Source organism: Eptesicus fuscus, chromosome 21, assembly GCF_027574615.1.
Source record: "Eptesicus fuscus isolate TK198812 chromosome 21, DD_ASM_mEF_20220401, whole genome shotgun sequence".
Taxonomy (NCBI): domain Eukaryota; kingdom Metazoa; phylum Chordata; class Mammalia; order Chiroptera; family Vespertilionidae; genus Eptesicus; species Eptesicus fuscus.
Window position 1 is genome coordinate 32,724,354 of NC_072493.1, and position 72,089 is coordinate 32,796,442.

Genomic DNA, 72,089 nt, shown 5'->3' on the forward strand with positions numbered 1-72,089 from the left:
AGGTTTTCTAGGCATCACATTAGAAAGTAAAAAGAAACAGGAGAAATTAACCTGTTAATTTCATAAACCTATTTAATAAACTATTGTTAATATATTTTGTTTCCGGCCGAAACCGGTTTGGCTCAGTGGATAGAGCGTCGGCCTGCGGACTGAAAGGTCCCAGGTTCGATTCCGGTCAAGGGCATGTACCTTGGTTGCGGGCACATCCCAGGAGGGGGTGTGCAGGAGGCAGCTGATCGATGTTTCTCTCTCATCGATGTTTCTAACTCTCTATCCTTCTCCCTTCCTCTCTGTAAAAAAAATCAATAAAATATATTAAAAAAAAATATATATATATATATATTGTTTCCATTATCTTTTTTTTTTTTTAATATTTTTTATTGAGGTATTATATGTGTACATATCTTACTATTACCCCCCCCACCCCACACCCATACATGCCCTCCCCCCCCCAGATTTTTGCGTCCATTGTTTATGCTTATATGCATGCATACAAGACCTTCATTTGATTTCATAACTCCCCCACCTCTCCCTAACTTTCCCCCTGTAATTTGAAAGTCTGTTTGATGCTTTACTGTCTCTGTATCTATCTTTTTGTTCATCACTTTATACTGATCTTTACTATCCCTAAATGAGTGGGATCATGTGGTATTTTTCTTTCATTGACTGGCTTATTTCACTTAGCATAATGTTCTCCAATTCCATCCAGGTTGCTGCAAATGATGAGAATTCCTTCTTTTTTATGGCAGCATAGTATTCCATTGTGTAGATGTACCACAGTTTTCTGATCCAGTCATCTGCTGACGGGCACCTAGGCTGTTTCCAAATCTTAGCTATGGTGAATTGTGCTGCTATGAACATAGGGGTGCATATATCCTTTCTGATTGGTGTTTCTAGTTTCTTCGGATATATTCCCAGGAGTGGGATTACTGGGTCAAATGGGAGTTCCATTTTCAGTTTTTTGAGGAAGCTCCATACTGTTCTCCACAGTGGCTGCACCAGTCTGCATTCCCACCAGCAGTGCACGAGGGTTCCTTTTTCTCCGCATCCTCGCCAACACTTGTCGTTTGTTGATTTGTTGATGATAGCCATTCTGACAGGTGTGAGATGGTACCGCATTGTTGTTTTGATTTGCATCTCTCGGATAATTAGTGACGTTGAGCATGTTTTCATGTGTCTCTTGGCCTTCCTTCTGTCTTCTTTTGAAAAGCTTCTATTTAGGTCTGTTGCCCATTTCTTTATTGGATCATTTATCTTCCTTTTATTAAGTTGTATAAGCTGCATGTAGATGTTGGAGATCAAACCTTTATCAGTGATGCCATTTGCAAATATGTTCTCCCATGCAGTAGGCCTTCTTGTTGTTTTGTTAATGGTTTCTTTTGCTGTGAAAAAGCTTTTTATTTTGATGTAGTCCCATTTGTTAATTTTCTCTTTAGCTTCCATTGCCCTAGGGGCAGTGTCAGTGAAGAATTTCTTTTGGCATATGTCTGAGATTTTGCTACCTGTGGATTCCTCTAGTATTTTTATGGTTTCCCGTCTTATGTTTAAGTCCTGTATCCATTTTGAGTTTATTTTTGTGTATGGCGTAAGTTGGTGATCAAGCTTCATTTTTTTGCATGTATCTGTCCAATTTTCCCAACACCATTTATTGAAGAGACTGTCTTGACTCCATTGTATGTTCATGCCTCCTTTGTCAAATATTAATTGAGCATAGTGGTTTGGGTCAATATCTGGATTCTCTATTCTGTTCCACTGATCTATATGTCTGTTCTTGTGCCAGTACCAGGCTGTTTTGAGAACAGTGGCTTTGTAATACAGCTTGAAATCTGGTATTGAGATCCCTCCTACTTTATTCTTCTTTCGCAGGATTGCTGTGGCTATTCGGGGTCTTTTTTTATTCCAGATGAATTTTTGGAGAGTTCTTTCAAGGTCGGTGAAATATGCCATTGGTATTTTAATGGGGAGTGCATTGAATCTATAGATTGCTTTGGGTAGTATGGACATTTTAATGATGTTGATTCTACCAATCCATGAACATGGTATGTTCTTCCATCTGTTTACGTCTTCCTCTATCTCTTTTTTCAGTGTCCTGTAGTTTTCCGTGTATAGGTCTTTTACCTCCTTAGTTAAGTTTATTCCTAGGTATCTTAATTTTTTTGGTGCGATGGTAAATGGGATTGCCTTTTTAGTCTCTCTGTCTGTAAGTTCACTATTGGTGTATAGAAAGGCCATAGATTTCTTGGCATTAATTTTGTATCCTGCTACATTGCCAAATTCATTTATTAAGTCTATTAGTTTTTTGACTGAGTCTTTCGGATTTTTTATGTACAATATCATGTCGTCTGCAAATAAAGACAGCTTTACTTGTTCTTTTCCAATTTGGATGCCTTTTATTTCTTCTTCTTGTCTAATTGCAATGGCTAATACTTCCAGTACTATGTCAAACAGGAGTGGTGAGAGTGGGCATCCCTGTCTTGTTCCTGTTCTTAGGGGAAATGTTTTTAGTTTTTGTCCATTGAGTATGATGTTTGCTGTGGGTTTATCATATATAGCTTTTATTATGTTGAGGTATGAGCCTTTTATTCCCACCTTGTTGAGAGTTTTTATCAAGAAAGGGTGTTGGATTTTGTCAAATGCTTTTTCTGCATCAATTGATATGACTATGTGGTTTTTATCTCTCAATTTGTTTATGTGATGTATCACGTTTATTGATTTGCGGATATTATACCATCCTTGCATTCCTGGGATAAATCCTACTTGGTCATGGTGTATGATCTTTCTGATGTACTGCTGGAGCCGATTTGCTAGAATTTTGTTGAGGATTTTGGCATCTATGTTCATGAGGGATATTGGCCTGTAATTCTCTTTCATTGTGTTGTCTTTATCTGGTTTTGGTATTAGGGTGATGCTGGCTTCATAGAAGGAGCTTGGAAGTGTTCCTTCCTCTTGAATTTTTTGAAATAGTCTGAGGAGGATAGGTTTTAGTTCTTCCTTGAATGTTTGGTAAAACTCTCCTGTGAAGCCATCAGGCCCCGGGCTTTTGTTTGCCGGAAGCTTCTTGATGACTGCTTCAATTTCGTCCATAGTTATTGGCCTATTGAGCTCTTTAGATTCTTCTTGATTGATTTTAGGAAGGTTATATTTTTCTAGGAATATGTCCATTTCCTCCAGGTTGTCCAGTTTGTTGGAATAGAGTTGTTCGTAGTATTTTGTAACAATCCTTTGTATCTCAGCGGGGTCTGTTGTTATTTCACCTCTTTCATTTCTGATTTTGTTTATTTGGGTCCTCTCTCTTTGCTTCTTGGTGAGCCTGGCTAGAGGTCCATCAATCTTGTTTATCCTTTCAAAGAACCAGCTCTTGGTTTTGTTGATCTTTCGTATTGTTTCTTTGGTCTCTATGTCATTTATCTCCGCTCTGATCTTTGTTATTTCCTTCCTTCTGGTTACAGTGGGCTTTTCTTGCTGCTCTTTTTCTAGCTCTTTGAGTTGTAGGGTTAAGTAATTTATTACCATTGATTCTTGTTTTTTGCAATAGGCTTGTAGAGCTATGAACTTCCCTCTCAAGACTGCTTTCGCTGTATCCCAAAGATTTTGGATTGTTGTGTTTTCATTGTCGTTTGTTGCCATGATGTTTTTTATTTCTTCCTTGATCTCTCTGGTGACCCAGTCATGGTTTAATAGCATGCTGTTTAGTCTCCAAGTGTTTGATTTCTTTGGATTGTATTTATTGTAGTTGATTTCCAGTTTAATGCCACTGTGATCTGAGAAGACGCTTGATATAATTTCTATCTTCTTGAATTTGAAGAGACTTTGCCTGTGACCCAGCATATGGTCTATCTTTGAAAATGACCCATGTGCACTTGAGAAGAATGTATATTCTGTGGCTTTGGGGTGAAATGTTCTAAAGATGTCAATTAATTCCATCTGGTCTAGTGATTCATTTAGGATTGCTGTTTCTTTGCTGATTTTTTGTTTAGAGGATTTGTCCAGTGGTGATAGTGGGGTATTAAAGTCTCCTACTATGATTGTATTGCTATTAATCTCTCCCTTGAAATCTTCCAGGAGTTTTTTTATGTATTTGGGTGCTCCTATATTGGGAGCATATATGTTTACCAGAATTATTTCTTCTTGTTGGATTTCTCCCTTTAGTATTATGAAGTGGCCTTCTTTATCTCTTGTTATGGCATTTACTTTGAGGTCTATTTTGTCAGATATAAGTATTGCTACCCCAGCTTTTTTTTCATTTCCATTTGCCTGAAAGATATTTTTCCATCCCTTCACTTTCAATCTGTGTGAGTCTCTTGTTCTGAAGTGGGTCTCTTGTAGACAGCATATATATGGGTCGTGTTTTTTAATCCATTCAGCTACTCGATATCTTTTGATTGGAGCATTTAGTCCATTTACATTTAAAGATATTACTGAAAGGTATTTGTTTGTGGTCATATCTATTTTTGTGTCTATATTCCTTCTTACCTGTTTATTTCTTCTTTTTACAGTATTCCCTTTAGCAATTCTTGCATTGCTGGTTTGGTGGTAATAAACTCCTTAAGCCTTTTTTTATCTGCAAAGCTCCTGATTTCCCCTTCAATTTTGATTGATAGTCTTGCTGGATATAGTATTCTTGGATTCAGTCCTTTGCTTTGCAACACTTTGTATACCTCCGTCCATTCACTTCTAGCTTGTTGTGTTTCTGTTGAGTAATCATTTGACAATCTGATGGGTGTTCCTTTGTAGGTAACTCTCTGTCTCTCTCTTGCCGCCTTTAAGATTCTCTCTTTATCATTTATATTTGCCATTGAAATTATGACATGTCTTGGTGTGTGTCTTTTGGGGTTGATCCTGCTTGGGACTCTCTGTACTTGCGTAACTTTTATCTTTCCCATATCCGGGAAGTTTTCTGTCATTATTTCTTCAAATAGATTTTCTAATCCCTGCTGCTCTTCTTGTCCTTCTGGCAGCCCTATTATACGCATGTTACTTCGTTTCATGTTGTCCCGAAGCTCCCTTAGGCTTTCCTCCTGCTTTTTAATTTTTTTCTCCAATTGCTGTTGAGATTGAGCTTGTTTCTGTACCTGATCTTCTAACTCACTAATTCAGTCCTCTGCTTCTTGTAGTCTACTGTTGAAACTTTCCATGGTGTTTTTGATTGTAGCTATATCACTTTTCATTTCTTCCTGATTCTTGCATAAGTTGTTGATTTTCTCATCCATCCGATGTATAAATTCCACGACCATTACTCTAAACTCCTTTTCGGTCATGTTGCAAGCTTCAGTTTCACTGATTTCCTTTCTTGGCGACTCCACATTTTCTTTCCTCTGTGAGTTATTTCGTTTCCCCATTCTGGCTATCACCAGAAAGCTCAAGCTTCCGTTTGCGTGGACCTGGGCCGTGTGCTGTGGGGACTTCACTCCACCCGAGTTTCACTGAAGTGCTCTGACACTAGGACGTGTGGCTGCCTTTGGTTGGTGGGAACCAGACTTGCCCAGGGTCAGTGTCCCCAGTGTTCCGTGTGGTCTCGTGTGCACACTTAGATTCAGGGACCCTGTCTGCACCACACTGTTGGTATGTGCCGAAAATGAGATCCTTAGCAAGTGCCAGGAGTCAGAGTTTCCTTTTGTCTGCACCAGGACTAGAGTGTCAGAGTCTCTGTTGCCTTGTGCGGTTTCTCGTTGAGATTCAGGGCCCCTATGTGTGCATGCACCAACAATTGGGGTCGCTGGCTCTTAGTGTGAATGCGCTGTGAGTCAGAGATCCCAGGCAGCTGTGTCTGGCGTGCCAAATTCCCTGAAGTGGAGCTGTGACCTGTGTGTGCTCTCTCTACTGAGCCAAACCGGCTAGGGCGCACACTCTTGATTTCCTGAAGGTGAGCTGGCTCCGTGCCTGTTTCCATTATCTCTAAACGATTATCATTCCAGCATATACTCAATATACCATTCTTAATAAGATATTGTACATTATTTTTTCATACTGAGTCTTCAAAATTTAGTGTGGTTTTCACACATGTAGCACATCCCAATTAAGATGCTAAATTTCTGGAAATAGTTGATCTGTATTTAGAGTGCATAAAATATACAATTGAAAAGTAGATTCACATACTCAGGTTGTTCCAAGCTTTTAAAATTTCCATTAAGTAAATCAAACACTAGCTTTTAAATTTAAACCAATTAAAAGGAAATAAAATTTAAAATTCAATTCCTCTGTCATAGGAGCCACATTTCAAGTGCTCAATAGCCATATGTGACCAGTGGTTACTATACTGGACATTGCAGATCGAGAGAGGGCAGTGGCCATCAATAATCATAGAGTCAATAGTTCAGTTAGAAATGTGACAAGTATTTCAAAGGAGTGGTACGTTGTGTGATGAGTGTGCCTAACAGGAGGCTCAGCACCTGGCTGGGGAGATCAGGACATGTTCCTTGAGGAAGAAGTGTTTCATCTGAAGTCTGAAAGGAGAGCAGTTGTTGTTCAGATGAAGCGGTCAGGAGGAAAGGTCATGTGCAAAGGTTCTGTGACAGGAGAGATTACAAATATAAGAGTGAGCAGAAGAACGTAAGTGTGGCTGGAATTAAAAAAACAATAAAAGAGGAGAGGCTGAGATAAGGCTATTACAGTAGGTGGTAGGGTCAAGAGCAGGCAAGGGCTAAGAGACCCACATCCTTACCATGGCCTAAGGGCATTGGAAAGTTATGGAAAGGTTTTACTCAAAGGAGTTCTGTGATTGGCTACTTGCCATCTCCCCCACATCATCATTGCCCACCAGAGTGGTTCATGTGTTACAATCGCTGAACCTACATTGACACATCATCACCCAAGTCCACAGTTTACATTAGGGGGTCATTCTGGGTGTAATGACCTGCGTCCATCATTATAGTATCATACAGAATAGTTTCATAGCCATAAAGATCCTTTATACTCTGCGTATTCATCCCTCCCTCACCCCAGCCCCTGGCAACCACTGATTTTTTTTTCTTTCTTACCATCTCCATAGTTTTGCCTTTTCCAGAATGGCGTAGATGGAATCACACACTATGAAGCCTTTTCTGATTGGCTTCTGTCACTTAGTCATACGCATTTAAGGTTTTTCCATATCTTGTCATGGCTTGATAGCTCATTTCTTTTTAGCTGCTTAAGAGTTTATTGCCTGGATGTTCCACAGTTTATGTATTGATCCATTCGCCCACTGAATGACATCTGGGTTGAGTTTCAAGTGATGTCAAATAATATTTATTTTCTACTGATCTAATTGGTAAAATATACAAGGCGGGGGCTGCACACAATCGGCAATGTACATTTTTTTTTAATGCCGTTTTAAAATTAAATTTATTGGAGTGACATTGGTTAGTAAGATTATATAGGTTTCAAGTGCACAGTTCCATGATGCAGCACCTGTGTATTGCATTGTGCGCCCTTTCCTGACTGTGAAATTCAAAAGCTCCCAGCGGGGATGGTGTTCGTGCTTCCGGCTCTGAAAGATTTACAAGTCTCAGTGAAGCGTCCACTAGGGGGAGACGTTTAGCCGCGTTGGGACTCCGCTGCTCAGCCAGAAGTGGTTTTTTCCTCCATCAACAAAAGAAGGCTGGCGAAATGAAACACACCGAGGCCAGATGGTCTGCCATGCGTGTCGTGCGTGTCGCGGAGACTCTCCTGCCGCCTGCACGTGCGAAGGAATGCTCCGCAGACGCGTGGCGGGGCATCGGGAGGGTGGTGCATCGGGGACGCGCAGCCCGGCAGAGCGCGTCTGGGGCGGGAGCCCAAGGTTTCCAAACATTGAGGCTGCGAGTGTTTACTGACGAGGAGTCAGCCAAACTCCCGGCTTGTTTAGAATGAGGAGCTGGTTCGGGATTTGCCAGGATGCTGCGCGCAGGGCGGGCAGTTCTCTGCACTGGTTAGAAGCAGAAACCCTGCAGGTGCCCAGACATTCTCCGCGGGGCAGAGCAAGTGTGCGGGGCGCTTCTGGTCTGGTACCTGCCCAAGGATTGGGAACACTCTCTCACTGGAGGCTTTCAGTTAGATGCCTGCTATCCTTGTAATGATGCCCTGAGTGCTGTCCTTCCTAAGAAGACATTTGTCATAGCTCAACAGGTTGACCAGCACGTAAGAGCACTGCCACCACCTTTGTTTGGATGCCTCAAGGTGAAAAGAATTGAACTCGTTTCCAGGAACTTGGGCTCCTCGCTTTCCGCACATCCCACATTCAGTTTGCCCCTGAGTCTGAGGGTTCCTGCAATCTGTTCTCTGATCTGCATCCCGAGCGATGCTGCTTTAGTCACGATGCTTTACTCTGTACCCTCACCCACTGTTGCCTGGACTTGGTCATGCTTTCCTGCCTCTGTCTCTCCACCCTGCAACCCATCATCTGGATAAAAATGATCTTCCAGGAACAATGCACATTGTTTACTGCCATCTTCCCCTACTCAAAGGTTCCCAAGTAACTTGCCCAAGGTCACAATGATTCGTATGTGGCAGAGGTGGGATCCACAGTCAATCTAGTGCCGAAAGCCATAGCTTTACCACTCTGCTTTGCCAAAGACAGAAGGTAAACAACTAACCTTCTTCTCCAAAAAGGTATTTTGTGGGCTTACAGGACCCAAATCTACGCAACATGTCCTTAATCAACGACTATTAATTCAACCAATCACTATTTATAAAGCATTAAATAAATCTGAACTCTTTTGGTTGCACTTAATTGGCTCCAATACTACGATATATTATTAGCTGTGTGTATGTAGAGCTGAAAAGTTTGGGAGGTGGGGCTGGCTTCTGGCCTGGCTGAATCCAAGAGCCAGTCTCCAGGACTCAGTGTCTTGTCGCTGTATCTCGCAGCCCTGCTTGCATCTGTGTTGCTCCATTCTTGAGCTGCTCTCCCCCTAGTGGTGACAAAATGACTGCTGAAGCTCACTAGCCCCAGCAACTTGCACAGAAAGAGACTTCTCATTTCCTTGGTTATACTTGCAAAAGTTCAGGGACTGAATATCACTGGCCCCGCTTAGGTCATGTGCCCACATCAAGGAGTAGAGTTAGCCTGGCTGCGGTGGCTCAATGTGGTTGAGCGTCGACCTTTGAACCAGGAGGTCACAGTTTGATTCCCGGTCGGGGCATATGCCTGGATTGCTGGCTCTATCCCAGATCGTGTAGGAGGCACCCAATCAATGATTCTCTCTCATCATTGATGTTTCTATCTCTCTCCCCCTTCTTCTCTGAAATCAATAAAAAATATGTTTGTTTGTTTTTTTTAAAAAAGGAGTAGAGTTAGCCCCATCTTAAACAAATGGGCATAGGTCGGAGGAGGGTAATTCTCCAAAGGGAAGTAGAGATAGGGTTATAAGCATGGGGATAATAAATGCTGGGCAGGCAAAAGCAGTAGCTGCTGCACCTACTCATATGCTCATGATTGGTTGTCTATTGTGTGGGATGAAGAGGCACTTAAAGCATATTCTTGCTCTCGAAGAACTAGCAACCAGGTGGCAGGTAACAAGAAATAAGAAACAGCAAGAGAACAAGATGGGGAGACATTATCTCTGTTTCATAGCGCACACAAAATAGTTAAACTAGGCGGAGCAGAAATTAAAAAAGGGGGGACATTGTGGGGTTAGGGGTAAAGTTGTTAGGGAGACATCCTGGAGAAGTGGGCCTTGGAGGATGGCCAGGAAAGGTGGCCTTTGCCGTAGGAGAGAGTTTGGTGCTTCCTGCCCCTCTCCCCTGGTGTCACACCAAGAATATGTCTCATTACATGGCATACGGAAGTTTGCAGGTGAAATTAAGACTAATAATCAATTAATTATCAGTAGTTGATAATTCTCAGGCACTTCTGGATATAAAACGAATATGTAGTTTGGATCCTGAAATATTGAGATGTCTTAGGCACTGAGAAACAAGACAGAAAACCGTTGAAATTGTGGTTTGAGTGACCATCAGCTTCAAAATACCTGGGTGTTTAATAAAAACTGCAGAATCCTTTTGATGAATCAGAAGCCAAGTGAGACTTAGAAATTGGCATTTTTAAGGTAACCTTCCCAGGTTGAATTTTAGGCACACTTAACTTTGATAACAACTGCCTTGTGAGGTCAATGAAATAGAATATTAAGAATGTAGGATTAGACAGAATAGATATGTAGAAATTCAATAGCCCTCTACTCCTCTTTTTTCAGTCTTTCTCTTCTGCTTATCCACTTGCTTGGATAATGATTGCAAGTTTCAAAGTCTGCAAATGGACCAGTGGAAGGTTTAGAGGTGAGACTGGTGTGTGGCAGAGTTATCCCTGTCGATAGATGATGGTGGCTGGTGAAAAACACATTTGAATTCTTGGCTTTCTGCATCTCAAGCCCTGCCCCAGCATTTTAGAACAAGAGTTCTGAGTTTGTGGTTTAGGATAACTTTAGGGTGTTTACAGAGCTTTTGGAAGCCAGACTTTCAATGTTGTGTTAAAAATGTATATATGAATTTCCTGTGGAATTTTCTACGGCTTTAGCATGATCTCAAGGTGGTTTCTGAGCCTGAGAAATATCAAATACCATCACCCTGAAGATCCTTTCTTTTTTCAGGGACCAAATATGTTCCCAAAGATTCCTTAGGAAGAGCTTGGACAGAGTCTGCTTCTTGTTTCGTCCTGCAGTGAGATGGGACTCTGGAAGCCCCAGCTGCCCGCCCAGCACCTTTCCTGTGTCCTGGGATTACAGAAATATGAGAGGAATTTGTTTTGCTGAGTAATTTTGAGTAACTTGAGCTGTGTATTTAGGGGAAATAGAAAAATCTATCAAGCAGTCCTGTGCCCTATGGCACAGACAACATTTCTCCAACCCAGATGCCCCCCAAATTAGAATCACTGTTACCCTACGAACAATGGGTGGCCCAGGAAGTGGTGCGCCTGGTTTTAGAAAGCCAGACTCATCATTGGAGTGATCTTGAATAGAACTCATTTTTGAACAATGGTTTTTGCCCAGAATGTGATCACAGCTGTTTTATTTTAGCTAATGCAGCATTTCAGGCAATTAAATCCATATTCCTCTGTGGCTATTTATTTTCATGAAGTAGTTCTCAGTGTATTGTCATGAAAGAATTCTTGAGACTTGCAAAGTTAAAACAGAATGTAGACTTTATTTTCTTCTAAAATAGCCACATCTGCTTCTTCAAATTGTCTCTTCCTTGTTGCTGATGTCAATATTAGTCTCTAGGAGTTGAGTTCCATTGGGAGAAATGAGATTTATTATTCTATACCATAGGATAAGTATTATGGTAAATTATATCCCAGGATAAGGAGGAGGACCTATTTCTTTTAGCAGCAAAAGAACTTAAATTATAGAGCTAATGTTTAAATCTTATATTGGTATAAAATTAAATAAAAATATATTATCTCCTGGTTGTAAAATGGTATATGAACAAAAGATCTGATGTATTTGATTGTGTGATACCTTCCCATTACTTGTGATAATAAATTGTGTAATTATTTTATGCAATCATCCAACAGACATTTATTGAGCAGCTACTATGTGTCAGGAATGATGAACAAGATGAACACAATTCTTGACCTTGTTGAGTTTTTATCATTTCTTGAAAGACTGATGAGGAGAAGGCAAGTACAGAAATGAATAAAAGAGTTATAGATTGTGGTATGTTCTAGGAAGCCCCCTCTGTGGACAGAATATTTAAGCTGAGGCTTAAAGAAAAGATGGTTCTTAAAGGAAGGGTTCACACATGGATAATGAATGGGGGAAGAGCATGACAGGCGGAGGAAATAGGTGGGGAAGAGCTGGGTGTGTTTGAAGAACTGCAGGGTGAGTGGCATCGCTGGGACATAATGAGTGAGATGAGTGTGGATGGGATATGAATGCAATTGCTCTTGCCTTTTTGAAATGTGGTTACATGGTTGGGTCTGAAATTACACTGGCATAGTCACATCCATCTTGTTTGCCACTGCCTGGGGATAATGTGTACCCCATTTCAACAAAATCCAGGATGAGAGATTGTGGGTGGATGGGGTGCTTCATGGTTGGTGGGTGCTTTGGACTAAATGTTTGTGTCCCCCTTCCTAAATTCGTTTGTTGAAGCCCAAATCTGCAATATGATGATATTTGGAGGCGGGGCCTTTGGGAAGTAATTAGATCATGAGAATAGAACCCTCATGAATGGGATTAGTGTCCTTATGAGAAGGGACAGGAGAGAAATTCATCCTCTCTCTCTCTTGATCGCTCTCTCTCTCTCTCTCTCTCTCTCTCTCTCTCTCTCTCTCTCTCTCTCTCTCTCTCTCTCTGATCCCACTCTTTCTGTCTCTGTTTCTCTGTCATGTGATGGGATGCTGAGCAGTCTTTAAACCAGGAAGAGGGCCCTCACAAAGAACCTGACTATGTTGGCACCCTGGTCTCAGACTTCCGCTTCCAGAACTATGAGAAATAAACGGTTGTTGTTTACGCTGCCCAGTCCATAGTATTCTGTTATAGAGCCCAAGGTGACTAATAAACAGGAGTAAAAAGTACTGGGATGCTTTAAGAAGGGGGGAAATTGCATGAGTGATTAGTGTTTGCTTAGCAGTAACAAGAACAGCAATCAACGGCAGAGCTCCTGGATCCAGAAGCCGGCCAAGATGCTGGCGAAATCATCCCAGCCTTTTGGGCGAAACAGGAATCAGGGAAACTTGACAGTTTTACATGGTTTATGATTGTTATGTTGATTTCCTTTTTTTTTGTTTACTCTGACATACAAAGAGAAATAGGTAACAATGTCAGCAAGTCCTACCTGTACTAAAGGGAAGTAATGAAGGATTTGCACCCATTCCCCATCTGCAAGACTTGGGCTAAGGAATCAGGCGGTGATCCTGGGTGGCCATGGCAGCAGGAACAAGAGAGAAGGGGAAGAGAGAGAGAATAAAGTCTGCTTGGTCAGCTTCCCTCCTTCTCTTCCGTAAATGAGTCAGTTATTGCTTAATACCTGTGGTTTATCAAGATGATCTGAAAACATGGGTATTGGACTTGGTCCTGCACATTAGATTCATTTTCACTGAGTCCCTACTCTACGCAAAGCCCTGGGATAGATCTCTTTAGGGATATTAATGTGAATTACACTGTGACTCTCACCTCAAGGAGCCTGACGATGTTAGGATGACTTGTCATGTATATAAATAAGTGCCATGATAATTCAAAGCTGGGTCAGATTGTTTCTGGAGGGAGGAATCTGGAACGCTTTTATGAAAGAGGAGAAATTTAAGACAGGCTTTGAATTATTGGTGGGATTTGGGTGACAGATATGAGAGTGGGAAGGAATCTCAGGCACAGAGAACATACACTGAGTGGCCAGATTATTATGATCTCTGAACACATAATAATCTGGCCACTCAGTGTATTTGTTTCTCAAATGGGTACCAAAAGTATTCTAGACTTTTGCTGGAGATCAACCACCTATTTGCCCTGAGCTTTCTATTATCCAGTGCAAAGAGGAAAACTGATCAGGTGCACGATTTATAGAATCTTTGATATCAAATAAATGAGGTAATCAAGAGAAGTACACTGAGTGGCCAGATTATTATGCGTTCAGAGATCATAATAATCTGGCCACTCAGTGTATTGTCATAGACAGGGCAGGGGGATGCAGTCATTGGTGTTTAGAAGTATTGCTTGGGAGCCTGTTAAAAACAAAGATAGGCCCTAGCCAGTTTGGCTCAATGGCTAGAGTGTCGGGCTGTGGACTGAAGAGTCCCAGGTTCAATTCCAGTCAAGGGCATATGCCTGGGTTGTGGACTTGATCTCCACTAGGAGGCATGCAGGAGGCAGCCAATCAATGATTCTCTCTCATCATTGCTGTTTCTATCGCTCTTGCCCTCTCCCTTCCTCTCTGAAATCAATAAAAAACACAAAGATATTCAAGATCCATTCAGAGAAGTTCTGATTAACAAGGCCAGAGATGGGGCCAAAGCATCAAATTTTAAGGGCCCATCAGATGAATCTGCTGCAGAGGGTCCAAGGACCACCATGGAGGAATGCTGGTCTAAAGGAGAGAAGATGAACCCCAAAGACAGGAATATTTGTTGAAGGGCATTCATGTGGGACAAACTTGGAAATGTTAGTAGGAGTCATGCACACAGAACGTCTTAAATGCGAAGTGCTTTATTTTGCCACGTAGCTACCATTTTTTGAACTGCCGCTATGGGCCAGATCCTCAAAAAACATTGTGAGAAAGTTATTTTAGCTCCATTGATGATGAAGGCACATAACCTAAGATGAGGTTAAGTGACATGTTCAGGTTTCCTCACATAGGAAGTGGCAAAGCTGGGATTTGAACCCACGTGGTAATGGGTAATGGGGGCCAATGGGATTAGAACTAAAATTTAAAATAATTGGCTGCATAACAAAAGAGACGAACCTGATAGTTGAGAATCTACTGAAGCAGCCCAGACAAGGGTTAAAAACAGAAGATCTGCCCAGTGTAAGAGAGGGGAGATGTTGCAAGAATCCCCCGAATTTCTTGTGAGATTGAATCACACAGGGTGGAGTGGGCCAGCCACACTTCTCAGCCTCTCATGGTTTCAGCGAGGTGACAGAGGCTTGCATAGCCACGCCTGCAAACCTATTCCCTCTGGAACTCTGAGGACTTGGGTGCTGTTACCATTGTTTACAGTGTATTGACTCCCAAGTCTCTGACACAGAGAGGGGCAGTAAGTGGTCAGGAAGGAAGGTGTCGAAGTCAGACTTCATGGGTTCAAATCCTGACTCACCACTCCCTGCTTGAATGACTTCGGGCTAGTTTTGTTAATGTCTTTGTGCCTCAGTTTTCTCATCTGTAAAATGTCAAGATCATATCAGCATGTTCATACAGCTGATATAATATTTAAATGAAATAACATATGTAAAAGGCTTAGAACCACTCTGACACAGAATTAGTGCTCACTAAATGTTAGGATTGACTACTATTGCTACTATTTTTATTATTTTATTTTCACTTTTATTTAGTTAGTTAGTTTCTAGGCCTTGAAACTTGGACATGCCTCTTGCTAACTTTACAAGCCATAGGCTTATTCATTCATCATTGAGAGAAGTTCCTGTATCAATGTCTGTCTTCTGAGGATCATGAAAATGGACAGTGATCAAGGAGAAATTCCTCTTCTTTTTATTTGCTTTTTTTTTTGTGTTAATCCTCACCCGAAGATATTTTTTCTATTGATCATTTTTTATAGAAAGCTCAAGGGAGGGAGGGAAGGAGAAAGGGAGGGAGAGAGAGAGAGAGAGAGAGAGAGAGAGAGAGAGAGAGAGAGAGAGAGAGAAACAACGTTGTGAGAGAGACACATTGATTGGTTGCCTTCTGCACGGTACTAGACCAGGGCCGGGGATTGAACCCTAGACCTTCTGGTGTGCAGGCTAATGCTCTAACCATTTAGAAACACCAGCCAGGGCAGAAATTCCTCTTCTGATTAATGTTTTTGCCCCTGTAGTATCTGAAGTAGGCTGATAATTCAGTTCTAGAAGGCATTTGGGGCATTAAAGAAGCAACCTATTAGTGTAATCACATCACATCAAACTTGGCTCTTCCAATGGCAGTGAGAAGTTTTTTCATGGGAAGGATCTTCTTTTTTTCCTCTAAGAAATGTAAGAAAGATTTATGAATATTAGATTAATTCAATACCTTGTTATTTGTTAAATTTCACAATACAATGACTGAAGTTTTTTATCCTCATTCACCCCCTTTTTTTAATCTTCAATCAATTAAAGCCCAAGTCTACAGACAACAAATGTACAAAACACTGAAACAGTTCTCGATATGAAACTTACAGGGATTTTGGTTTTCCTGGAGCTGGCTCTTTAGCAGAGTCTTGCTCATTTTTTAGGAAGGAAAGAGTTTGCAAAAACCTTCTGGAAATTACAAAGGATTTCCTTCTTATAAAGTGAACAAGACATTGTTAAAGAGAAGTTAATATTGCCTTGGCCAGTGTGGCTCAGTTGGTTGGGTCATCATCCATGCACCAAAAGGTTGTGGGTTTAATTTCCAGTTAGGGCACATACCAAGGTTGTGGGTTCAATCCCTAGTCGGGGTGCATACAAGAGGCAGCTGATAGATGTGTCTCTTTGACATTGACATTGATATTTTCTTCTTCTTCTTCTTCTTCTTCTTCTTCTTCTTCTTCTTCTTCTTCTTCTTCTTCTTCTCCTTCTTCTTCTCCTCCTCCTCCTCCTCCTCCTCCTCCTCCTCCTCCTCCTCCTCCTCCTCCTCCTCCTCCTTCTTCTTCTTCTTCTTCTTCTTCTTCTTCTTCTTCTTCTTCTTCCCTCTCTCTCTCTCTCTCTCTCGCTCTCTCTCTCTCTCTCTCTCTCCCCCTTCCTCCTTCTCTAAAATAAAATTTAAAAAATAAATTCAATTGAAAAAGAAGGGAATATTTCATCTTCTTAGTATTTCTTCTTGGCGATGGCTCCAGGGCTGTTATGGAGGAAATATATATATATAATTCACATGATGACTATAGAATTTAATGACTTTAAGATTATTATTTTCTTTCCCCATACTGAGCAATGCAGCAAGTCTATATTTGTAGACTCTCTTTTCATTTACTTAGAGTTGGGGCTATCAACTACATAAGTCATGGAATGCCCAAGAAGGCTGGCATAAAGAAAGTAAACTGAATTATTTAAGAGTGGATTTTCAGGTTGAGGAAGGGGGTTCTAAGGGTGTCAGAGAAAGCTAAATGTAGGATGGAAGCAAAAATATGAGACTGAGCCATATATTTAGAACTTGGGGGAAAATGATCCAGGTGGAGGGATGAGTAGGTGCAAAAACTAGGAGCCCTTAGCCAGGCAGACTTGACACATTTGTAAGGAGTTCTATTTGCATGTGTGTTTTACACAAAGGGGAGGATTTTGCGAGGGTGTGGAGAGATATCAGAAGCCAGAGTATATAGGGCTATGAAATCTATGATTTCAATTTGAGTACATCAAAGATCTGGAGCATTTTAAAGCAAGGCTGTAACATATGGCATATTTTTAAAAATCACTTTGGGATCTGGTAGAGAATCGGTCATAGAAGACAAAAGGCGAGGCAGAGGGTCCACCAGGAAGCCATTGCTGTCACGCAGAGGGACAGAGTACAAGGTGTACCAGTTAATAAGGTGGGTTTTTTTCAGTAGATGGAGTTACACATGTTGATATATATGCGATTTGATATGTATGCTATTTTGTTGTATTGACAACACGCTTCAAAACTTCATATGTCAAATTTGCTTAAGGTGTTAACATCATAGATATTTTCACACTTAAAAATGTCGAATTTTGTGCCAAAAAAAGAGCATTTGTGGGAAGTTATAATTTATTACTTTATTTTGAAGAAAAGTGTTGCTGAAAGTTATCATATATTTCGGGAAGCTTATGGTGAACATACTCCATCTCAAGATACTTGTGAATACCAGTTTAAACACTTTAAAAGTGATGATTTCGATGTGAAAGACAAAGAACGTACAGGTCAACTGAAAAAGTTTGAAGACCAACAATTACAAGCATTACTGGATAAAGATGCGTGTCAAACTCAAAAACAACTTGCAGAAAGAGTAAACGTTGCTCAGCAAACAATTTCCAATCATTTACAAGCAATGAGAAAGATTTTAAAGGAAGGAAAATGGGTGCCACATCAACTGAATGAAAGACAAATGAAAAACCGAAAAGTCGTCAGTAAAATGTTGCTTCAATGGCATGAAAGAAAGTCTTTTTTGCATCGAATTGTGACTAGCAATGAAAAGTGGATTTATTTTGAGAATCCCAAATGCACAAAATCATGGGTTGATCCAGGTCAACCATCAACATCAAGGGCAAGGCCAAATCACTTCCAAAAGAAGACAATGCTCTGCGTTTGGTGGGATCAGCAAGGTGTGGTGTATTATGAGCTTCTAAAACCAGTGAAACCGTTAATACTGATCGATACCGACAACAAATAATCAATTTGAACCACGCTTTGATTGTGAAATGACCAGAATGTTCCAGAAGACACAGTAAAGTAATTTTGCTTCATGATGACGCACCATCACACACTTCAAAACCAGATAAAGACAAGTTAAAAGATCTTGCCTGGAAAGTATTAACCCACCCGCTGTATTCACCAGACCTCGCTCCTTCAGATTACCACTTGTTCTGATCGATGACACACGCACTTTCTGAGCAGCACTTCAAAACGTACAAAGAAGTGGAAAATTTGGTCTCTGAATGGTTTGCCTCAAAACAAGCAAAGTTCTATTGGGACGGTATCCACAAATTACCTGAAAGATGGGGAAATGTGTAGCTAGCGATGGACATTACTTTGAATAAAGCACTTTGATGTTTCTCTTGAAATTATCATGTTTTCTTTGAGTACAAAATCCGCATTATTAATCAGTACACCTAGCAGATATCCAATGAATTTAGCAAAAATGCTACATCTTTTGTTTCTCTTTAGTTGAAGAAAATTCTGATTGTTCTGAATTTAGGAGTTGAAAATAAGTCATTGCAACCACCGGAGAGGTACAGACTCTTCTTGGCATTTCAGGACATGGTTTCAGAAACTGAAGATAAGCCTACAGTGTCACTGTATGTGGATGTGGACGCCTTGGTTTGTACAACCTTAGAGTATAACAGTCCGCTGTAGAGCAGGCTGAAGAAGGCGAGAAACCTGCTCTCTTAAAGAAAGCAACCTCCTGTCAGTAGAGGCTATTTCTTAAAAAATAATGAACTCAGGTAGAAGAGTATCATTGAAGAGGGTGTGTGCGCCTGGAGAAATGAAAACAAGTCCTTAAGTGTCATGATGTGTAGGAGGAGTGGAACCAGGTGCTGGGGGAGATGAGGTCGCAGGGCACACACTTCAGGGCAGCTGGATCCATCTTGCGCTAGACTCAAGGAATGGACGTGACCCACCCCAAGGAGCCTACTCAGCATCACACAGGGCCTAAGCTAATTTGGAAACTTCTGACACTCTTAGAGTAATTGCAAGTCAATTTGGCCAAGGGCAAATTACTGCCAATGGTGAAGTCATTTTGCAGAATTTTCCTTGCTGACCCAAACCCTACAGCTCAAGGAAGTAAGTGAAATTTAAGCAGTATATTGGACTCCCAGAGTGCAGCTCCTAAGGTAGAAAATAAACACCAACTTACAGAACCTTAGCCCTTTTCAGAAACCCATGGAACTAATGAAATCCAGCTCTCTCTCCCCAGTTGACCCCAGCTTTCCTTTCTTGATTCCAGGCCTGGGGCTGAGAATCAGGTTTTTTTAAGTGTGTCTGAATCTCTGCTTTCTCAGTGCCCTCAGGCAAAGAAACTATGATCAATGAATAGGAGTTATAGGGAAAATATTTGAACTCAGAATTGGGAAGAATGTTTTAGTCATCCTATCTGCACAACAATAGAACAGACTGCCTTGTGAGACAATCAGAATAATAAGATGAGGTTAACATTTATTGATCATATACTACATGCCTAAGGTCACACAATTATTCTACCTCATTATCTCTGGGGTGGGGCTGGGCTTGGTAAACCGAGACTGAATGTTTGAAAGAATGAATGAAGGAATGAATTTGATTAAGTTCAAGAAATGCTTTTAAAAAGCTACTATGTGCCAGACATAGTGTTAGGCATTTTGGGATAAACAAAAATTAGGATGATCTCGATTATGGCTGGAAGATATTTCTAGTCTAATATGATCATATCATCGCTTCTTGGCCTTTTGGCTAAAATCAAGTGTAGACTAATAGGGACAATTTAGCAGATGCTTTATAATGAATAAAATTAAACATTTACTAAGTTATAAACAAATGTGGTGAAGTATTTGGTTGTTTTTCCAGGTGGATGTGAATTTAGGAAAGTCTTCTTGCATAAAGTGGCATTTCAACTGGACATTGGAGGATGGTGTGAGACAGCTTGGGGACCAAGGAGTATGTTAAGGTATGGATTTACATTTTATTCACCAGGGTATGAGTAATTTATTAGCACTTTTTTCTAGTAGGGCATGATCTGAAAGTATCAAAAATTACCTGCTAGCTAGAAACAAAGACATTTGGTCAAAAGAAAGAGCAAAGGTCAGAGGCCAATGAGAGGTCCAGGAGAGTAGAAGCAAGATTCTGGACTCGGGTGAGCTGAGGGGAAGGAGAGGGGCAGGCAGGTGGAAGGAAGGTTTTAGAGGTAGAATCAATTAGTCGGAAGTAGCGGGATTGACAAAGCAGACAGAGCCAATGATGTTTCTTAGGTTTTGAAACTGGTTCACCTGGAGGATGGTGATGCCATAAATTAGGACAGGAGAACAGTAGGTAATTTGGAGCCCTGGAGAATGAAAATTCGATCATGGATTCACCATTTGTATGGGCTCATGAAAACCACTTTTATTTCTTTCCTGGTTTCTAACCACGGAGGGTGAGGGTTGCTGGATTGCCAGGTTGTAGCAATCTGTGGAGTCAGCTAGTGGTGCTAACTACAAGTATTTGTCAAGTACTGCGGACCAAGTCTGAGATACTGGGGTGCAGCCAGGAACAAGACCGCTTCGATCAGCCCTCCTGGAACTTATAGTTCTGTGGAGAGACAGACATTCCATGTATGATTACACAAGTGACTAGTAAATAGCAATCATGGCAAATCCTTTGAAGGGAGATGCTAACCTGAGCTAGGCTTGGGCCAGGCTTTTATGAGAAATGAAATTCAAGTTGATACCTGAATGTTAAGTAGGTTAGTCCTGGCATACATATTTTAATTTGAATGATCTGTTTTCTTGTGATTGTAATCAAAAGGAAAAGATGTAGACTCTTTAGGCTGTTTGGGCCTATAAACTCCCAACTTTTTAAAAAAATATGTTTTTATTGATTTTTAGAGAAAGAGAAAGGGAGAAGGAGAGAGAGATAGAAACATCAATGATGAGAGAGAATCATGGATTGGCTGCCTCCTGCAAGCCCCACACTGGGGATCAAGCCTGCAACCCGGGCATGTGCCCCGACTGGGACCATGACCTCCCAACTTTCAGTGAAATTCTTGACACAGGTATAAAAGGTCTTAATGATGGAGATGTTGACCAATATCAGCTCTCCCTTCTGCTGACTTCACCAATGGCCTTGTCAGTTGGCCTTAGGTTGCCTGGGTTATTCTTAAATTAAATTCTGAAAATGTGCTTTATTTTCTCCAAAGTGATGACCTGGGGGAGGCCAGAAATGATGCTGTGGTCAGAGAATGACATTGGAATGCAGGGCTGAGGGCTGAGATCCTGGCTGAAGATCACTCAGCCTGCCCACAAATCTAAAAATGCACAGCTTGACTGTAATGCTGGAAAATATCTCCTAATGTTTTGGCTTCTGCCTACAGAAAAGAGAAAGTTAAAATCATGGATGGCAGCAATATTATTAATTCAGGAATCTTAGCACTTCAGCACCACTCATTTTCCCCTAATGATTTAAAAAAATCATCTCACAGAGAATTTGTTTCAGACGGTAGGCAGATTGTTGAGGAAAGGGAAGGAAAAGAAAAGGGAGGAGGCAGAATTATAGGTTGAGAACGCATTGGAGACTCTTCAGAAATGCCGTTGTTCTTCCTGGGAGACAGGCTGAAGTGGACTTGGAGGCTTATCCGTTGATGCCACCTCTGTCATTTTTCATTGCACGCAGCCTGGTTGATTTGATTGTTGGATTTCTTTTCCTCTGATGTGGAAGCATATGCCAAGGTTGATCCAAGGGGCTTGGAATTGGGCTGAGCTCTCTCCATCACTGTGATCCAAGCATCTCAGCTGCCTTCAGTTTTCTTTATTGTAAAACTCACATTTTTGCCTGTATAGATATTTGGGCCCCCAAGGGAGTAGTTGGTCTAGCATCAACCCAGTGAAATATCAGCCACCTGGGAGAAGGGCATTGTTCATATTGAAGTCTTTCTCTTCTTTTCTAGAGGTAGGAAATAGATCTGTAACTGTGGAATCATCCAGGTATCTCTTTCACAGCAAATTCTTTTTACAGATGACTTGGATCTTTATTCAGAAACATTCTCTGAGCACCTGCTGTGTGCCTGGTAATGGACTAGGTGTGGTGGGCAATACAAAGGATGAATAAACACATACAAAGATGAGTAAACACATACAAAGATGAGTAAACACATACAAAGATGAATAGACATATTTCTCCCAACACTGTGGGCTTCTTGAGGGTGGGAAGTATGACAAACATAAATCACTGCACAATAAGGTTAGATGTGGAAATTTTAACACCTAAAAACCTTTATTGGTGACCTATCATTTGGCAAGCACTGCTATGCAAGGCTCTGAGGACCTTGGGGTTGTGATCAGAGAAACCCATGAAACTCTCTGGGGCTCAGAGAAGCGAAAATTCACTTCTGACTAGAGAAGTGAAGAGGGTTCCTTGGAGGTGATGCTATTGAGCTAGGTATCAAAGAATGGAAAGGGTGTGTTTGTAGGCAGAGATGGAGGTGTGGGCGATTTGAATTTGGGGAAGATGGTTTGAGCAAAATTGGGGAGGCAAAAAAATTCATATTTGGCAAAGTTCTAAGCATCTGATTTGGCTGGGATGAACCTATGTACAGAGCTGGGGGTCATCACCCCCTGTTTTTAACTTTTTTATTATTAAAATGTAACATAAATATAAAAACATGCAGAAATCACATGGACAGCTCAAGGAATTTTTACAAACTGAATGCACTCATGAAACCAACATCCAGATGAACAAGAAACTGAACATTACATGCCTTTCCAGAAGCCCCCTCACTCAACCTCCACTCACTGCCCGACTCTCTCAGCATAACATTTCTCCTGACTCCCAGCAGCATAGATTCATTATGCTTGTTGTTGATTGTTATGTAAGTGGAATCACACAGAGGGTACTTTTTATGTTTCTGGCTCCCATGCTCTGTATCACATTGTGAGAGTCACCCTGTTGTTTTGTGTAGCTGTCACCTGGTCACGTTAATTGCTGCATTGTATTCCACTGTGTGGCCGTGGTATTTGCACTGGCCATACCCAATGTTTTTACCCATTGCACTCTCGTTGGCATTTGAGTTGTTTCCACTTCTGGGAAGTTGTGAATGTGTTCTATGACTATTCCCGTACAGTGGCTATTGATGAACACATTGCTGCATTTCTGTTGAGTATATATCTAGGAATGGAACTTGTGGGTTGTGGGGTTGAAAAATCCCTTTTTTTAAATAACGAAAGCACTCATCCCATATGATTCTAATTATGATTTTATTATTTCTAGGTTGGAAAATATGCAATGATAAATACACAATACATATGAATTCAATAACACTTCTAAATTAGCTGGTATATTATCAATCACAGAAATATCTTGATATGTATATGATGTATTTTGTCTGCAGTCAAGGTTAAATGTGTAGAGGGATACATAGATGCCTTGCAATACCTCTGAGCAACACACACACACACACACACACACACACACACACACACACACACACACACTTTGGGAACCACAGACTTAGGTAAATGGTGGGGTGTGAAACCAAGGAGTGATTGTCAATTTAATTCACTGACATTTCTGGTGCTTTATGCCAAGCCTCTAATTTGAAATCTGGTGGGATTTTTTCCCTCTCTCTCTTTTCTTTTTTCCTGAGAAAGAACATCTGTGCTCCCTGACTATAATATAACAAATGCATTATTAGGAAGATGGTCTGGTCAAGTGATTATGACCTTTGGAGGGGAATCTAGGCTTGAACCCACAACCTGACACTTAGTAGTCATGTGTGAATAAATTAAGTGATGAATTGTTTATGAACCGCAATATACTCATCTGTAAGATGGAAATGACAATACCTACTTAGTATATGGATCATGGAAATAAAATAATGTATGCCACTATGTATAAATAGTCTAACACTATGTATTCTCACTGAATGATAACTACAGTCATTGTTTTCATCATCTTTTTTTATCTGTATGTCTTCTATGTATAAATAGTCTAACACTATGTATTCTCACTGAATGATAACTACAGTCATTGTTTTCATCATCTTTTTTATCTGTATGTCTTAGGGATATGTACTATATGTTCTTTTGGGGCCATATAGTAAAATGCCTGTCCTCCTCTCCATTAATCCCTCAACTAAGGGAAAACATTTTAATTGTTCTACACCTTGTACCCCAGGCATCTTTCTTTGTAAAATCTCTAAACCAATATTTTTTGGCCATGATCCCTTTTCATTAGCCCTGCTGGTGGCCAGAGCAAATCCGATAAATTCATTTTAGCTGGTATGCTTATAGATGACTAGAGGCCTGGTGCATGAAATTCGTGCACTGCTAGGGTCCCTAGGCCTGGCCGGCAATCAGGGCCGATCAGGTTCCCTGCCTCCCAGCCTCCCCACCTCTTCCTTCCCTTGCTCCCTCAGCACCCCACCATCCCTGCTGGTCGCCTGCCATGTTCCACACCACCCCCTGGTGGTCAGCGCACATCATAGCAAGTGATGGAACTCCTGGTCTCCTGGTTGAACTCCTGAGGGGACAATTTGCATATTAGCCTTTTATTATACAGGATAACAACTTCATATGTTCCCTATCTTTCTAGACAATTGCTTTCTGTGTTTAAATCCAGGGAAAAAGTAGAATGGTGAATTTTTTGGTCCTGTGACAGCCTTCTGAGGGAGTCATTTTTGTGCAAAGGGGACCTTTCCATCAACCTCTTAAAGCATTCTTCTTAGGAGACTTCCTATGTAACCTCCAGAGTAGGCTTTGCACCTGAGGGGTTCTGAGCAATGTATGGAGTAGGCAGAAAGTCTGTGGAGATGGGGCTTGGCTGGAGGTATGAGGTTGAAATGTCCAGTTGAGATTGTATTTCCCCGTATCAGGGCCTCCACAGTGTGAGGTCAAGGAAGATGGAGCAAAACATCTTCAGATGGACTCTCTGCCCTTCAGAACTAAATCTGGTTCCAGAGCTGGGCAAGGAGAGAGTCAGACGGTCTAGTCATTTGTCTGGGATTGAGGTCACTCCACACGCCAGGGGAAGTTTCTGGCAATGAGTGGGACGAGAACTGAGGATCAAGAGGCAATTAGGAAGGAGTGACAGGTCCCACCCTCATGGGGCACAAGCACAATACGTCTGGAAGCGGGTTTCTAGCAACCGTGACTTTTGATGAAGCGCAGATCAGATGTAGTTGTGTTTTGAAGCACACAGCCCTGGTCCCAGCCAGCTTTTCAAATGCTCGGAGCTGAGCAGATGGATTCTAACAACTTACTCATCTATTTGTAATGCTTGTCCTGACCATTGTCCAACTGGCCTTAGACATCATCAGTCTTCTTCGAGGTGAAAGGGAAGGGCTGCATTTTTTCTACTTTTAGTCGATTCTCTCCCTCCCAATTATATAAGACTAGGTTGCCTGTGAACTCTGTGTGTGTGTGTGTGTGTGTGTGTGTGTGTGTGTGTGTGTGTGTGTGTAGGCTTCTCCCATGATATTTCAAGCTTCAGTGTCCTCCCTCAGTGTGCAGAAGTACACACCATTCAAATGTGGGGAAAATATCATTCACCAAAATCGAGTGTAGTCTCTTGAAAACCCTTTCATTAAAAGATTATCCAGAGCCCAGCTGGCATGGCTAAGTGGTTGAGCATTGACCTATGAACCAGGAGGTCACAGTTCGATTCCAGGTCAGGGCATATGCCTGGGTGGGCTTGATCCCCACTAGAGGGTGTGCAGGAAGCAGCCAATGAATGATTCTCATCATTGATGTTTCTATTTCTCTCTTCTTCTCTGAAATAAATTAAACACACACACACACACACACACACACACACACACACACACACACACACACATATATATATATATATATATATATATATATATATATATAAAATAATCAGAAAATGCTTATCTGCTAGCTTAGTATCAACTATTATTTGAAACACACACACTAAAGTTACCTTATAATGTCATGGTTTTGAAATTAAAGGGGAAAAGAAGTTGCTGAGAAAATGTGTTAGATTTTATTGAGCCCTAAGTATCTGGAAAATAGTTTGAGCTCCCAGCCAGACTTAGAGCCCTGGCTAGGTTTTCAACCCCCGCTATCGACAGCTAATTTCTTGAGCAAATTTATTCACTGTTTTTGAAAAAAAAAAAAAAATTGGCAGCCAGGAGCCACCTCAGATGTGCAGCCTGTTTAGAAATTTCTGAGTTCAACTTTCTTAAGCATTTCTGTTTCCTTCTCAAAGAACATTCTAGCAACATGACATATTATTTGTCTGTGACCTTTCACCAGAGGGCACAAGGATGGAGAAGCCCTGCTTACTTTCTGAAGATAAGGCGAAATGTTTTATCTCTAACACAGACTTATTTCTCCCCGCCTCTCTCTTTTTTTAGGGTCAGAAGGAAGAAAATGCTTAATGTCTTTTGATTTTGACAGTAGAATTTAGCTGCTTGTCTCAAGAGAAAATGTCTAAGTCTGCTTAAAACTTGGAATCTTAAGCTTGAATCTGATATCATTTAAACAAACCAGATTATTAGCACAGAGGATTTTTAAGGCAGTGAAACTACTCTGTATGATACTATCATGGTGGATTCATGTCATTATAGATTTGTCCAAACCCATATAATGTACAACACCAAGAGTGAACCCTGATGCAAACCATGGTCTTGGGTGATAATGATGTGTCAGTGTGGGTTTATCAGTTGTAACTAATGTGCCACTCTGGGCAGGGGATGTCGATAGTGGGAGAGGCTGTGCATGTGTGAGGGGCAGGGGTATATGGGAAATCTCTGTGCCTTCCCCTCAATTTCGTTGTAACCTTTAAACTGCTCTAATAATTGTCTTTAAAAATCATCTATTGTCTAAACTAGATCTTAAGTCTAGACCATCTTTCCTAATTTGCTTCATGAGTAACTCTTTGTTTGGTTCCCCCATTGATCCCAGATAGCACAGGTGAAGAAGTAGGGTTAGGGCAGGGAAGTGAGAAAAGCCATTAAGAGGGGCACTCAGGTGTGCGACCAGGCCTCATGGCCACTGGAGACCCTCTGAGAGTCCGTGCGGAGTGCACCCCACACTGGAGGCTGGGAGACCGGAGCACTGATGCACCAAGTCATCATTCCCTGCACCCAGAACAAGCATTCATGGGACCAGAGGAAGCTCTGAGACAGTGAGGGCAAACATAGGCACCCGGCGGTGGGAAGCTGTCAGCATGTTGGAAATAGTCCAGTCAAGGGAGCTCACCAGGGTCCAGGGGAGACAGGAGGCATTGGCAGACTGTGCCTCATGCCGTTGGGTTAATTACATCATCTCCTGGGGCCCCATTTTCTCCTCTTTCACAAGAAGGAATTGGAATTTCTAAACTGGGTCCCTTGGATGACAGGTATTCCTTACAAAAACTACCTTATTTGACCAGTTCCTTGGTCAAATAAGGTTAGGAAATATTAGGTTAAATAATAAATATATTTATGTAAAATATAAAATATATAATTTAACTGCAGGGCATCTCAGAGCCTTTAACATGCAAGAGTAAGGCAGCTGGGTGCTGTTTTCTAAGGTATTTGATAATGGAACCTCCCTATTTTTTTTTCATATGACATCTATTATATTTTCCTGATGACATCTGTTAATATCTTGAGGATCTAAGTGTCTGTGGCATACAGTTTGGAACATGCTACACTGGATGGTTGCTTGGGTCCATCTCAGCTCTGTGATTCACTGAGTAAACAGTGGTTCCTACTCTGCACCTTGAACTTCAGAGGAGATGCAGAGGCTGGAGTCAGAGGGTTCTAGATTCCCCAAATTCCTTTTTTTCCTCTCCTGTATCTATTGGACTTCTGAGTCAGTTTTCCTTTAATAAGAGTTTTCTGGGGGAAAAAAATTGGAAAACCATTGTGTATAGGAGAAGGCACTGGAAAGTCACACTGGGGACACAGTGGAGACAAATGCAGGGGCAGAGGAACTGGGGGCAGGACTCTGGCCTCAGCCAGACTGAGGCGCTCTTAGGTCTGCTGTAAAGGGCTCCTCTGTGGCTATAGTGAGGGTGTTCTCAACCCTTGTCATGCCTTAGAGTGACCGGGTGAATTTTTAAAAGACCTCTACCTGAGACTCCCTCCTAGAGAGACTGATTTGATTGGTCCAAGACAGAGGCTGGGCATTAGTATTTTTCAAAAGCTCCCCAGGTGATTCTCATGTGTAGCTAAAGTAGAGACCTACTTTCTTTGAAGAAGGGTTGTATTTGTTTGTTTGTTTGTTTTCTTTAGTGTTTCTGAATGTTATTCAGAGAATAGTATAGGCCAGGAACTGCTTAAATTTTGGTTAAAAAAAAAATTACTCCCAGGATGGGGTATTCAAGGGAGGGCAGAAGGGAGTTAACATTCAGGGTTCATCTTCTGTGTGAATGGCTGGCCCTCTGCATGTATTCTCTTATTTCAAACACACACATCTTGTGAAGAAGGATATTTGGAAATTCATTTGCTCACAAGGTCCCTGTATTGGATTCCTACTACTGCTGCAACAAGTTACCACAAACTTAATCACTTAAAACAACACACATTTATTATTTTTCAGTTCTGGAGGTCAGAAGTCCAAAGTGAGCCTTAAAGTCCAGGTGTTAGCAGGAATGTTCCTCTGGATGCTCTAGGACAGTGGTCGGCAAACTGCGGCTCACGAGCCACATGTGGCTCTTTTGCCCCTTGAGTGTGGCTCTTCCACAAATTACCACGTGCGGACGCGCACGTACAGTGCGATTGAAACTTCATGGCCCATGCACAGAAGTCGGTTTTTGGCTCTCAAAAGAGATTTTAATCGTTGTACTGTTGGTATTTGGCTCTGTTGACTAATGAGTTTGCCGACCACTGCTCTAGGAGAATTTGTTTTCTTGTCTTTTCCGGCCCCTAAAGGGGATGCCTGAATTCCCTGACTGTGGCTACTTCCTCCATCTTCAAAACCAACAATGTCCAATGGAGTCCTCTTCATGCTGTCATCTTGCTGGTTCTCCATCTCCGTCTTCCACATTTAAAGACCCTGTGCTCACATTGGGTCCACCGGGAAAATCCAAGATAGTCTCCCCATCTCAAGGTCAGCTGATTAGCAACCGTAATTCTATCTGCAATCTAATTTCCTCTTGCCGTGTTACCTCACATAGTCTCAGGTTCCAGGGATTAGGATGTGGACATCTTAGTTGGGACCACTATTCAGCCAACCACAGATGCCTAGGTTCATGTGCTGTGTTTGAAGCTAGAATGATTGTCAGAGCTGAGGCTTCAGGTCACAGCAAAATGGAAGAGTGTTTCCCCTTTTGCTTCACGGTTACTCTCAAAAATGTTTCTCAATGTATTTGTCAAAACACATCATGATAAAACCATGGGTAAGTCTTTTAACCTGTTGGGTATGACCTCAGTTCACTGTTCTGTCCATCTCACTGGGATGTCATCAGAATACATGCATTTAGAAACCTATTATTAAGTCATAAAACATCAAACCCTTCTAAAACATGATCATTAGACTAGATCACACCACTGGGAAAACTGCAATACAATTTTGCCTCATCTATTTCATAGTCCACTAGGCTGTGATCTTATTGGAGGTATGTACTGGATCTTATTTATGCCTCTATCTTAGGGCCTAACCAGTTTCAACACAGAGTAGGCATTCAATACTTATTGCTGAATTAAGGAAAAGGTAAAAGGATGGGTAGAAGATTCCTAGGTTCTGAGAAGAATATAATAATAAATAAAATGCAGTTTACTGTCTTGGGGAATTAAAGGTCTAGAAAAGGGGTAAACAAAATATGCAAAAACTAAAGAGTAGAATATAGTGTTTTAAGAGAAGCAGAAGGGAGAAACCAAGATGGCGGCATAGGTTAAACACCTAACCTGCAGCCGGGCACAACAATTTCAAAAATACAACTAGAGGTCAGAACGGACATCGTCCAGAACCACAGGAGAGCTGGCGGACTGAAATGCCCACAGCTGGGGGGAAGGAGAAGGCCACGGGGACAGTCGGGGAAGCCGTAAAAGCCTGAGGTATGGAGAAACGGGCGGAGACACGAGCACACGCGCCTGCGGGGAGGATGGAACCGGAGAGGAGGGGGCGGCTGATGACCTGGCCGGAGTTCACTGGCAGGAAGGAGATAAAGGCTCCGGAGTGCGCTGAGCACCGGCTCCGATTGCACTGAACCCCATTCCGGGCGAAACCCTGGGAAACTCACTCACTTTCGCAACTCCGCCGCCCCCGCAGGCCGCCCGGCCCGGGACGCTGGGGACACCGCCGCAGCGGCGGCGCCCGGAGCCCGGCGGCCTCCCAGCACCCGTCCCCGCCGCGCAGCCCCCGCGCGCCTGGTCCCGCGGGCCGCGCGCCCCACACACCGGACGGAGGCCCGGGCGCCCTCTCCGTGCACCTCCCGGCGGCGCTAGACTTCAGTAGAGTTGACTGAATTCAAGGGATTAAAAAGTATAAATTGGGGGGACGCCGCGGCGGCGACGTCCGGAACACGGTGATGGCGGTGCCTGGAGCTCGGCGGCCGCCCAGCGCCCGTCCCAGCCGCGCAGCCCTCGCGCGCCTGGTTCCGCGGGACGCGCGCACCGCGCACCGGACGGAGGCCCGGGCGCCCTTTCCGTGCACCTCCCGGCGGCGCTAGACTTCAGTAGAGTTGACTGAATTCAAGGGATTAAAAAGTATAAATTGGGGGGACGCCGCGGCGGCGACGTCCGGAACGCGGTGATGGCGGTGCCTGGAGCTCAGTGGCCGCCCAGCGCCCGTCCCAGCCGCGCAGCCCTCGCGCGCCTGGTTCCGCGGGACGCGCGCACCGCGCACCGGACGGAGGCTCGGGCGCCCTTTCCGTGCACCTCCCGGCGGCGCTAGACTTCAGTAGAGTTGACTGAATTCAAGGGATTAAAAAGTATAAATTGGGGGGACGCCGCGGCGGCGACGTCCGGAACACGGTGATGGCGGTGCCTGGAGCTCGGCGGCCGCCAAGCGCCCGTCCCAGCCGCGCAGCCCTCGCGCGCCTGGTTCCGCGGGACGCGCGCACCGCGCACCGGACGGAGGCCCGGGCGCCCTTTCCCTGCACCTCCCGGCGGCGCTAGACTTCAGTAGAGTTGACTGAAATGAAGGGATTAAGAAGTACAAATTGAGAAGTTTGAAAAAGATGGCGGCGGAGGTTAAAGGCTGTTCTGTTGCCTCGCACCCAGCGAAATCGGAGGGGATGAGGTGTGGAGGTGCGTGGGTCTGGCTGGTGGCGGGGGAAAGGGGCTTTTGTTCCAAACCTAAGGGAGATTAGCTCTCCATCACCCTGAAACCCATCTTCTGGCGAACCCCGGGAGACCCAGATGCCTGCGGGGAGAGGCGGGACTCTTGCAGAGGTGCGCCCAGCAATCAGTGTTTGCTGCGCTGGAGTGCGGAACGAGGGGACTTAGATACATGGAAGGCAGAAGGACCAGACTCACAGCCATCGAGGCTCGCCGCACCATGGCCTGTTGGCGCCCTGAGACCCCGCCCCGCCCTGGGACCCGCCCCGCATGTTTTGAAGACCTGCCCCGCAAGTCTTGCAGGCACACCTGCGCCCCAAGCAACGGCTTATGCATGTGGGTGGCCTGCCCTCTGGCAGCGGACCAGATGATCTGCTGTTCTAGTCGGACTGCTCCAGGGCCACTCAGACAGGAGGAAGAAACTACAGTTTTTGCTGTAATCCTTGCTGAGTGCCTAAGGCAGTAGCTGATCTACACCCCATTAGAGACCCAGAAACGAGGGCATCTAGTGGTCTGTGGGAGATGACACCAGATTTCAACCACGTGCATAAGGGACACATTCAACGGGAATATTCAGTGAGCGCCAAAGCTTTGCTGCACCAAGACCCGGCCCATAAACGTGTCTCCTGCACAGCAACTCTTCCTTTATAGACAAAGAGAGCCCCCCCAGTGACACCAACAACAATCAAGACTTAACTATACAAAGGAGGACCAAGATGGAGGCATAGGGCGGAAGCCTGATTGTTGCCTACCACAACAACTTTGAGACTACGACAAGAGAGCAGAGCAGACACCATCCAAGACCACCATAGGGCTGGCTGAGTAGATGCTCTACAACCAGAATAAAAGAGGGGTATGTGGGATGATGCTGATGCCGGTGACCCAAAGACCACACTTTAAGAACTACAGCTCAGGCGACACAAAAGAACTATGGCTCAGGCGATACAACAGCGGCCTGGAACGTGCTCGGCGCAGTTCCCCCGGCGGTCTCCGGCTGAGGGGACGGCTCCACTGGCAGCCAAGCACGGACAGACGAGCCCCTATGAGACATGGGGTGGGAGACTCCGCGCTTGCTGACCTCTGAGTCCGTCAAGAATCTCAACGCCCCGGAAGCGGCCAGGTGCGCATGCTCGGCGACCGGCCACCTATGCAGACCCAAGGGCCGACGCAGCGACGCCAGACTGGCCCACCGCCATGCACCGGGTGCACCGGAACTTCGCCGAGCCGCCGCCCGACGAGTTCTGCAGCAGCCATACTGGAGCTCTGGAAGGATGGCCAGGGGAATTGCTGAGGGGGGATTGACCGGCAGGAATTGGGATCGGGAAGACGGGGCCCCGCTGAGACCCGGGTGCGGGCGGGGTTGCGCGCCTCTGGACTCGGGTGTGGTCACACGCCTCTGGGTATAAGTGAGGCCTCACGTCCCTGGGTCTAGGTGAGGCCACATGCCCCTGGGTCCAGGTGAGGCCGGACTCCGGGTCCGGGTGAGGCCAAGTGCCCCTGGACCCGGATGACGCTGGACCCCATGCCCGGGCGAGGCCAAGCGCCCCTGGGTCTGGGAGAGCCCACCCACCCCTGGGTCCAGGCGAGACCATGTGTCCCTGGATCCGGGTGAGGCTGCGTGCACCTAGGCCCGGGTGAGCCCAAGTGGCCCTGGGTCTGGGAGAGGCCAAGCGTCCCTGGGTGCGGGTGAGACCATGTGTCCCTGGATCCGGGTGAGGCCTCGTGCACCTAGGCCCGGGTGAGGCCACGTGCCCCTGGGTCTGGGAGAGGCCAAGCGTCCCTGGGTCCGGGCGAGACCATGCGTCCCTGGATCCGGATGAGGCCTCGTGCACCTAGGCCCGGGTGAGCCCAAGTGGCCCTGGATCTGGGAGAGGCCAAGCGTCCCTGGGTCCGGGTGAGACCATGTGTCCCTGGATCCGGGTGATGCCTTGTGCACCTAGGCCCGGGTGAGCCCAAGTGGCCCTGGGTCTGGGAGAGGCCAAGCGTCCCTGGGTACGGGTGAGACCATGTGTCCCTGGATCCGGATGAGGCCTCGTGCACCTAGGCCCGGGTGAGCCCAAGTGGCCCTGGGTCTGGGAGAGGCCAAGCGTCCCTGGGTCCGGGTGAGACCATGCGTCCCTGGATCCGGATGAGGCCTAGTGCACCTAGGCCCGGGTGAGCCCAAGTGGCCCTGGGTCGGGGAGAGGCCAAGCGTCCCTGGGTCCGGGTGAGACCATGCGTCCCTGGATCCGGGTGAGGCCTCGTGCACCTAGGCCCGGGTGAGCCCAAGTGGCCCTCGGGTCGGGGAGAGGCCAAGCATCCCTGGGTCCGGGTGAGACCATGTGTCCCTGGATCCGGGTGAGGCCTCGTGCACCTAGGCCCGGGTGAGCCCAAGTGGCCCTGGGTCTGGGAGAGGCCAAGCGTCCCTGGGTCCGGGTGAGACCATGTGTCCCTGGATCCGGGTGAGGCCTCGTGCACCTAGGCCCGGGTGAGCCCAAGTGGCCCTGGGTCTGGGAGAGGCCAAGCGTCCCTGGGTCCGGGTGAGACCATGCGTCCCTGGATCCGGATGAGGCCTCGTGCACACAGGCCCGGGTGAGCCCAAGAGGCCCTGGGTCTGGGAGAGGCCAAGCGTCCCTGGGTCCGGGTGAGACCATGTGTCCCTGGATCCGGATGAGGCCTCGTGCACCTAGGCCCGGGTGAGCCCAAGTGGCCCTGGGTCTGGGAGAGGCCAAGCGTCCCTGGGTCCGGGTGAGACCATGCGTCCCTGGATCCGGATGAGGCCTCGTGCGCCTAGGCCCGGGTGAGCCCAAGAGGCCCTGGGTCTGGGAGAGGCCAAGCGTCCCTGGGTCCGGGTGAGACCATGTGTCCCTGGATCCGGGTGAGGCCTCGTGCACCTAGGCCCGGGTGAGCCCAAGTGGCCCTGGGTCTGGGAGAGGCCAAGCGTCCCTGGGTCCGGGTGAGACCATGTGTCCCTGGATCCGGGTGAGGCCTCGTGCACCTAGGCCCGGGTGAGCCCAAGTGGCCCTGGGTCTGGGAGAGGCCAAGCGTCCCTGGGTCCGGGTGAGACCATGTGTCCCTGGATCCGGATGAGGCCTCGTGCACCTAGGCCCGGGTGAGCCCAAGTGGCCCTGGGTCTGGGAGAGGCCAAGCGTCCCTGGGTCCGGGTGAGACCATGCGTCCCTGGATCCGGATGAGGCCTCGTGCGCCTAGGCCCGGGTGAGCCCAAGAGGCCCTGGGTCTGGGAGAGGCCAAGCGTCCCTGGGTCCGGGTGAGACCATGTGTCCCTGGATCCGGGTGAGGCCTCGTGCACCTAGGCCCGGGTGAGCCCAAGTGGCCCTGGGTCTGGGAGAGGCCAAGCGTCCCTGGGTCCGGGTGAGACCATGTGTCCCTGGATCCGGGTGAGGCCTCGTGCACCTAGGCCCGGGTGAGCCCAAGTGGCCCTGGGTCTGGGAGAGGCCAAGCGTCCCTGGGTCCGGGTGAGACCATGTGTCCCAGGATCCGGGTGAGGCTTCGTGCACCTAGGCCCGGGTGAGCCCAAGTGGCCCTGGGTCTGGGAGAGGCCAAACGTCCCTGGGTCCGGGTGAGACCATGCGTCCCTGGATCCGGATGAGGACTCGTGCACCTAGGCCCGGGTGAGCCCAAGAGGCCCTGGGTCTGGGAGAGGCCAAGCGACCCTGGGTCCGGGTGAGACCATGTGTCCCTGGATCCGGGTGAGGCCTCGTGCACCTAGGCCCGGGTGAGCCCAAGTGGCCCTGGGTCTGGGAGAGGCCAAGCGTCCCTGGGTCCGGGTGAGACCATGCGTCCCTGGATCCGGATGAGGCCTCGTGCGCCTAGGCCCGGGTGAGCCCAAGAGGCCCTGGGTCTGGGAGAGGCCAAGCGTCCCTGGGTCCGGGTGAGACCATGTGTCCCTGGATCCGGGTGAGGCCTCGTGCACCTAGGCCCGGATGAGCCCAAGTGGCCCTGGGTCTGGGAGAGGCCAAGCGTCCCTGGGTCCGGGTGAGACCATGTGTCCCTGGATCCGGGTGAGGCCTCGTGCACCTAGGCCCGGGTGAGCCCAAGTGGCCCTGGGTCTGGGAGAGGCCAAGCGTCCCTGGGTACGGGTGAGACCATGTGTCCCTGGATCCGGGTGAGGCCTCGTGCACCTAGGCCCGGGTGAGCCCAAGTGGCCCTGGGTCTGGGAGAGGCCAAGCGTCCCTGGGTCCGGGTGAGACCATGCGTCCCTGGATCCGGGTGAGGCCTCGTGCACCTAGGCCCGGGTGAGCCCAAGTGGCCCTGGGTCTGGGAGAGGCCAAGCGTCCCTGGGTCCGGGTGAGACCATGTGTCCCTGGATCCGGGTGAGGCCTCGTGCACCTAGGCCCGGGTGAGCCCAAGAGGCCCTGGGTCTGGGAGAGGCCAAGCGTCCCTGGGTCCGGGTGAGACCATGTGTCCCTGGATCCGGATGAGGCCTCGTGCACCTAGGCCCGGGAGAGCCCAAGTGGCCCTGGGTCTGGGAGTGGCCAAACGTTCCTGGGTCTGGGTGTGACCATGTGTCCCTGGATCCGAGTGAGGCCTCGTGAACCTAGGCCCGGGTGAGGCCACGTGCCCCTGGGTCTGGGAGAGGCCAAGCGTCCCTGGGTCCGGGTGAGACCATGCGTCCCTGGATCCGGATGAGGCCTCGTGCACCTAGGCCCGGGTGAGCCCAAGTGGCCCTGGGTCTGGGAGAGGCCAAGCGTCCCTGGGTCCGGGAGAGACCATGTGTCCCTGGATCCAGGTGAGGCCTTGTGCAACTAAGCCCGGGTGAGGCCACGTGCCCCTGGGTCTGGGAGAGGCCAAGTGTCCTTGGGTACGGGTGAAGCCAGATCCTGGGTCCAGGTGAGGCCGTGCGCCCCTGGATCCATCCGGGTGAGGCTGGGTCCCAGGCCCGGGTGAGACCACGCGCCCCTTGGATATGGGTGAGGCCACGTGCCCCTTAGTCCAGGTGACGCCGTGCCCCTGGGATCGGCCGAGACCAAACCAGAGGGAGTCAGACCTCCATTACCACCATTTGTCCACCATCCAGAGCTGAGGGGTCAGTGCTGACATGTACACATAAGGAACTACTGGACATCGAAATTGGGTCTCAAAAGAACTGTTGGTCCAGGGGGAAGCTCGCTACAGATTGATTCATTTGCCTGTCAGCATAAATATTATTGCTCGTCTCACATTCAGTTCTTATTAGTATATATCTAGTGACATTTGATCTCGTTCATCTAGAGGAAATGATGAACAACATAGACTGAGGAACAAGAACAGAACCAGAAGCAAGGAGGCAACGATCGGACTATCGGGCCTCAGAGGGAGGATACGGGAGGGTAGGGGGAGGGTGGGGGGGAGGGGGAGAGTTCAACCAAAGGACCTGTATGCATGCATATAAGCCTATCCAACGGTTAAGTTCAACAGGGGATTGGGGCATGCGTGGGGAGAGGGGTGGGATGGGAATGGGGGGATGAGGACAAATATGTGACACCTTAATCAATAAAGAAATTAAAAAAAAAAAAAAAAAAAAAAAAGAGAAGCAGAAGGAAACAGTTTTGACCTTTCCAAGGAAGGTGAATTCAACACTGAGTTGAGGAAATCAGGCAAAGCTTAATTCACACAGAATTCAGATAACAGGGTCTTCAAATCCATGGATCTCATGCTACTGCTCCCTGCTTCCAGTCCTATGGCAGCCAGAACTCTTTCCCAATATGCCAGTGATTAGACCCAGCCCCACTGTTTGAAATTGACAAGCAAGTGGAATCCATGGGTTCTAGGTAGGATTTCTCTACTGGTAGTTGAGCAGATAAATTTTGCCTGAAACCCACATACAGCAAAGTGTTATCTTAAGGTCCCCTTGGGCATCTGCACCAAAACAGCTCACTGCTTTTAGATTTCTCTAGATGAGCATTCCAAGTGGCACAGAGCTTTCTTTACATCTCAGCACAAATTTTGTTCTGATTGAGAGCCAAGTTTGGAAGGCTCTGTCTACACCCGCAACCATGTAATTTAAGTATCTGTGTTGACCTTGCTGGTAAGAAGCATGCACTTTGGAAGCACACTGACATATGAGTAACCACAGCCTGAAACAATGGCCTACTTGTGGATTTGTTTGCACATCATTGTTCACTGCTATTTTCTAAATCTTGGTGAAAATATGATGAGGTGCATTCCCAAGTTTGCTCAGAGGACACGGCAGGTGTTTCTATCCTCAGCAGGGCAAGGAGAGGATTCCCCAAACAGAAGCTTTAGAGTTGATCATTGAGAGCATGAGAAGAGAGCAACCCTGGATGGTGACAGGTCTGATTCCCTGTTCAGGAAAGGTCTTATTCTTCAGTCCTTGAGAGAGGACTTATGCCATGGAACACGATTTACTTGGTCCTGCGTCTTTGATGAAATGAAGGATTGGATTGTGCAGATTTATTTGGAAATGTCTATTTCTGCTCTGCTAACGTCATTTACTTTTAAAAGTTTTCAGTAAAAGTGTGCAGAAATCTGTGGTCCAAAATATTCACCTGAAAACACACACACACACACACACACACACACACACACACACACACACACACCTCTCTTCAGGTGAGCACTTGCATTCTTTTTAAAAAGTATTTTCACCTTCATCATAACTGATAAGAGTTTTTGAGTCACTACAACTATGCAGCAGTGTTATCAGATTGATGGGTAGTTATCTGGAAAGATAATTTATGCTCCCACAGAAAAGAGAATAATGTTCTGAACTGGACCCAAATGCCCCAATATGGGAGAGTGGTCTGTTTTTAAAAAATCAACTTTTCTGTTTATATGCAGAAATGAGATAAACAATAGCCAGGTGACTGCCTCACATTTTCATTCATTAACCAGTTAATGGGAGCTTTGAGCTGGTTCTCCAGGTAAGGAAAGTGTAGTGAGTACTCTTAGCTAGAAGTGTTGGGCATGGATTCTGGCTAATTTAAACAGAGTAGGAGTTTTATTGAAAGGGTATTGTTAGGAGGGCTGAAAAACAGGCTTGGATTTACACAGCCAGAGACAAAGATCAAAATCATATCTTAGTTTTCTCTGGTGAAAAAACTCAATTCCTGAATACTTTACCTTAGAGCCCTGTGGCTGTGGTCTGGGAGCTTAAGCTTGTTGCAACCTCTGTTGCTGCCAGAGAGAGTCCCACTTCTTGGCACTTCCTATTTCAAAGTCCAATGTGGGTGTATCTGATTGACAGAATCTGGGTCACATATTCATGCCCTAGCTGCAAGGGAGTCTTAGAAAACCAGTATCTGACATTTTCTGCTTCTGTAATGGAATATAGATAGAATTCACCAAACAGAGAAGAAAGTTTATTATTTACTTATTTATTTATTTGTTTATTTTAAAATCCTCACCCAAGGATATTTTTCCATTGATTTTTAGAGAGAGTGGGAGAGGGTAAGACAGAGAGAAATATCGATGTGAGAGAGTATCGATCTGAGAGAGACACATCGATTGGTTGCCTCTTGCATGATCCCTGACCAGGGCTTTGGCCAGGGAGGAGCCTGCAACCTAGGTACGTGCCCTTGACTGGAATCAAACCCAGGACCCTTCGGTCTGCAGGCCAATGCTCTATCCACTGAGCCAAACCAGCTAGGGCAAGAGAAGAAAGTTTAGATGCTGGAAAGCCAACAAAATTGAAAAGTGTTTACCATAAACAATTCTAGGCAGAGTAACCAATATCTACAAAATCAGAACTTCATGAAAGGTGATTTAGACATGCCTGGCCCTCTCAGAGTGAGATAGCAGTGTCCTACATTTTAAGTGTGGTCCACTAGAGGAGATGGGTCACAGCATGCTCTACCTTGTCTTACAGTTATTCTCTTACCAATTCAGTAAATAAAGGTTTTTGAAGGCTAGGGGAGAGAGATGGGATGGCTTAAAATTATTAGAAAATTATGAAATAGAAAGTTTATTTAATTATATGAAAATAACAATTATTAAAACAACATCTGTATTTTAAAGAATATAATATGGGAGAATTTTTAATGGGTGTTAGACTTATAAATGCCATTTTCTTTGGCATAAGTTCTTTTCATGTTTCAAGAAAGCTGTAGTTTGGAGAATGAAATACTTGTAAGGAAATGACCCACTGCTCCTAGATGCAAGGACCTTGTATTTCTAGATTTATTTTGAGAGACTGTTGGCACCCACCAATATACAGCCTCTGCCTATGGAAGACTAGAAGCTGAGCTTTCAAGTGAATTTTATTCCTGTTGTAGGTAAACCACAAGGGAGATGCGGGTCTCTCTCTGTTGGGCTCTTTAGCTGGGGTGAGTAACATCTAAGATGTGTAGAAATGAACTCCTAGATGTTGAGTTAAAGGAGAAGAAAAGCTAGGAATTGCATTCAGCTATACAGAGCCACAAGCTGAAAGCTGGGAAGTCATTCTTGGTAAACCAGAGTATCTACATTTACAGTGGTGATTTGGTGATTTCTTTATTTTTGTGTTGATTTCTCATTTGCAAAGTCAGATGTGACCATTCTAGCATTGTCTCAGTTTAAGTTATGAGGTATAAAGAGAAGGGGTTTTATGTCCACATTTATACTCCTTAACTAATTTCTCCTCCTCCAACACTACTCAAAGCCAATGGGGTGGTAGCACCAGGAATCCTGCAAGAAATGTAAATCCTTCAGGACAGAGTCAGAGCTGCATATTCTAACTAAAAGTCTCCTTGCAGTGGTGAACGGCAAGGTTCTCAATTTTTTATATTTGGTAAAGAAACTTTGTGTTTGAGAAGAGTTGGGGAATACATAAACCTAACTAAGAACACAAAACACACAATGAAACGTTAGCCGTTCCTTACCACGTGAGCACTCAGTGCTCAGTTGTACCAAATGTTGGGGAATAATAATGTTAACCCCTGTTACCCTAGGTCCTCGCAATAAAAGGAGACTCTTGGTCTCTTTGGAAGAAAGACCTCTTATTCTTTTTAAAAGATGTTGTCCCAAGTCACTATGACTTCTAATTGGTAGTGGTGACATTTGGCAAATCCTCTGGTTTGGTCACTCTTGTAGGGTTGACTTGATTTCACAGTCGTGGTTTTTATGCAGTATACCATTATTTGATCTAGCAATTTTCATGCAAATTAAAGGTTGAAAAGATGTGTTGCATAGTGAGATAGCAATGTCCTACATTTTAAGTGGAAATCAATTTAAAGGAGGACTAAAACCCCAGTGGAGAAGACTGTTGACTAGACATTTCTTAAAATAAATACAGTCGGGTAAAACGGAAAGAAAGACTAATAGTTGAGTGCTGACCACGACCCAGACACTTTAAGTAGTTTTTTTGTTTTTTTAATCCTCACTATAGATTTAGAGGACCTGCTTGCCTCCAATGATACCTTTCTTCACACTACCTCTACTATCTTTTCCCATGGTTCCTTCTTAGGTCTTGCCATTTTCAATATCTGTTTCCTAAATCTTCCAAGTTTATTCCTTCTGTAGGACCTTTGTACTTACTCTCCTCTCTCTCTGAAATATTCTTCCTCACTTCATTTAGGATTCTTCCTCATGGTATTTTACTCAGAGATGTCTTCCTTGAATCTCTTATCTAATTAATATCTCTGCCTACCATTCATTATCTCCTTACTATAGAAACTATACATAGTATAAGGAAAAGCCACCAGTGATTATCTATCTATCTATCTATCTATCTATCTATCTATCTATCTATCTATCTATCTATCTATCTATCTATCTATCACCTATATCCATCCATCCATCCATCCATCCATCCATCCATCCATCCATCCATCCATCCATCTTGTCTGTTTATTTGTTACCCCCATTAGAGCATAAGCTCTATGAACCCATGGTTCTTGTCTGTCTTAATCACAGTGGTAGCTTCAGTACCTAGACTTGAACTTAGTAAGTGATTAGTACTTTCAAGAATTTTAAAAAATATATATATTTTATTGATTTTTTACAGAGAGGAAGAGAGAGTGATAGAGAGTTAGAAACATCGATGAGAGAGAAACATCGATCAGCTGCCTCTTGCACACCCCCTACTGGGGATGTGCCCGCAACCAAGGTACATGCCCTTGTCTGGAATCGAACCCGGGACCCTTGAGTCCGCAGGCCGACGCTCTATCCACTGAGCCAAACCAGTTTCGGCTCAAGAATTTTTTGATGAAATAAATGGATGAGTTAATCTACACCATTCATAAAAATACTAAATATCTGATTTGAAAGGAAAAACTGTTCATAATTTCTATCCTATAATTAAATGTCTCCATTGGAACATTCCATAAAAGTACATATTTTAAGTGCAACATACAGTTATGAAATATATTCCTATGACTTTATAAAACCATAACTGAATATGTAGTTTTGATGAAAAATTTCTGTAAAAAGATAATTTTTTAATGTGCGTTGCTATTTTCACTTTCAACTCTTCTTCTAAAACATATCTCTGACAAGAAAATAATAAAAGCAGTAAGAAAAGGCCTTCACTATATTTGATTAGGAATTAATTATCTATAAAATTATTAAAAATATCAGCAGCATACTATACTCAGGAAAACATGTTTTCTATTATCTAAAAAATTTTTATTTTTTGACATGTGTGAACTTGTGTGAACTTTTAGAAGTTGGATTTGTAGTTTATAGTTTTTGGATGGCACTTCTTAAAATTTGTAATCGTGTTGTTGAAAAATATTTCGTAGCCTAAAAGTACTATATATTGCGAAAGCTAGACAGAAAAAAAATACTGCCTTTCTAGCATCAAACCTCCTTAAATCAGTTATTTGAATATTTTTCTTATTGTGGAAAAGACAGATAAACAACAAAAATTAAATGTTTGCCTGGAAAATGATAGTTGGTAACATTTAGCCATTCCTGTTCGCATCTTGCTTTCAATGGTATCTGGAGCCCAACACACACTGTGGTTCAGTGTATCTCATTCCAATACAGATTGGCTTGGGCCCCTGCCCAGTCGTTCTGGAGACATCAAAAGTCAGGGATTAGCACAAGTTTGCATGAGGCCCCAAGAATTGTTCCCATGTGCATTTCGCCTTCATTTCCTTCCCCCTCTCCTCCCCATTGTGTTCAAACCTGCTCTTTGCTCCTCTTTAGAGCTCTCATCTTTAAAAAAAAAATCCCACAATATCAAGATAACTTATTTCTATCTATTTAGATGTTTAAAGTTTGCCAAAACTGAAGGGACCTTGAAGAGACCAATTTTTTTCTATTGAGATTTCCCAGAAAGACGCCTCAAGGATTGCAAAATGTTTTCCTTGCATGAGGTATCAGTTAGAATAGGCCAGGTTTACTAAAGGAACAAACAATCCTTTATAGCTTTAAAGGACAAAGGGTCATTTCTTGCTCACTCTACATGCCTGTATTAGTCAGGGTTCTCCAGAGAAACAGAACCAATTGTGTTTATATATTTATGTATATGTATGTATATGTATATGTATATGTATATGTATATGTATACTTATTTATGGTGTAATGAGGAATTGGCTCACACAATTATGGAGGGTTAGGAAAGCTGGTGATATAATGCAGTCTGAATCTGAAGGCCCGAGCACCATGGGAGCCTATGGTGTAAATCCCAGTCTGAGGGCAGGAGAAGATGAGGTGAGATGTCCCAGCTCTTACAGTGAGGCAGTAAAACTAGGGGGAAATTTCTCTTCCTCCTCTTGTTCCATTTGGGCCCTCAGTGAATTGGATGATGCTCTCCCACATTGGGGAGGGTGATCTGTTTTACCAAGCCCACTTTCAAAGACACATCCAGCGATCATGTTTTGTCTGGCATCCCTTGGCCAGTCAAGTTGACACATAAAATGAACCATCACCATGGTTGTCATGGGTGGGTTGGGGGCTCTATCCCATGTGCTGTAAGCCCAAAGCCAATGCTGTACCTTCCATGCAGAAGGATGAAGGCACTTGGCAGAGGGATAGCGGATGTGGTGAATCAGAGCCTGTCTCTTTGCATGTCTCTTCAGCAACCATAAGATTGGCCAATCAAATCATTCAGCCACACTTAACTTAAGGGGACAGGGCGAATGTCAGTTCAGTATCTTTCTACCATGCTCAAAAGAGTGAATTGAACAACTCTAATGATTGCCCAACATAACACATCCAATGTCTTGGGAGGAGAAGTCTAGAGCACCATACTGAAAGGTCTTAAGTATCTGTCCACCAACAAGGCTGTGTAGTCAGCGTTATCTCTAATGCCAGAGATAGAATAGTTGGATCTTATGGGCTGGGTAGTTTCTTTTGCTGGATGGCCAGCAGTACACAACTTTGGTGCTTTTAAGAAGCACCAAATATCCATGGGGATTTCTACAAATATAGATGCTCAGGTCTCATCTCTGGAGACTTTTTCTTGAAGTTCAGAAGTGTTCTCTATAAATCTCTCTAATTTTATCTGTCAGATATGTTCCACCACAACAAAAGTAGAATTTGGCAATATTTTTCTAGTCCCACCAGTGAGAGGTTACTAAACCTTCTATAAATATAAATTCAGATAATGGGTGGAGAATTCTGTTTTATGGGCAGGGAGATCCATGGCTTAGACTAATCAATTCTCTAGTTCCGATACAGCATATAAGATTTCATCTCATAGAAGAACTCTGATTGATTGGTTGGGGCTGCCTAGAGTACTGTGTGGATGGATATAGAGACTGCATCACAGCTTATTATCAAAAGCATGCAATGATTTACTAACAGTGTCTGCCACTGGTGCAGGGAGGGTGATAGGGAACACATGCCAGCTATTTGTTTTTGCTATTCCAGATCACCGCTTCCCACCCATAGCTCCCGCTTTTTGGAGATTCCATTCTGATCTAACAATCTGATTACTAATTTGTCTCCATGTGTTTTTGCTAGTTGTGTAGGTGTGATCTATTTTTTAGTTACTAGATAGGTTGTCTTCCTCAAAGTAAATGAAAACAAAACACAAACAAATAAAAAAAATGTATATCAACCATTTATGAGTTTGACTAAACCGAGTCAGCCCCATAGATCATGATTAACTGGTCACGTAAATTTCTTAATGGGAGAAGCTGAACTCGAGTATGATCGTCTCAGAAGACACTCTTTTTGGGAAACTGGAAAGCTTTCGTCTCTGACATCACTATATTCATTCTTTCTGACTTGAATCATTTTTAACTGGATGGCATCATAGAGGGAATCGGTGTAAAATAACTCATTATGAACACAACGGGAGAAGAAAGCATGAGAAGTTCAAGGAAAAAATAGAAGCCAGTGTGAAGGATAAATGATATTCTGATAACTTACCAAGATCAGGCTGCATATCTCTAAGACCAGTAAAGAATGAAAGGCTGCAGTATTCAAAAGAGTTGCTTTTGTCTTATTTTGCCATCAGTGTGTGATTTAGGGGCTGAGAAAAGACATGCCTTCCTGGCGCCTGAATAACATTTAGTGTTAGACTTCTCGCTCCACTTTAAAGACAAGATGGGGTTGAGCTGTCCTTTAAATGTGATCGTTGATCATTGGAAATGAGTATTTGACAGGTGCTGCAGTTACAGGCACCCTTATAGGCTAATGAGAGATGGGCTGCATGTCAAGAGAAATTAGGAGAACATTTCAATCTGCCCTGTTACATGACTAGAGGAAAGATATTTCATTTTTTCATATTCTTCATGACTAAAACATTTTTTCCTAATCTCATAAATCTTCAAACTCAGAGTGTATATCAGTAACTTGGACATAAATATATTTCTAGGATGTAATGATATTTATCTAATGGGACCGAGTCTCTGGCCAGATGCCTGCCTGCGTTAGTTAGGGAGTCTTTTCCCAAATCCTTAGACTTAACCTGTTATTCTCCCAAACCAGTGGTTAGCAAACTCATTAGTCAATAGAGCCAAATATTAACAGTACAATGATTGAAATTTCTTTTGAGAGCCAAATTTTTTAAACTTAAACTTATTCTACCACCACTTCTTCAAAATAGACTCGCCCAGGCCATGGTATTTTGTGGAAGAGCCACACTCAAGGGGCCAAAGAGCCGCATGTGACTCTCAAGCCGCAGTTTGCCCACTATGGTCCCAAATGCTTCATAGCATAATTTAACAATTCCATTGGCAACTTAAATTCATTTTTAATGTAACATAAATACATAACTTTAAAGGTCTTATAATATGATCTATGCAGATTTGTTTGTTTGTTTATTTATTTATGTATTTTTAATCCTCACCGAAGGATATTTTTCCATTGATTTTTTAGAGAAAGTAGAAGAGAGAGGGAAAGACAGAGAGAAACAGCAATGTGAGAGAAACATCAATTGGTTGCCTCCTGCACACTCCCTGACAAGGGCCCAGGCCGGGGAGAAGCCTGTCCTTGACCGGAATCGAACCCAGGACCCTTTGGTCTTCAGGCTGATGCTCTATCCACTGAGCCGAACTGGCTAGGGCTGATCTATGCAGATTTAGAATTATAGAATGTTGGAGATTAGTTTCATTATCAACAGGGGTAATATTTCTCCCAAGAGTATGAACATTGGTTCTTAAATATTATAGTGGTTTGTGGCTTTTCAAAGGGCCTTAGCACATACACAGATGTGCAGTACATCTATAGTATTAAAATTTCAGGGATGGGGGAGTGATTAGGAAAAAAATGTCAAAAAGAAGCTTCTTAAGGAGATAATCGTAAAAGGTTGAGAAACACAGCTCTCAGTAATTTTAGAAAGAATAATCATACCTAATAATAGACAAACATGTAAATTGACCGTACCTCCACTATACCCACAGCCAATCAGAGTGAGTATGCAAATTACCCCCCAAAGATGGAGGTTAATTTGCATACATAGGCGTCGCCCAGCAGCCTGGGTCCCAGAAACTTTCTCAGCACCCAGGTCACTCCGAGGTAGGCCTCTGGTGGGTCCTGAGCAACCTGGGAAGGGTCTGAGCCAGGGGGCTCCTGGGCAGGGGCGGAGCCGGGCGATCTGAGGGAGCTGGGGGTCCCCTGTCCAGGCCCCCTGGGCAGGGGCGGAGCCAAGTGATCGGGCAATAGGAGGGAGCAGGGGGGCCCCTGCCCAGGCCCAGAGGCTTTAGGCCTTGGCAGGGTTGGAGCCAGAGATCGGAGGTGATTGGTGTGAACTACAGAGGAAATACTTTTTCTGACCGCTCATTGGCTAAGCTCCCTGTTTGCCACTGGTAATATTCTTAGTAACTTGGGTATAAGAATCCAAAAAGGTGATCTAGGGTTTTTCCACCACATTCCTAGAGATAAAAAGGAATGTCCACTGCTGGAGGGCTAAGAAATGTCATATCCTGCCCTAGCCAGTTTGGCTCAGTGGATAATGCCTAGGCTTGCCGACCGCAGGGTCCGGTTCAATTCTGATCAAGGGCATGTACCTAGGTTGCAGGCTCCTCCCTGGCTGGGGCCCAGGTCAGGGCTCATGCAGGAGGCAACCAATCAAAGTGTTTCTCTCACTTTGATGTTTCTCTCTGTCTTTCCCTTTCTTTTCCACATTCTCTAAAAATCAATGGAAACATATCCTCAGGTGAGGATAAAAAAAAAAAAAAAGAAAGAAATGTCATATCCTATGACAGACACATCTTGAAAATGCCTAAAGAATGTTGTCATTTTTTCATGGTGAAGGGACTGGAGTCCATGTTGATGAAAACACCTTGGTGGCTGCGATGACTGGCAGTGGCTGCAGCAGTGGGGTGATGGGGCTGGTGACTTCCCCTGATCGGCCAGTCATCTCAGTAGGATATCCCCTAAGGGCTCCCAGTATGTGAGAGGGGGCGGGCTTTCGTGCACCGGGCCCCTAGTCTATACATATAAAAGCCTAAGCGACCGTTATGACTGAACAACAGGAATGACCGTTGACCAGTCGCTATATTGTGCACTGACCACCAGGGGGCAGAAGCTCAATGCAGGAACTGCCCCCTGGTGGTCAGTGCGCTCCCACAGCCAACATACCATGGCCGGCCAACCTCCCACGGTCCCTCCCCGGGCTGGCCCCAGTTGCCAGCCAGGCCTAGGGACCCTATCCATGCACAAATTTGTGCACTAGGCCTCTAGTGGTTTTAATAATGACTGACATTTGTTGTGTGTTTACCATGCACCAGGTACTGCTTTAGGTGTAATACTTAGAGTATCTTGATTCTCCCACCAGATCTGTAGAGGAGGTGCTTTGGAGGATCATTTCCATATGGATGAGGGGATGCTGCACAGAGAGGCACAGAGAAGTCAAGGCATTTGCAGCTCTGCTATGATTTTAACCCAAACTGTCTGTCTTCAGTCTTGTGACCACTCCACATCACTGCTCTGCACACCAGCTGCCTGTTACACAGGTAAGAAGTCAGAAGCCCAGAGCGGGCTCATTGCTTTCATCACCACTCAGGCTCATCCTGGACTTCAGGCACGTGCTGTTCATCCCCTAGCAAGCTGTCCAGGATTTTGTCTGATGAAATTTCTCTACCACTAGGGTTCTTTAGATATAGTTTCATCCTCATATCGGTAATGGGACTCTTGACAACAGTGAGTTAAAGCAAGTTGGTTGATGGTGTTGTTTAATTATTCTATATCCTGGCTTTTGTGTGTGTGTGTGTGTGTGTGTGTGTGTGTGTGTGTGTGTGTGTGTGTATTTTGTTCTACTCGTGCTATTCTCTTACTGAAGGAGAATGTTGAACTCTTATTCAACTATAATTGTGGATTTCTCTATGTCTCCTTTTTATTCTGTTAGTTTTTGCTTCATGTACTTTGAAGCTCTGCTTTTAGGTGACTCCGCACTTAGGATTGTTATGTCTCTTGGTCAACTGACCATTTTTATCATTATATAATGTTTTTCTTTATTTCTGCTAATTTCTTTTATTCTGAAGTCCACACTATCTGATATTCATAGTCACTTCAGCTTTTTTTGATTAATATCTCATAGTACATCCTTTCCCATTCTTTTACTATTCGCCACCTATAGCTTTATATTTCAAGGGAGTGTCCTGTAGAAACATATTGTTGGATCTTATTCTTAATGTATTTGCTGACACTATCTGTCTTTTAAACAGTGTGATTAGACTACTTATATTTCACATATATGTGATGATATGTTTAGATTTACATGTATCATTTTATTATTGATCCCAATTAAGTTTTAATGTTCTTTGTTGGCTCTTGACTACTTGACAAGCATACAGGGATTCGTACCCTTCATCACTTAAATGCCCTAAATTTTGATGAGCTTCAAAATTTGATGTGTCTCAAATTGTGGAATCTCTTACCTTCTTGCTGTTCTAAAAACCTGGGAATCCTGGAAAGAATTCTCAGGAATAGAGAGCTAAGATTTACTGAATTAGTCCTTGCTGCAGAGTCCCTTATGCACATTATCATAATTCCTCTTTGTCACAGTCCTTTTCTGTGTGCATTATTTCCTCATGTTATAGAAGAGAAAAATTTTGCTGAGCAAAGTTACATCACTAAGTTAAGTGGCACGCCCAAACTCAGGTTTATTTGTCTGAGTTCTTTCCATCATACCATGCTGAGGATTGACTAATTTTGTATTTCTTTTTAACTGTGGGTATTGTTGGAAATAGCCTTTTACATTTCTAACGCATTAATATTTGAAAAATGTCTTATGTTACCTGAGGAAGGCTACTTTCTTGCTCTCAGTAACTCAATGTCAACTGTCCTCTGATTCTCTTTTAAGGTCTTAGGTGTTGTGATTTTATTAGTAACCACCTGATGATCCTCTAGTAGAGTGTTGGTTTGAGAAGTTTAGACTTTCAGTTTATCAAGAAAGAAGCCAGCTATATTTAACTTGGAATGTTTAGCTTGGACAGAATATTAGAGTCATAAATACTAATTTGTGAGAAGTCAGTGAGGTCTGCATGGATAAGTGGATTGACCTTCAGCGAGTACGTAGCTGAGGGGCCGACTGGGCTGGTGTGTTGTCAGGAAATCCCTGAAGTAATGGATTTGACACTGTGAAGTGGATCCACTGTCCTTACTGCCTGACGAGATTGTCCTGGTGGCAGCTGCATGTATTTTTTGGCAGATGGCCATTTCTTCAGCCCCAAACCATGAACAGTTCAGTGGTTGAAAACCATGTTCTCAGAGGAGTGGCTCTCCAGTTCTTTGGTAACCTCTCCAGGGTTAGTAATGTGGAGAAGCTCCATGAAGATTGAGGGAAAGATAGTGAGTTCAGTAAAGTTAGTAGGTGAGATTGCAATTGTTAGCTTCCAAAAAGTAAAACAGATAAGATTGAATTCAGAGAGGCACCCTGGGTGTACAAACTACCTGGAATCTGTAGGATTGTTTGTCTCTGCATTTTCTAAGGAGAGGGACAGTTCATTAGATTCATCAAGGACCCAACAAAATAAATATCCTTGATCTATCTGTTATGTAAATATGTGCAGGTTTATAAGGTCTGTGCCTGTACTATATGCAGAGGGGATCATTAATAATAACAGATACAATGTGAGGCACTATTAAAATATCAGATGGTTCCCGGGGCTGTGTCCCTATGATGCTGCAGCTTAGTTTATTTGAATTTGACAATAATGACCTGTAGAGGGAAGACAGTGTGAAAAATCATGGCCTTTAGGTAAGCTGAATGAAGGGTATATGGAAACTATTACTATTTCTGCAACTCTTCTGCAACTCTAAAATTATATAGAGGTGCTCCTCATCTTATGATAGAGTTACCTGCCACTAAACCCATTGTAAGTAGAAAATATGAGTCCAAAATGCACTTAATACACCTAAACTACTGAACATCATAGCCTAGCCTAGCCTGCCTTAAACGTGCTCAGAACACAATATCCAAAAAAATGCTGGCCACACAATACACTGTAGAGTATAGGTTGTCTAATTTTGTGATTGCATGCCTGCCTGGGAACTTGGGCTCCCTGCCACTGCCCAGCATCATGAGAGAGCATTGTACTGCATATCGCCACCTGGGAAAAGATCAATATTCAAAATTCGAAGTACTCTTCCTCCTAAATGAGTATGGCTATAGCACCATCGTGAAGCCAACAAAATTATAAGTTGAACCATTGCAAATCAGGGATCATCTGCATATCAAAGGTGACATATATGCATATATGTCCTTTGGAATAAGATAAACTCTAGAGGTAGTCAAGTTCTATAGGTTGAATGGATGTGCTTGACCTTGGGGATTTTGATAGCAAGGTGACTAGGGCAAGCATGGTGCAGTGTTAAGGACCATGGACTCAGGTTAAGAAATTTGGGGTGTGATTCCTACACCTAGTATTTATCCACTGTGTGATCTTTATCATTTTGTATACCCCCATTTTACAGATCAGAACACTGAGGCTCAGAGAGTTTACTAATGGATACCTACTTCATATGGTGGTTATAGGAGTTAAATGAGATAATTCAAGTAAAAATGCCTGGCACAAAGAAAGCATTCAGTGAGTGTTTGTTGTTAATGTGACTATGATAATAATTATTATTAGAGTGGAGACAGATTTTCAAGTATGCTGGTGAGATTAGGCAAATTCTGAGCCCTGACAATTAATGACCTTCCTATGTCAGGATGTTTCAGAGACTGAAGTACAAAAAGAGGTAGTAGTCAGTGGGGTAAAATGGAGGGAGAATTGATGTTACAAGGTACAAGGAAAATAAGCTGGACTCACAGGAGCCATAGTGGGAAATTTCTGAATCTCCATAAAAAGGCAGTCTAATCAATCATGGGACTCCTAGAGCCCTTTATTATTAATAATTAATGTAACAAACCCTGAACATCTCATAAGTCTGGTTTGTTGGAATTATTCCTTTGGATATCAGGTAGGGCTTGATTTTGTTTCTCAGATAGCTTTTTTATTCTTAGCCACTTTAAGACTGTTCCTCTCTCTCCATTTTAAATGAGGACTTTGAGATCTTTCTGTAATAATGATCTGGCTTGCCATCTTCACGAATTGTTAAGGCCCTGGATCTGAGAAAACTTGCTTCCCCTCGATGCCCCCACCCCTGTGTGCACAATGACCTCTGAATGCTTTCGACAGACTTTCAAAGTGTAACTCCGTTAACCTAAAAGCGACAGCAAGAAACAAATCCAAATATTGTGAAAATGATGCAGTCATGATCTGCAATCACTTTCCTTCATCTTAACTGCAGACAGAGCATGTGATTTCCCCCTTGAACTTAACCCTGATTTCAACATGATATGTTATCATTTTAATGTCTGTGGTCTTATTCAAGAATTGAGTGATGAAAAACCAAGACACATGAAAAATGGTCCACGGTAAAAGCCTATATTAAGAACACATTCAGAAAGACGTTAAACTAATTGCATCCAGGGAATGCGGGTTATGAGAGACCAGACCTGTGTTCCTACTTAGAGTTACAATCTCTGAACACATTTCTTTATTTGATATGAAATTATATTGGAAAGGAGTTTGCCTGAATAATGGATGTAGTGATAACTGAAAGGGAAAACAGCATGAAGCCAGAGGACTTTGGATAAGTGAGGCTAGTGATGGTGACTGTGGGATGTGTACCTAACCACATGTTTTGATTTATTGTTTTGACTGATGGGAGCATTTCAGTTTTATATGGTCCACAGACTTGCTTACTGAGGTAGTTAATGTTGGGATTTTTTAAATAGCAATGTGAAAGAAAACAGATAGCCCCTAGAAATAGGGAAAGGAATAGCGAGGACAAATATTTTTGGTAATATAAAGGAAATGTTTGTTTTGAAAAACCAGGCTCTTAGAAATCTGGAATCATGAGTGAACAAAATCAATGACCAAAACAACTAATCTTTCTCATTATTGTTATATATATATTTAATTTTAGAGAGAGGAAAGGGGAGAAAGAGAAAGAGAGGGAGGGAAAAATCGATGAGTTTCCTCCCATATGACCAGGGACCTAACCCACAACCTGGGTAAGTGCCCTGGCTGGGAATTAAACCCATGACCCTTTACTGCAGGGACGATGCTCCAACCAACTGGGCCACACCAGACAGGGCTATTGTTATATATTTTAAATAAGCACATCTACTTCTTATATTATAAAAAACATGCTCACTTAGAATATCTGGAAAATGTAGAAAAGATAGAAAAAAAAATTAAACCCACCATATACAAAGTCAAGATAAACACTTCTTTGCAGTAATTGCAAGTCAAATACAAATGTTTATTCCTACATAATTGCTGTTGTTAAGAATATACAATTATGTATCTGGCTTTGTATCCATGGCGAGATACTTCCCCATATCACTGAAACTTTGCTAAAATATTATTTTTAAAAAATAGTTAGAAATTAGTTTAAGGAGAGTGGCCCCCACACACTAGAGGGGCCAGGTTCCCTGCACAGGTCTCGAAGGAAGTGCGTGCAGAGGCTTGGGCACACACCCATCGCCTGCTGGATGCAGGCCGTCCTTGCTTGGCCTTACGCCCTGATCCGTGGTCGAGTGGTATTGGAGAGACATGTCTCATGGCTTCTGCGTGCTGATTGCTACTTTTCTTTCTGGCATAAACTGACTCACATCATTTTCCCTCTGAACCTCCACCCTTTTTCTTCCACGTGATGATTGAACTCCAGAGTGCTATGTTCTAGACTTAGTACCTTAGCACAGGCATACCTTGGAGATATTGTAGGCTCAGTTCCAGACCATTATAGCAAAGCAAGGATCGCAGTCAGGAGTCGGCATCTTTTTGCTGGTGGAGGGTCTTGCCTTCCGTTTGTAAAAAAAAAAAAAAAAAAAAAAAGCAACACCTGTGAAGCACAGTAAAGCAAAGTGCAATGAAACAAGGTATGCATGCACCTCGGGACATAGGTTCATATGGTTGTTTGTTTTTTTCATTTTCATTATTTCATTGCCTTTGGGGGTGTTGCTATGTCCCAGACACTGATGTATTTTCTCACGTCATGCTTACAGTCACCTGTGAAGTAGGTGTTGTTACTATCCTCGTGCTATAGACAAGGCGAGGAAAGCTGGGCGAGGTGAAGGAGTAAGCGGGGAACTGAGCTTCCTCTCTGCCCTACAGTGGCCCTGCTGACAGCTGGCTGCCCCAGAGGAGCTGGACCGTCAGCACCTGGAGGTGGACACTCACTAGGTCAGCCCACCGGCCTATTGTGATGCTCACTCAGTTACACTCTTGTTGGCTCACTGGTCCTGGTAGATGGAATAATACTTCCCAACAAAGTCATCCTTGTCTTAATCCCCAGAACCCAGAACTACATTACCTGGCTAAGGGAAATTCAGGTTGCAGATGGAATTAAGGTTGCTAATGAGCAAACCCTTAGGCGAGTATCCGAGAGTATCCAGGTGTGCCCACTATAATCCTAAAGGGCTTTTTAAAAAAATCCTCACTCGAGGGTATTTTTCCATTGATTTTTTTAGAGAGAGTGGAAGAGAGAGGGAAAGACAGAGAGAAATACTGATGTGAGAGAACCACACCAATTGGTTGCCTTCTGCATGCCCCTGACCAGGGTCCAGGCCAGAGAGGAGCCTGCAACCGAGGTATGTGAGGTACATGCCCTTGACAAGAATCCAACTGGGAACCCTTCGGTCGGCAGGCAGACGCTCTACTGAGCCAAACTGAGCAGTGGTCGGCAAACTCATTAGTCAACAGAGCAGCAAACCGCAGCTTGCGAGCCGCATGTGGCTCGTGAGCTGCAGTTTGCCGATCACTGGGCTAGGGCTTTTAAAAAAATAATTTTTATTGATTTCAGAGAGGAAAGGAGAGGGAGAGAGAGATAGAAACATTAATGATGAGAGAAAATTATTGATTGGCTGCCTCCTGCACGCCCCACACTGGGGATCAAGCCTGCAACCCGGGCATGTGCCCTGACTAGGAATTGAACTATGACCTCCTGGTTCATAGGTCAACGCTCAACCAGTGAGCCATGATGCCTGGGCAATCATCAGGGTCTTTAAAAGTGGAAGCAGTAGGAGAGCCGGTGTTAGATGTGATGTGACAAAGGCTCAGCCAGGTGTTGCGGGCCTGGCAGATACCAAGAGTCAAGAGCCAAGGGTTGCAGGTGGCCTCTATCAGCTGGTAAAGGTAAGGAAACAGACTCTCCCCTGGCGCCGCCAGGAAGAAACACAGCCCAGCCGACACCTTGATTTTATTCCAGTGAGTGTGTCATCAGGCTTCTGACCTCCAGAATGGTAAGATCATAGATTTGTGTTGTTTTGTGCCACTAAGTTTACGGTGATTCCTGATGGCAGCCCTGGGAAATGAAAACACAGGGTGTGCTCCAAGGAAATTTTCAGGAGTCTGGAGCGTTCCAGTAATAAGGCCACGGGCTCTGTGTTGTTTGGTGTTGGAGCAGCCGGGGATTTTGACAGGTGGTAGTATTTGGAGCAGGTGGGCGAGGGCTTCGAGGTTCTGTGTAGTTGCCTGATTTAGAACAGGAACAAGCCAGTCGTCAGAGGTCTGGTTGGGCAGGGTCTCCAAGGATGAGCGAGGCGGATTTGAAGGCTGTAGAACCGAGCAGTGCTGTCCAATGGGAACATCGTCTCTGCAAGTCGGTTGTCAGTCTTCAGAGAATGTGTTTTGTACTTTTTCTCTATCCTCCAAAATTCAGACTTTAAACAAAAATTTAAGTGTTGCTCAAGAAACATTATTGTTGATTATTGATTATTGTCGTGGTTGTTCATCTCATCTTCTCATTGAACATTTGCTTAACCGTATGGTTTTCAATGACATGTTAGAATGTGTCACAGATAAAACCCAACAAAATACAACACATTCATGGAATTGTTAAACTTATCGGTAGTCCTGGTGTTTTGTTAGTTGCATGTGAAATTTTAGAACAACTTTTTTTTTTTCCGATGGGAGTTGTATTGGTCTGTTAGCTCATGGAAAATAAAAAGACAATTGAAATACACATTGTTTGTTTCAAAATGAGGGAAACAGAAAATAATTCGCAACAAGAAAAGATCACCCAAAGGCAAGAAGCCAAAAGAACAATAGTGGTTAACATGCTAATATAATAAATCTAAGCCTAAATCCGTTCTCTTACATTTAAACAAAAGGGCAATAATAATTCTATTTCATAAGAATATCCCTGGGAGTTACACATTAAAATGTGTTTTTTTTTCTAGGCAGTACTTGGATTTTCCTGTTCTGTCATCTGTTTTTGAAACAATTTAATATCTGGTAACATCTGCTCAGTCTGCATAATCTGTATTTCATACTCTGAATGGAACATGTGGCAGCATATAAGAACACATTGCCACTGTTGTTAAGGATCCTTTTATTTATTGACTATATTTATAACTTTCTATTCTCCCCAAAGGAACAAAATCCAATAAAATAAAAATAAGAAATTGGGGCAAGGAAAGGAAAGGGGGAAGGAGTCCATATGATAACTCTCTGTGTTAATACATTTACCAGGACCTCCTTCCAATTTGGCTCTGAACTTCCTAGCAGCAAAAGCAAAACGAAAATGGGGGGAGTGGAGGGGGCAGGGGAGGGCGGGGAAGATCCTTTCTACTTGCTCGATGGGATGTTGCCTGATTCATGAATCCTTCAATAAAGCCAGTTATCTTTAAAAAAAAAAAAAAAGTGGAAAGAAAAAAAAAAGAATTTAAATATACAAGGTTCCCAGTAGCAGAAAGACAGAATAAAAACAAATTTATAAGGGATTTCCTCCATCACTACATACTTTTTCATTTTAAATAATAAAGAAGATCTCCTTTCAGCCAAATTCAATAATAGGGAATTCATCTCTATGTTCTAAGGTCATGCAAACTCGAGCATACTTGGAAACTCCTGGAAGGCCTATTAAATGGCTATCTGTGTCCCAGCCTGAGTTTCTGAGTCAGCGTGGCCTGGGAATGTCCATTTCTAACACGTTTCCAGCTGATACTGATACTGCTGGACTTTGAGAACCACTCCCCTCAAGGAAATTGATAGAGATCCCTTAGGAGACACCGAGGAAACGATGGGGGAAATCTGTAACAGAAGTTACACATGCAACAGCCATTTGCATATGGATGTTCCTTGGGAAGATCTTGAACAAAAGCTAAGGACACAACTCTGTGGAAAGGAATCTTACTATACACTCAGTTAACAGAGTCTGACAAGGTCCACGTGCTCCCTCATTTCAAGGGAATACATGAGTAACATATTTCCAAAATAGATCACTTTCTTTAAAACTTATTTTTTTAATACAAGGATGAAATATTATTTTCATCTATCAGATTAGCAACTTTTAAAAAAAATAATCTTTTTAAACTGGGCTTTTGATCGAAACTACTGTTTGAATTCTCATATTTCTCTTAATTCAAAGGAAATATATGCATTGTTTCCAATTCAGGATTGCTATCTGCGAACACAAGAGTTTGCTTCCTGTACATCCAGAAATCCCATCGGAATGGTTATAGAAGGAATGAAACCCTATTTGTCTTAGAATGGGAGAGGGAGTTTTCAGTGGGTCAGAGAAGGTTGTGGCTATCTGGTGGTGGGTATGAGGATGGGATCACAGTGACCCCACTTAGAGATATTTTTATTTTGAAATAATTATTGATCCATGAGATTTTGCAAAAATAAAGTATAGAGGAAGATTCCCTACAGGTTCTATGAAGGGAGTTACTTCTCACCCAGTGTTCTCCTGTGGTAACATTGTGCCAGGAAGTTGATATTGGTACAATCCACAGAGCTTATTCAGAATTTATCAGTTTTACATGCAGTGTATATGTGTGTGTGTGTATCTTTAGTTTTATCACATGTGTATATGTATTTGTGTAACTACCACCACAATCAAGAGAGAAGTATTGTTATCACAAAGATCTCCCTTGTGCTACGCTTTGTAGTCACACCCACACTGTACCATCCTGCTCCATCTCTAACCCCTGGCAACTCCTAATCTGTTCTCCACCTCTTTATTTTTGTCATGGCATTGTACATTTTTTGAGATTGGCTTTTCCACTTGGCATAATTCCCTTAAGATCCATCCAAGTTGTTGCAGGCATCAGTAGTTTATTCTTTTGAGTTGCTGCATAGTACTCCCCAATATGAATGTAACAGTTTGTTGAGTCATCTACCTATTGAAAGACATTCGGAAGAAGGGACTCAGAACACACCTGGGCAAGGCAGTAATAGTTGGGTTAAGTTTTGGAATTATTCTTTCCTGGAGTTTCAGAGACATTCCTGGCGTGGGTTCGGTAGATTACAGAGGGTCAGGGCTGGAGGAGAGGCAGGAATCAGGGTGAGTATTAGAGGACCTCTGTAGAACTTAGGTCTGGGTGTTAGTGTCCCAGAGTAAAGCATTCTATGAACTGACATTTGTTGAGGGATCCGTTGACCTGCCTGCCTGCTTTGGACTGGTTTACCCCACACTGAAACCGGCTTATTCACAGGCTGCTCCCTGAGTTCCTGGTCTGTCCCCGGATTCAGGGAAGAGGTCTATTGCAGGGAGGAGGGGGTAAACCTTCTAAAAAAAAACCAAGAGACTCACTTCAGTGACACATTGATTGATTAATTGATCTATATTAATTGATTCTTGAACATGTACAGCAAGACCACCAGACAGTTAAGGGAAATCAATGATAGAGGAGGACCAAGATGAACAAATAGAATACCCAACTCTAAAAGATAGGAATAATTCGAGGAAAGGGAGAGAAATTTAATAAAGCCTAATTGTATTAGTGTTAGCATAGGCAGCTAGCTAGTTATTACAAAAGAGAAGGGAACTAAACTGGCAAAGCCTGATTGTCTAGGAAGCTAGAGCTTCCAGGCACTGTAGGGGACAGCGCATTGCCAAGGGAATTAACACCCCTCCTTCCCCTCTGAGTAGGAAGGAAGGTGGCTTTCCAATCTCCCCAGGGAACAGCCCTTCCTCCCCAGATTTCAGGGGGGGTGGGGGTGGGAGGAGAGGAGAACCAGGAAAGGGGAAATTCTTCTGCTGAGGCATGTGCTACAGAAGCCAAAATGGAAACATAAAGGGGAGAGTCAAGCCTGGGAAAATCCAGGAGAGGGATTGGAGGGGGGCAGGGGCAGCATGAACCTGTGCGGAATTAGGAAGAATATTGGTTAGTTTAAAAGAAAGCTTTCTCCTTCCCAAACCCAAGGACATATAGGGAAAGGTAACAAAGGCCCGAGGTTGCTTTGTTCGCGCACTCTCTCTCTCTGGAGCAACCATGCGCGCCTGGCAGCAGCGCGGGCCCAAGCCCAGGCTGAGATGGAGCTGGACAAATACTGAAGCTTCGGATGCAATGCTGGAGAAATGGCGCAGCATCTCCAAGCCCTGGCCCTTCTTCTGGGGTTGGTGAGGACAAGTGGGGGCCTGTGGCTCCAAAGGCTGGACTTCTTTCACAGCGAGCCATAGCTCAGCCACCCGGTCATGGATGGGACACTGGGCACCTGTTTTCACTCCAATAAGCCTTGCCATGATTGCTCACGTCCTCCTATGCGTGAGTTCCCAAAAATGCTTTCCTTTCGACTTCACAAGAACCTATGACTCTGACTCCGTGGAATAATCCTATTAGTAGCTGTGGCCGTATAAAAAGGAGTCTACTATAAAAGAGAAGAAATAGGGAAATTAAACTTCTAAATTAGTGGTCTCAACCTGGGGTGATTAACAATGTCTGGACACGTTTTTTGGTTGTGACGACTGGGGACAGTGCTATTGGTGTCCAGCAGGAGGAGACCAGGGATGCTGCTAAACATCCTTCAAGGCAGAAGATAGTTCCCCATCACAAAGGATCATCTGTCCAAAAGTGTCAATGGTACCAAAGTGAGCAATCTTGCTCTGAAGTGAAACTATTATTGCCATCATAGTATTAATCAAGAAAGAAATATTATTTGACACCTGGATGAAGGATTAAATAATTTCTCAGAATAGAAAGAAAATGATATAGAGAAAACCTGGCTGAAACATTGACATAGAGGATCAAAATATGAGGGCCCAGTTCCCTACAAGTAGAAGTTCCCCAAAGAGAACATAGAGACAATGGAAATAAGGAAATAATCAAAGATATAATAGAAGACAATTTTCCAGTGCTGAGTAGATAGACACTAGGCACAAAACAGGATGACAGAAAAAAGACCCATAACTAGATGCAACTCAGCTACATTTTAGGGCACCAAGGAGAAAGAGACTGTTAAAATATTAGGAGAAGTGGGTGAAGTATATGGAAACTCAACACTTCTTGCAATTTTTCTTTAAGTCTGAAATTAGTTCAAAGCAAATAATTCTGAAAAGTTTCCATTTTGGTTTCCAATTTTCTTTTTATCAAAATTAACTCCCTGGAGACCATCCTTGTAAATAGACCTTGATAGGAGACAGTTCGATGATGGGTCTTAGAACTTTTCTTAGTCTAAAGCCATTACTCAGACCTCAGACTTACTGAGGAATTGGTGCCAAAACGCTGCTGCTTCTTTCATGCTTCCCTCTTGTGTTATCATGGAAAGGAACCTTAGTGGGTATGTAGGCAGATAACAGGTTTATCCTATAGAGGAAGAAGCTCTATACAAGTTCATAATCCAAGGTCATGGAGTGAGGGCATCTGATCATAGACAATGGGCATTTGAAACAGGACCCAAGCCATAGCAAGCCTCGGGTGTGCTAAGGTTTTGTCTGAACCACATCTCTGTTCATTTTAATGGATAGTGCTCAAATTTATAAAGTCTTTCTCCCTATGCTTTCTCAATGGTTCTTTGTTTATACCTCAAAGTGTTTTTGTAGTTTTCCTGAGCGTTATGTTATTAATGCACATTGCCATCTTGTTGAGGATAACTTCTCATCTTACAAAGCACAACCTCACAAAGTTAGAATTAAATTACTGTTAATAAATTCACTCAGCAGGTATTTAATGAGTGCCTACTATGTACAGGGGTTATTCAAGGGGACATACACGAACAAGATAAAGTCCTTGCCCTCATGGAGTTTACATTTTGTAGAGAGACACACAATAAACTAATAGGTATAATATCAGGAAATTAGAAATGCACAGAGAAAATTAAATCTTGGTGGGAGGTGATTACTTGCTATTTTAGGTAGAGCAGGCAGAAAAGGCAGTGCATCTAGAAACACTGTTTTCAGAAAGAAAATCTGTGGTCTTCTTATCACCTTTGGTTCGCCTTATCAACGAAGATTGAGAAATATGTAGTCATTTTTCATTGCTTTATCCCTGTTAGTACTGCCTCTGGGAAAGGTAATTGGACTCTGAAATTCCAAGATCTTTTGTAGGGATGGAAGCCTATGACAAGAGACATACTGCAGAGCAGCAGAGATTCTTATCAGAAAATGTTATGAACTTCAGAATACTCAAATTTTCAGGTAGAAAATTACAATTCTCATGAAAGTGTCTCCATGAACGCATTCCTTTGACTCCCATTGTGGGATGGTGTGTACGTGTGCATGTGTGTGCGCATCGAGATGTTACTTGTGTGTTTGAGGTTGTGCCTGAATGTTGGCTCACTGATTCCCCTTGTTGCTGGCTGGTTTTTCACCTCACAGCCTCGGCTGAAGAGATCATGGACAGACAAGCAGTGGAAATGAAGGAGGCGAAGGGCACTTATGAAAATACCTGATCCACTCCTGGGCTTTTGTTGTTGTGTGTTCATTATTTTAAAACATAAGATGCAGATATTCACAACTTGCCTCTTCCTTCCCTCTCCTTATTCTGCCATGTGGGGGACACCCTGTGCCCACTGTTACTCAGGAGATGCTCTGAGACTTTAGCCAACATCCCAGTTGATCTTCCAGATGACACCAGCCCCAAATTCCATCCGCATTGGCATGAAAGACCCTAAGAAAGACCAGCAGAACTATCCAGCTAGCCCAGCCAACCCATAGAACCACGAGAAAGAACAAAATGGCTATGTTAAGCAACTATTTTGAAGTGACTTACCATGCAATTATTGGTAAACAGAATAGGCTACAAACTCAATTTTTCCACTACATGAGCTGCTAAGACGGCATTGCCTTTTGCAGCATTTTTTCTGAAAACAACAAACATGGTGCCAGTGCTTTGTGCTAGATGCCAACTGGCACCAGAAAATATGGAGCAGCCTTCGAGAGGAGGATTCAAAGAATGCCTCTTGCTACAAGCAAAATACTTTGATGAATGTTGAAATGGAAGCCAATTCCGGGATGGCAGATCTAGAAGGCTGAGAATCCCAGGCTGGTTTGAGGAGCACCTAGCAAGAGCAGCTGGACAGTGAGGATGGCTGCTCCTGGTGGAACACAGGGGGAGGGCAGGATGCAGTCCTGGACACCAGAATTGGAGGGTACCGTTTCAGAAATCACTATACCCAAATATAGTTGAGCATTCCTTCCTGGGCCCAGCTGCTACCAGGAGATTTGGCTCATGACCTGGGACTCCCCTTGGCCCCCATTTTCATGTTTTTCCTCTTTTTAATGTTAGATTCCTTCAGTGTAAGAACTATGTATGCATTCTTTTTGTTTCCTTTGAGTCCAAGTAGAATCATTCCTTTTTTGATAGAGTCCTGAGGTTTCAAAGCTGTTATGGGGTCTACTTAACCTGGATATGCTACAAATGTGCTCCTTCATGCAGAGAAAAACCATTAAATAACATATAACCATAGCTTTACGATGTATAATAACACTTTTGAGGTTGGTGGCATCACCCACTTACCTTCACAGAAAAGGAAAGCAGAGAGGTTTGACTTTGCCAAAGGCAACGTATGTATTAAGTAGGGAGTTGGAATTTGAGGCCATGAATTATTGATTCCTAAGGTGGCTACTGCACACTTAGGGTATTGTTCCCGTGTCCCTATTCATGAGCCTTCTATTAGGACTAATGCAGTAGGTGGAGTGGTTAGAGGAGGAGGTAGACCTGGGAACCTTCCAAAGAGGAGGCACCTGATAGGCACTTTGAAGTCACAGGAAAACTTGGTTGGGGGTGGGGGAGGGGCAGTCCAAGGCAGAAGGAATAGCAAAATGGGATGAGGATGGGTTTGAGAATGCCTGAGGCGAGGGTTTCTAGTATTTCCTCAAGTATTACATTATTGTGTTCTCATAATAATGTTGCAAGCCAATAGAGGAAATAGAAGTCATTCTTCCGCTTTCTCTTTCTCTCCCTTACCAGCCTCCCCCATATCCCATGTTTGTGTACATGCAATTTCATTACCTTCATTCACATATATGCAATAAGTACTTGTATTCATATGCTGGGTATCCCCAAAATGTATACACACTTGTTTTCTGATATCTCAATTGGTGTTCCTTTCTATTCAGATTTAAGCCATTGGAATTAATAATTATTCAAAGTGTGTATACCTGTTGGGACACCCTGTATCTATAACATATATGTTGGTGCCTGTACAGCTCTCCTTTATGGGAGCAGCGTGTCCCTCCCCAACTGCTGTAAATGTTGGCTGCCAATGCTCATGGCTGGCCACCTTCTCCAAAGAATTATCATCATCCGAGAGCAGCCTCTTCACCCAGAGGGTGATTCCCTCCACCCTGGGGGCATCCCTCCTCTAACCACTCCACCCGGTGCCTAATAGTGGGGTGATAAAGGCTGACCCTGTTGTCTCAGGGTGGGGGCGATCCTGAGATATTTATGCTTCTGGTCTGTTTATTCTTCTCCCGTGAGTCAGGATAAGCTTAGACTTTACCTGAGACCAGATCCTTGTTCAATATTTTCCCCTTTTCTATCTGGTTTCATCTCCCTTACAGGTTTGTCCCGAAGAGCATTCCCTCCATCAATCACCTGCCTCTGAATTCCTGCCTCAGGCTCTGCTTCTAAAGAACCTGACCTTTAAACACACACACACACACACACACACACACACACACACACACACACACACACTCTTTCTCTCTCGCACTCATCCATACACAGACACAATACACATATAAATACATATGTATATACAATAACTATTTTGCAGATAATAAAATTGAAGTTGTTGAAGATGAAAAAGATTTGACTAAATTCATATGATGCATCAATATCAAAACTATGATGAGCCCGGGCCAGTGTGGTTCAGTTGGCTGAGCATCATCCCATGCACCAAGAGGTTGCTAGTCCCATTCCTGGTCAGGGCACAGGCCGGGGTTACAGACTCAATCTCCAGTAGGGGGTGTGCAGGAGGCAGCCAATCCATGTTTCTCTTTCATAGATGTTTGTCTCACCCCCCCTCTCTAAAATCAGTAAAAACATATTAAAATTATTTTTTTTCAAAAACTGTGATGAAAAACCTTTTGTTCTGAATGCTGCAAACCTTGCCTTCATTCTGAACTAGATTGACTGTAGTCTATCATAGTCATGGTTTAATAATTCATGGGTTTGGGGAGTTGATTAATGTGGGGGAACCTATAGTTTACTTTTTTCAATCCTGAAAGGTCTCTAATAAGAAAAAAAAATCTTACTATGGTTGATTTCAACGTGAAGGGCGAATATAGGTAACTTAACTAGAAGATGGGTCATAATTTTAAATGAACTTTGCTCCACAGAGCACAGTGAGAAACACGCTGGCAAAGAGATGCTATGTGTATACGGTCAAACACCTCCCAACCTCGATGCATGGAAACTGTGGAAGGGGGCTGTCGGGCATGTTACACTTTCATAAATATTGATAGGCTGACAAAGAATTTTAATTTTGAGATGTCTGACTCTGATTATTTCTGAAACATAAACACCTTTTAATTCTCTCCTTAGGCCAAAGATCAAGCTTTGTCTGTCGGCTTGTAGATAAGGCATCTGGCTGTTCGATGTAATCCAGATTTGTACACATTTCTGCCCAGGGAAGCTAACCATTCAGCTGTCAAAGGAATGAGAGAGTGGCTCTTGCCTGGGACCTCCTTGTTTATTTTGCTGTTATCCTCAGCCAAACCCCAGGGGAACACTTGTCTGCTCTACCCAGGAATCTCCCACCTGGGGGGTCAGGGGTAGGGAGGGTTCTGCTGAGTAACCCTCTCCTTTCCTTTCCTTTTTCAGATGAATTCTGATCTTTTTAGTTATTTTTTATTTTTTTTTCCAATGAAAAATTATTTTATTGTGGTAAGAACACTTAAAATGAGGTGTAGCCTCTGGACAGATTTTGTTAGACCTGACTTCTAATCCTAGTGCTGGTGTGGGGACAGTTATGTCATCTTAGACAAGTTAATATCTGGGTCTTTGTGTAAAATGTGAATAACGCACTATTATCATCCCAACTTGCCCCCCTACCCCCGGGCCATTGTGAAGATCAAATAAGATAATGGCCCTGGCTGAGTGGCTTAGTTGGTTGGAGCATCATCCCAAATACATCAAAAGGTTGCAGGTTTGATTCCCGGTCAGGACACATACCTAGGTTATGGGTTCAATCCCTGGATGGGGCATGTGCAGGAGGCAACCACTCAATATTTCTCTCCCACATTGATGTTTCTCTCTCCCCCTCTCTCTCCCCCTCCCTTTTCTTCTCTCTAAACATATCCTCAGGTGAGGATTAGCAATAATAATAATAATAATAATAATAATAATAAAGAATAAAGAGAATGGATTTTTTCTCCTGAGACCCGTGGGTAGAGAAGAGAGAAGTGGTTTTGGGTAGGGCTGCAGCATCCCTTGCAGAGATGGAGGGCCAGCAACTTGTCTGGGCTCCTGGCTGCCTTTCCAGGATGCTCTCATCCACCTGCACACCCTCTGTGGCATCATGCCCAGGTCACCATCCCTCCTCCTTGAACTTCTGTTCTTGCCCACATTTCCGGACACAATAAGAAGCATTGTTGGTATTTAGAAGCTACAGATTAGAAATCAGGAAATGTGGCTCACAGCTCTGCCGCTAACCATTTGTCTTTCCACAATTCACTTTTCCTCTTAGAGTCCAAGTTCCTCATATGTAAAATACAGAGAATCAGATGCAGCAATGATTTTCAAACTTTGGTGGGGTCTCGGGGAGTTGGGGAGCTCTCCTTTTGTAGCAATTAATTCTTGGGGTGGGGTTGGAGGGAAGTTCTTCAAGTCACCAACCTCTCTTTGGAACAGTTCTTCTATAGAATTTCCACATAGGTCTTCATTTACCAAAAAAAAAAAAAAAAAAAAAAAAAAAGCTGGCTAAATTAAATGTCAAAACCACTATACTCTGAGATATCTTCTAATGTAACTATCCCATGATCCCAAATCTCTCCATAGCATCCATTTTTCTCCTATTGTTCTAGTTATTCCTTTCCCTTTATCTTCAACTTCTCTGTCTGCTATCTCTATATATGGACATTCTTTAAGATTTTGTCCCAAGACCCCAATCTTTCCATAACATCTTTCCCTTGATGAGCTCATCTAATACTATAGCTTCAGCTATTATTTCCCAGTGGATAAGATCCAATCTCAAATCTCTTGACTGAACTTCAATCTAATATTTCTAACCATCTCTCAACTCACTCCATCTATATCATTACATTTAACCCAGCACATTCCAAACCAGATTCATCCTCTCTGCTCTCTGCCATTCCTAAACAGATACTTTCCCCTGGCTTCCCCTTTTCTCGGTGGTTCTATAAGAAGTTCTCCCAATAACTGACGTTTAAAATTTTAGAGCAAAATTCTTATGACTCGTTCACTATTTTACAACATTCATCTCATCTCAGAGGTCTTTTAACTACACCTCTTCAACATCCCTCCAAAGAATTTTTATTTCTGTGGATCTCCTTGAGTTTATATTTTATTCACCTCACATTTAGACAGTTAACATATTTCTCTAAAGTGATCTTTCTGTCCCCAAACGTCCTTTCTTCTGATCCCATCATAATCGGAACAATGTCTGAAAGCAGAAGTCTTTGTAAGCTCTCATATTGTTAAATTACATCCCTGTTGGCTACAGAATAAAGCCCTGAAGATTCACACCCCAATAAGGGTCTTTTTGGCCCTCTCATACCTTCCTCCCACTTGCCTCCAATAACTGTATCTCTTTCACTCAGACTAGTCCTCCAGTTACTTCCAAACAGGCCAGGAATCTTTATTTTCCATTCTGCTTTCAGATTTTCTAAGACTTGGCCTTGCCTCAAAGATAAATTTACATCCACTTCCCCAAAGACATTACCCTGACAGTCTAGCCATGGAGGCTTCACCTTTTGTTTTTAAAACATTTGCTTTAAGGCAGCTTACCTTAAGGGTGTTGGATTTTTTTTCCCTCCTCAACTACACTTTAACCTTATCAAAACTCAGGAGCTGCATCTTGACTCTTGTACTACAGTAGGTGGCTAGGAATGTGTCAGTTTTTCCTTCTGGAGGAATTGGTAGGGGGAAAAGAAAGTAACTCAAGCCCAGTCAGAGTGGCTCAACTGGTTAAGCATCGTCCTGTGCACCAAAAGGTTGCCCATTTGATTCCTGCTCAGGGCACAAACCTGGGTTGCAGGTGTGATCCCCAGTTGGGGCATGTCTAAAGGCAACCCGTCAGTGTTTCTCTCCCACATCAATGTTTCTCTCTCTCCCTTCCTCTCTCAAAGTATATCCAAGGGTGAGGATTCGGAAAAAAAAAAAAAAAGAAAGAAAGTAACTCATTATTCCCTTGATAGCAGTAAATACCATGAGTTCTGCTAGGTATAATATATTTGCTTATTCATCTTATGGGTGAATATGGATTCATCCATATTGTGACCAGAATATGTTTCCTTAATCAAGCAGGAAGTACTAGAACATAGAGTTTTATCAGCCAATCTAGGAATTTAATAGTAACATCTTCAAGGAAGTCAACCTTTTATTTCTTTCTCAAAAGCATAGGTTTTATGTATCAATTCTATTTCAGTGGCATCCATATACTTGTACACATAAATGGATTAGCACACATTAAATCTTTCTCACAGATTGGTTAGTCATAGGTGATGTACAAAACTCAAAGATGTTAGGTTAATTAATAGGATACTTAGTTTTCCCAGTTTAATGTATATTATTGGGAGGTATCCTTTAAATTGTCAAGAGTAAATGGAAATCAGTTATAATAAGAAAAAGTAGAAGAGTGACTAAGTAAAGCAGGGTATATACACATCATGGGATATGGTATTATTAATCTTAAAATCATTAAATCACATTGAATTTTCAATAACATGGCTATATCAGTCAGTCTTTTGCTAGGTTTTGCAACTTTTCCATTATCATGGAATGTTGTATTTGATAGTGCTGATCTACAAAATTACTTTAAAGAAAACAGTTCTTTTTTTTTTTTTTTGCCAGAAGTATTTCACTTATTTTTTCATATTCATATGTGACACGAGTAAGGAAAGTAAAATATTTGCACCTTGCCCATGTTCAGTACTCTGAGGCATGGACTATGTAGTGACACTGGCTATTTCTTTCATTGTTCTGCTATCTCTGTAACAGTTATTATTGGTGAAAGTGTTATTTACTTCAGAAGTTAATTCCTATCTTGGGCATATATATTTTTTATTGATCAGACAAGTTATGGAACTAACCATAACTAAATAAAATTAATAATTATAACAGGAACTGCTTTCTCTTGAATGCTCACAGGGCACTAAACACTGCTTAACACCTTTGGCAGGTGTGGCTGGTATCAAATGCATACACAGTGTCTGGAAAACAACCATTTCCATTTTTGCATAGAATCTTCCCCCACATACTCCATCCCTCCTAGACCTCTCTAGAGGGGCACAACCCAGTGGGACTTTTGAGGCACATGGCAAAAGGCAGCCTTTCCTTTCCATTGCCGGCTGAGGTTTCCAGTGAAAATTAAAGATTAATGATGCAAGTATCTAAAAGTCAACAGGAAGAAAAGGCCAGAACTCTCCAGCATTTGTAAACAGTCTAAAGCTTTGTCCTGATGGCTGCAGACAGGGAAAGCCAATACCCACGCAATAAAAACCGAGGGCTAACCTTTCATTGTGTGTCTGGTGCTGAGCTTCCAGCATTTGATGAATGACTACCTTGTGCCAGGAGGTCGCTGGGGAGCACCGGGGTCTTTCATGTGGCTGGGACAGCTGTGGGCAATCTGCGCATACGATTCCCCTGCTGAGAGAAACATGGACATGCGAAGGCAGCGCAGTGTACTTAGCAGGAGGTAGATGAGTATCAAGAACCAACTTACATCCTGGATGAAATCTTTGTGGGATTTGCAACTCAACAGAACCAGCTCCTTGGCTTTTGATGTCTCCTTGTAATGAGATCATTTTGCCTCCAATGTGATATTTCCATGAGGGTAGTTAGGTTTCACTATACATTATTCCTGCCATCCTCAGAAGTCATAGGAGATGGGCCCTGCTTTCGCTGCCTCTCCCTTTATAGGGAGGCCCAGAGAAGCTCAGTGACTTGTCTGAGCTGGTAAGTGGCTGAGCTGGGACTTGAACGCAGGTCTGTTTGATTCAAAAACTTGTGTTGTCATCCGGTTAAAAGTGAACTGTATAGCATTTGATAAATGTAAAACTTCTTGCTTTCTTATATAAAGAGCTATTGCTTTTTTTTTTTAAATTAGGGAAGGCTGGTGTGGGGGAAGAGTAGGGTGTGTTTCTTGACTCTGAAATCCAAAAAAGGGCCACATATTAACCTCTATTTCCCTTCTACTTTTGGCTTAATATCCCCAGTTGGATCAGAAATCAATGGAATGAGTTTCCCCTCATTGTTTTTGAAAAGGAAATGCCTGCTGAACTTTGACAACGGCATGAACGATGGCCAGAGGCCCTCGATTTATTATTCCTCTCTCAGGAGTGCTATATAAGTTTCCTTTGAAAACTGTCTCCTCATCAATATTAATAATCCCTTGATGTTGTGCATACGTTGTGTTGGTCAAAATGCCTTCATATATATGAGCTGATTTCATCCTTCAATGTTCGTTGGAAGCATTCTCCATGGTAAGCACTGTTAAGTGTATTATGTCAAAAGACACTCAGTACGATTTCATCCCCCAGAGTTCAGTCTCTCCCCTAATCTGATCTCATGTAGACCATATACAGCCCCCATTTTACAGATGGTCTTTGCCTCAGTGTAACCTTCTGTCCTCGTCTTTCACAACTTCCCTGTCATTCTTTCTACTCCATCTGTGTTCTCACATTTACAATCCCTTAAACCTGACTTGCTCATTTTCATCTCCAAGCTCTTGCACATGTTCCACCTCTTCTGGATCTACTTTTTTGCCACTTTGTCCCAATTAGACACATCGTTTCAAATCCAAGGTAAAGTCACCTCTCCTCCATGACAGTTATTTAAGAATTGGGTGACCTCTTCCTTCTGTAAACTTTCATTGCCCTTGTTGTCAACATCTTCTATTTGGTACCTGGGATATGATGCTACTTGATAAAAACACACTTCCCCCCCCACTCACTCTATATTGGTTTCATGTCATACCTATAATCATGGAAAGAAAAGGACCACTGATGGGTGCTCTAAATAACTATGTTAAAAGATTGTTCAACATGCACAATACTTGCTGGAAATAGCACTTGCAGAGTTTATAATCTGGAGACCCGTGCCAGATTTAACACCAAAATATGTACTGTGTAGCCAGCAAAATGTTGGTAGGTGTGCTTAAAATTAATTTAAAAATTGTTTGACAATATCTAAATATTGGGAGATTTGACATTCCAATGCAGATTTCTGACTCCACTTGAAAAATCAGAAGTTCTAGCAACACTTGACCGATTTTTTTTGCACAGTGACTATCAGCCCCCACCATGGCCCATCACTGCCTCGACCATGAAGTTGATGAGAGTCAGTGCCACTTATTATCATGGTCATCCTGATTATTTCTTACAACAATGTTAAAAAGAGATTTGGGGTATTTCTTATTAACTCTGACTCTGTGTAAGGGAGAAAAATAGCCTGAAAGAGCTTATGAGTTTGATGATGATGATAATGATGATGATGATGATGATGATGATGATGATGATCTTGGCAGAAGTGGAAAATATGATTGTGAGTTTAGCAGTCAACGTGTGTGTATGTATAAACAAACACAAGTTGCTGTTATGGAATCAGTCTGGCCCACTGCGCTCTTTGCCAGCTGGTTCCTGCAGGCATTTGCGTTTGCAACTGGCCTTTGGTCTAGACTCTAGAGGAAGGAGGGAGGGCCTGAAGGTGGGCTGGCCCAAGTTCTGGATCTGGCCAGGTTACTAGTGTGTGACCTTGAGTAAGTTATATCTAATCCTACCCCTCTCCATAAAACTGGAATAATGTTTGTGGAGTGGTGCGCTATTGATTTGCAGTGAGATTTGTGAAGACGGATTGTTGTCTCTTTGGTGTAACCCTAGTGCCTACCATAGTGTCTTGTTATGCTTGGGCTTAATAAGCACTTATTGAATGAATGAATGAATGATGTTTGTGAAGCACCTAGACAACGCATGGCTCACAGTAGGCCTTTAGCAAATTTTAACATGTTCCTAAGGAGTTAATCATACCTTGTCATTAAGGACAGAAACTGGTCTTTTTCTTCTCAGCACCTAGGCCCACTACACAGCAGGTGATTAATACTCATTTGTGGAATGAATAGATAATGGCTAAGAATCCATCATTCAGCAATCTTTCTTAAAGAGTGTGGCATCAGTTACATTAGGCTGACATTTCGATATAGCGTTTTCCTCCTCCCCGGAATGAAAGGGTTGGTCCTGTGTGCAATGTGGTATAGGTCTAATCTTTTTCTTTCTTTTTCATAGTTGTGGAAGATGGCTAATAAAAGGGTGGTATCTTAAGAATGTTTGTTTTACATTAAAAAAAATTTTATTTTTCAATTATAGTTTATATTCAATATTATTTTGTATTAGTTTTAGGTGGATACACATAGTGATTAGGCTAAGACTTTACCAAGCAGTCCCCTTGATATATATATATCAAGTACTCACCTGGCACCATACCTACTTATTACAGTATTATTGACTATATTCCCTATGCTGTACTTTTTTTGTTTCACTTTCTGAAGGTCATTTTCTCAGCTGCCCTTCACTTCCTCCTCCCCTATTGGAACAATTTACCAGCCGGCAGATGTGATCTAGATAAAGTGTAGCTGTCACGGGCATTCTTAGTAATGAAGGCTCAGAGTGGGCAGGCTAACCCTCAGAGCCACGGGTTTATCATTATATCCAAGCTCCCGTCTTGTCTTACGAAACAGTGAGGTCGGGCCAGCCATTATTTTGCAATCTTGGCTATGCACTGGATGTCTTTTATTACTTGACGTTCCTAAGTGGCCTTTAAAAATAAAGGTTTCATTTCCATGTATATGAAAGGGGGAAAAAAATGAGTCAAAATATGCCTCAACATCTCATGCTTAATACTAAGCATGTCTCAACTTATATAACTCTCAGACACTTTGTAGTAACCTCTCCAAGTCTCTCAAGTTCATTTTGTGATTTGAATTCAACCTTCAGCGTTTGGGGCTTGATGGAGGCTCGAGGCACGAGGCACGCTGGGTGCCAGGCTTTGTGTTGGAAACGTCCATAAATGCCGACTTGTTTATTCACACACGTTGCTAGCCTCCTCATGGCTTGTGATAACTTATCCAAGGCGACTTTGGGTTCTCCTCTGCACCATGGTTGCGGTTCAGCTTTATCATCTCCAAGGAAAATACACTCCAGACTCTCGGGGATTGTAAGCGATGAGTTCACTGGAACATTTAATCTCATAAAGATGAGTAGTTATTCTATTGTTTTTATACATCATTCTCAAAGTAGGTGGTAACTGTGGTGGTGGCGGTTTGTGCAATTTGTGTGGTCAGGGAACCTCTTGAGGCAACAATTAAATATCTGCTGTGAATATTGTACCGTGCAAGCTCTCCTGGGTCTGAAGGGAAAGTGGTAGTGTGAACACATAGTAGGTAGTCAACAAAGGTTTGGTAAGTAAGACATTCATTTCCATTCTTTGACTTGATGGATACATTTTTTTTTTAAGGAGGCTTTACAAAATTCTCCGAGTTGTGTTCCTTGTGGCTCATCTGGCATATGTGAAAATATAACCATTTATTCAATCCACCACTGTTCATTGAACACTTAACTGTGTTCCAGGCTATGTGCTGGGCACTACGGATGTCACAGTGAACAGCAAACACAATCCTTTGTGGAGTTGACATTCTTATGGGGAGAAACTCAGTATAATTCCAAGTTATACTTTTATCTGTCTTTTTTTTTCCTTCTTCTCTTTGCCTCCGTGCCATGAAAGAAAAACAAAACAAAAACAAATGATTGAGAGAGA

General features: G+C 43.3%; 1 long non-coding RNA gene across 1 annotated transcript; it reads left to right on the forward strand.

Annotated features, from left to right (window-relative positions):
- Nucleotides 1-28,903: 28,903 nt before the first annotated feature.
- On the forward strand, nucleotides 28,904-50,387 carry LOC129147697 (uncharacterized). The gene is made up of 3 exons (XR_008554966.1): nucleotides 28,904-28,952; nucleotides 47,214-47,391; nucleotides 50,354-50,387. It is a non-coding gene; the product is annotated as an uncharacterized LOC129147697 (long non-coding RNA).
- The last annotated feature ends 21,702 nt before the right edge of the window (nucleotides 50,388-72,089 follow it).